Source organism: Silurus aristotelis (assembly GCF_946808225.1).
Source record: "Silurus aristotelis genome assembly, chromosome: 3".
In the NCBI taxonomy this organism is placed as follows: domain Eukaryota; kingdom Metazoa; phylum Chordata; class Actinopteri; order Siluriformes; family Siluridae; genus Silurus; species Silurus aristotelis.
Window position 1 is genome coordinate 21,253,811 of NC_139576.1, and position 72,089 is coordinate 21,325,899.

General features: G+C 40.0%; 2 protein-coding genes and 1 long non-coding RNA gene across 4 annotated transcripts; all 3 read right to left on the reverse strand.

Annotated features, from left to right (window-relative positions):
- Window positions 1-674: 674 nt before the first annotated feature.
- Window positions 675-44,673, reverse strand: LOC310723556 (FERM, ARHGEF and pleckstrin domain-containing protein 1). 2 transcript variants are annotated; one of them, XM_083536772.1, is made up of 26 exons: window positions 44,423-44,673; window positions 39,679-39,874; window positions 20,832-20,936; window positions 20,616-20,658; window positions 20,449-20,527; window positions 20,235-20,332; window positions 19,559-19,673; window positions 19,205-19,352; window positions 18,077-18,172; window positions 17,744-17,910; window positions 16,779-16,847; window positions 16,512-16,587; window positions 15,049-15,205; window positions 10,575-10,741; window positions 9,668-9,757; window positions 7,684-7,817; window positions 6,917-6,998; window positions 6,544-6,781; window positions 5,801-6,000; window positions 5,559-5,648; window positions 5,367-5,449; window positions 4,457-4,566; window positions 3,738-3,913; window positions 1,520-1,627; window positions 1,097-1,248; window positions 675-901 (listed from the first exon to the last, which is right to left on the reverse strand). In XM_083536772.1, the coding sequence occupies exons 2-26, from the start codon at window positions 39,847-39,849 to the stop codon at window positions 826-828; spliced, it is 3,030 nt and encodes a 1,009-aa protein (XP_083392898.1). In that variant the 5' UTR covers window positions 39,850-39,874; window positions 44,423-44,673; the 3' UTR covers window positions 675-825. The 2 variants fall into 2 exon arrangements, with proteins under 2 accessions (XP_083392898.1, XP_083392899.1); XM_083536773.1 differs by having other exon boundaries at window positions 17,744-17,907; window positions 44,423-44,671.
- On the reverse strand, window positions 32,133-36,985 carry LOC310723569. The gene is made up of 2 exons (XR_014532721.1): window positions 32,972-36,985; window positions 32,133-32,873 (listed from the first exon to the last, which is right to left on the reverse strand). It is a non-coding gene; the product is annotated as an uncharacterized lncRNA (long non-coding RNA).
- Window positions 44,674-57,513: 12,840 nt separating the features above from the next.
- On the reverse strand, window positions 57,514-68,882 carry rap2aa (RAP2A, member of RAS oncogene family a). The gene is made up of 2 exons (XM_083537925.1): window positions 67,710-68,882; window positions 57,514-58,954 (listed from the first exon to the last, which is right to left on the reverse strand). Exons 1-2 carry the CDS (start codon window positions 68,021-68,023, stop codon window positions 58,717-58,719), a joined length of 552 nt encoding a protein of 183 aa, XP_083394051.1. The 5' UTR covers window positions 68,024-68,882; the 3' UTR covers window positions 57,514-58,716.
- Window positions 68,883-72,089: the final 3,207 nt, after the last annotated feature.

The window sequence follows — 72,089 nt, forward strand, 5'->3', positions numbered from 1 at the left end:
AAGGCATACAATAATGTTATGTACCTTGTATCTTTTTGTGAAAATTGGTTAAAAATTCATCAATTTAGCAATTCAACATCTAAACAAATTGTGTTGAATAATGTTAAAAGCTATATTATATATATATATATATATATATATATATATATATATATATATATATATATATATATATATATATATATATATATATATATATATATACACACATACATACACACACACTTTTTTTTTTAAACCTCTAAAACCTAAATGTATGAAGGCTCCATTTTAATAACTTGTATTTAGATGAAAGAGATTCCAAATGGCACATTGACGAATGAATTCCAAAAGGCTCTGTTAATTGAAATAATGATAAAAAAAATCGTTTCACAGAAATTATGAATGCACTTACATAAAAACAAAATAATAAAAATAAAATCAGGGCACCAGTATTGACGGGCCTCTGTTATGAAGTAACAAGTGACACTTGTGGCGAACAGAGTGCACACAGATAGATCATTAATAATAGTATATAAAATGAGATTTTATAAAAGAGGCAAACAGCCCAGTAAAAATGCAGAAAAAAGCTGATATGCCGAAAAATACGATGTGCAGCAGACATGTCACCATTAAAAAAAAGCACCAGGACTCTCCATGGAGACGGTCAGACGTGCTCAAAAAATGTCTTATGGTGTGTAAAATCATGATAGAAAATGTCATAAAATGTGATTTTTGTTTTAAAGAGGAAACACAAACTGATCATCAAGATCAGATTACACTTTTACACAAGCAAACACACACACACACACACACACACACACACACTCAGACAGACGCTCAGGCTCAATAGGGCTCTTTGCGGTTGAGATAACGAATTCTGCTGGAGGAGATGGTGGCACTGCGAATCACCTCCATCCACCTGCACACAGCACAAAACAGTGCAACTTCCATTACAGAACACAACACAGATCTGATTACACAACTTTCAACATACATTGGATACAATTATGCGCATTTTCTCTTTCCAATATATATGAAATATATTTTCGCTAAAGTAAAAGGCAAGTGTAATTCCTTGTCCACACACACACACACACACACACACACGGCATACCTCTCAAAGGAGTACTCGCTCTCAGATCTGAAATAGTAAATGTGGGATTTGAAGTGCAGTTTGAACACATAATCCTTATGAATGTTCTCTGACTCGGCAGGAACAGTTACTGAGTAACCCAACAGAGGCAAACTTGCCAATGGATACTCATCCTGAAAAACAACAAGACATGCAGAAAGAAAGAGACAAAGACAGAGCAAGTGAGGACGAGCATGAGAGAGAGAGAGAGAGAGAGAGAGAGAGAGAGAGAGAGAGAGAGAGAGAGAGAGAGAGAGAGAGAGAGAGAGAGAGAGACACTATTTAGAAATTCCACTGGTACACGGGACATTTATAGTGTAAACAGTTGAGTGTGTACATGTGAGTTTATTGTGTGTGCATGTGTACTGTGTGTGGGTAAGTGTGTGTGCGTGCATGTGTAATCACCTGGTGTGTTTTGTAGAAAAACAAGCTGAAGTTGGTGAAAACCACCCACAGCTTCTGCCAGCCATTACTGTTTTTAAATTTCCTTAGCAGGTTCCCAGACAGCTGGTTCTAGAAAACAGAGTTACAAAAAAAAGAGAGCTCAGCATCTGTGTGTGTGTGTGTGTGTGTGTGTATACATGTGACAGGTCAATAACAGTGTGAGTTAACAGACTGTGCTCTCTGCGGAGCATGTAGTGTCGTCTTTTTGTGTTAGATTATCTTTCAAGCAGAGCCTTTAGAAACAGAGCGTGTCTGTGAGAAAAGCTTAAGAGAAAACCACGCAGATACTCACTACCTGCCTTCAACTTACAGCCTCACACCTCTGCCTTCCTGACGACAAGCTGATGGACAGAGTGAACTTTTACACAAAGTTCAACGTGAGCATGTAACAGTGGTGTATTCTAAAGAGAGTTCATACCTTATAATTACTACCATATTTCCAAGTGTTTTATTGAGAGCGAGTTATGCGTACAAAGAGAGGATTTAAATTGCTGAGATTATTTGTCCTATATTAAAAAAATACAAATTTTTGTGGCTGTTCTTATTGGAGAGCCATAAATATACACTGCAGCTAAAGGGTACATCATTTTAAAGGTATATAATAGCACACACTTGCACACTGAAGACCCTAATGGTATCATGATTTAAGTAGCTATAGCCTTCCGGCCATTTAAAACCAGTCTTGTCATTCTCTTGTGGCATACAGTATTTGTTTTTGCTCAGAAAATTGCTGCTCAATGAAGGGGTTCATTTTTTGTTCTTAAGGCACCATTCTGTGTAAATGCTAGACACTGATTTGAAGTGAAATTGTAGCTCGGCAGATACTCAAACCAGCCCATCTGGCATTAGCAGCCGTGCCACGGTCAAAATCCCTGAGATCATATTTCCCCCGTTTCTGATGTTTGATGTTAACATTACTCGAATCCATCGCCCAGTGATTTTTCTTCTTTTTTTGCTGTTGCAATGCTGCCACATGCCTGAAAAGGGCTGCAGATGTTCCCAATATAGTGGTCAATGAGTGTAACATGGCACATCATGCAACATCTGATTACACTGTGCCGTTATATCTGAAATATTCTCATCTTAAAGGTTTTATTTGTACCACATATAAAGTAAGCATGCCACTACATTCATTTGCAAAAAAAATAAAATAATAATCATTAATTAAATCTAGCCTGACTCTTAACTTCACTATTAAGTATGGTAAATATAATTCAGGATAAACAAACAAACAAAATGGGATAGTGTGATTGGAATGCCTCTTTATGCAACAAAAATGGAGTTGGACTGTAAAAACACAGCAGGGCAGAACGAGTTGCTTTTTAAACAATGGCAAATGATGTGCCTGGTGGTCTAGGACTAACAGTGCATTGTGTGAATTAGCGGTACTTAAAATGCTGGCCATTCGCCACTTCTACAGAGAAAAAACCCTGAAGAAAACTACTCGTCAAAGCAATAATGCAGTTCGGTGTATTATTTTAGGTTTCTATACAGCGATTATCAGACCACTTCGGCTTACAAGTTGCAAGACGTTGTATCGTTTTTCCTCAAATCCTAAGGTGACTAGCATGCTGTAGTTCAACATAGTATTCACGTTAGAGGTCTAGATCATACATTTTTTATTGGTGTAAAAATGTTTCGTATTATTTATAAATAAAGGTGGTTTGGGGTGTGAGAGCTGCTCTAGGGGTTTTAGTGCGCTTGGTGAAAGAGGCAGGCTGAGTCTGGGTGTGTTACCTCCAGACTGATGCAGCAGTCAGTAAAGGAGAGACTCTGCATTCTGTACCAGCACACTACAGACACAGGTACTGCTCCCTGCCCCCGTGTGACACATACACTCACAGTAGCACGAGGCTCTACACACATACAGGAAGGCCGGGGGTGGGGTTAAGAGACAGAGGGATACAGAGGGATAGGACGAGGACCGACACACAGCCAACAAGACAGACAGACAGAGAAAAAGAAAGAAAGCAAGAGTGAGTGAGGCATGCGTTAATTCACACACACACACACACACACACACACACAAACAGTTAAGAGACACTGCAGGAGACACTGGAGTGGAAAATGAGCAGAGAAACGAGACACCACTGCCACCTAGAACAAAACATTACACACATGGCAACAGGAGGAGAAGGAGAAAGACAGAGAGGTGGTTAGGCAGTGAAGAACCTGGTACCTCCATCGCTATGCTAAAGTCCAGCATAGAAACGCTGGTGTTGCGATGCCAGCAAACATGAACCGTGGTGTTACCACGGTGATGTGCTGAGCTGTTGCCATGGCGCTCCAATGATGTACGTGACCCGGCCAGGTCATCCTCCGACTCGACCTCCGAGGCCCACTCCCCTGAAGGCTCTGAGAACATTTTGATATGTTAATGCGTCGGCCTGCACAATCACTTACACACACCATCACAGTACGCAATCACTTCCAACATTACACAGGTCACTGCACAGGTCATCCTGAACAATCTTGTCGCTCAAGAATGCACTCTATGTACCTGTTACCTTAAAATACATGACGCTTACAGTGTGTGTATCTTAATCATTACACATTAAAGATATGTTGGGCTCAGCAAACCCCTTTTTACACACATTTTCATGAAATAGCAAATAAAACGAAACTAGACCTTAGAACTCAAATTAAATTTCAATATCAATATCATTTTCATTCAAACATTGAAGACATACACTGTTAATCAATCAATAACAATCCAACAATGCCCCATATCAGTCTTCATGTCCTTCATCCTGTCTGGAAAAAAACACACCGAATTTGTTTGGATTCCGGAGTAATCATGAGATTATCATTTTGTCATGCAAGAGTAGTTCGGCTTGTCTCGCACACCGCTCGATCTGATTGGTCTGTGAAAGGCGGTGTGACGGGGTCAGTACTTACTGACGTCATTGCTGTTGGTCAGCAGGCTTGCCGATGGTCCATTAGAGTCTTCAGCCAGATCCACTGCCATTTTTAAATCCTCCATCCATTTCTCCATCTCGGACACAGAACTAGAGAGAAAGACAGAGAGAGACAGATAGCAAGAGAAAGAGAGAGAGAGACGTGGCCATCAATACAGATTTTCTAGCTCTCTTTACTGAAGTGACACAAATATCAAATGATCATCCTGATATAATATGATTTAGAAGGGAACATTAACTAATTATTTTTGTAACTTTTTAATACCCTTAAGAGTGAAATTTCACACAACATCAAAAACACACAAATACGTTGCACAACCGGCCTTAACCAAGCCCTAAATACATTTTTTTTCAAGCATAGGATCACTAAAACTGCAACTCTCCTAAAGCTGAAAAATTAACAGAAATGCAAATAAGAAGTGCCAATAACAGAAAGCTGATTGGCTGTTGCATGTTGATCTCATTTGTAGTCGTAATACAGCAAATTACATTTGGACTAGCGACACCAGGAAATTAACAAACAAAACAAAAAGCTGTGGGAGCATTGCAATGAGTATTAGAGGTGGCTTTACATGGACATCAGAAAATTAAGACCCTTTTAAAAATATTTAATATTAATAACAGCAAATTAATGATTTAAGGCCTAAAATTTGTCTTTTTACATTTTTGACTTTAAGACCCCAGAGAAACCCTGTGTAACTGATCTACAGTCATCATTAGTAAAACGGTAAAACTTTAGTGTTCACAATTTCCTACACACATCGCTGTTACCCACAATTATTTTGTAATGCAGACCCACTCTCTAATCGATTCTCTGCAGTGTGAGCCAAAAATTAGCATACTCTTAATCTAGATATATAGCTTGTGAGTTACAGGAGTGTGTATATTACCTTGCTGCTACCACCACTGACTGACGCTGTGTGACCAGAGTGAAACAGTGAGGAACACCCCACTCTTCTTCACTCTCCCTGATCTGCAAAACACACACCCTTACTTTATCAGACCATTAATCACACAGATAGTGGGCATATTAACCACTAGCTCAAATGAGATGTCGAGAAAAAAATTAAAGATGTTCTCACCGTCATTCCACGAAGAGGAAGTTGGCCATGTATTTTAAACTGATTGGACGCTGTGATCCCCCGACTTGTGTACAGCAGCACGTCACTGAACTGACACACAGAAAGAGCGGTATTACTTACTTTGTGGGATTAAAAGAGCTAAAAGATTTTCTGTTTGGAAAACGGATTGCACAGTGCATTACAAAGCTTCTGTAATATACATAATAATGGTAGCACCTGAAACTTTGTAAAATGTGTTTTACCAAAAAGAACATGCGCTGTTGCAGGCCTTTCCCAGAAAGTTTGCTTAGGCAGCCTAGTCTGATAAACTCGCGCATCGGGGTTGCCAGATTGTCAACCCCAATTAAGTCCTTCTGCAGCTCCAGTAGTCTCTGGTAGTTATCGGTCTTCAGCATGCTGGAGTGGAGCACAGATTCCAGTTCGGAGACATCAGCCAGCGCAGCTGTAAATACAAATCAAACACATCATTATGAGAGAAGAGATTCACCAAAAAAATTTTGTTTTCAAAATCTATTTAAAAAAAAAAAAAAAAAAAAAGCCTAAATTCTGTACATAAGAAATCTGTAGCTGATAGAAAGACATCTTAGAGTGACTCATATTTGCTGACATTCTCAAAACAAAAACTTAATCTTCCCAAACAATCTCTTACTGATGCACACAAATACTCTCTCAATATTCACAATTCATCATTGTTTAACCTCCCCCCCAAAACAAACCCCCAAAAGATAACACCTAACAGTGACAAATTAAGAACTAATTGGAATAAAAAGACAATAGAAGTCACACCAAAACATAAGCATGAAGTGTCACAAAATATACATATATATACACACACACACACACACACACACACACACACACACACACACACACACACACACACACACACACACACACACACACACACACACACACACACACACACACACAGGTTTTCCAGAATACATGGGAATTCTGATTTGCTTGTAATATTTGAACTGCTCACCCCTGCAGTCTCTGAAGTCGGAGTGTGTGGCGGGGTAGTGTTTGCAGAGTCTCTCCAGGATTTGTTTATAATGCAGCAGTCTGTGCAGAGGCCTCAGTATGAACACGTTTAATGGCACGTAGCACACCTTCTGCAGCTCAAAGTCTCGACACAAAGTTTCCAGCCGCCGCACTGTGCGACACGCCGCCTCCAGTTCACTCACACACTCTGAGTGCTTCTGCAGCTGAGCCGTCAACAGCTAAGAGGGTGCAATCACACACACGTAAATGTATCTTCAAAATAGGTTTAATAAAGCAGATGACGATGATAAAGTTGTGTAATTTAATAGATTAAGTCTTATAATGCATGATTATGCATTTTGAAAGAATTTTACCTTCAGTCCCTGGGTGTTTTTTAGCATGATGTCCCCGATACGCTGGTAATCCCCTTTAATGTGGGCATTCGAACGACCTTCCCTGCGCGCGCGCACACACACACACACACACACACAAACACTGTGTTGTTTCAGGATTAAAAACACTTGACCTGAATAAATGGTGTCACCAGGCTAATGTGTGGTGTTGTGGATTACCAGCAGGTGTCACTGTTGTGGTTTTCAGTGACTGCACACTGACATTGTGTGTCTGTATGTGCGTCCAAATCTCAATACCGGTTAACCAACGCAAACGGGTGAATTTATAAATACACAGTGATGTGTACATACAAAGACAATATGTATGCCGCTCTTAGTTATACTGTGAATCTAATTAGATGGCTTGGACGGGGTCAGAGCATGAGAATGAAAAGGACAATGATGGTGGTGGTGATAATGAGGATGAAGGTTGTAAAAAAAAAAAAAATAAATAAAAATAAACAATAAACCCCGGTATAGTCCTGAGTACCTACCATTTTCACATGTCACCACTGGGAACTGGACAGCACCAGGTGTCATGGAAACCATGGACCCTGAGGCAAGCATTTTTTCCACTGGGGGATAAGTGGTTGCCATGGAAACCATGTGTATGGCATACGTGCGCGTGCACTTGTCTATGGTTAAACCCCCATGTTGGTCTTTCAAACACAAAGACTAACTGCACATGAAAATTCATGAATCATAAAAAGTCTACAGCAATAATGTGTGTGTGTGTGTGTGTTTCTAACCACAGCGCAAGTCTCTGCTCCAGCTCTTTAAGGAATTCGGAGTGGTAGGTGTGAAGCGGTTCAAAGCTGGATTTCAAAAGGTTCCTCAGAGACTCTGGAACACACTCCTCTTTAGCCAGTGCATTCTGAAATGACTACACACACACACACACACACACACACACACACACACACACACACACACACACACACACACACACACACACACACACACACACACACACACACACACACACACACACACACACACACACACACACACACACACACCTTAACATAAGTGTGAAAACATAGACATCACATAATAGCTATTCTGTTCTTTTTAACGAATACCATTTAAAATGTATTATATTAAATAAATACAGTAAATATTAAACATCCACAAAACAACACATACAAAGAGTGTGTGCCAAACAAGTCTCTCTAAGCTGAAGCTGATTTGCAAGTTGGAAAAATTTAAAAATGTAATAATAAAAAAAAAAAGAAAAAAAAAAAAAAGGGTTGTTTAATGACAACTAATCATTTATGAACTTTATGAACATTTATGTAACTTTTTATTTACTCAAGAATTATAAAATGAGTTTCAAGAGACAGCATGTTGTAACAGTCTGAGAAAAAGCCATTTAAATTTTCTGCTACATTTGTTCTTTATAGCTTTTGGCTAGACGAACTTAACTTAAAAAAAAAAAAAGAACAAATAAGATGCTATATTGTAAGTGATAACAGAATTTGGGATATTCAACAACATTAAATGAAAATTACAAATAAAAATCATGTCATTCCCTACTCAATAAAAAATAAATAACTGATTCATGGTTGTGGTATAAATAGGATGAAACACTTTGAGACATGCGACAGGAAAACAAACATCACGTGCTGAACTATTTTAGTTTCACAGATATTTCAAATGTGACATTACTGTGTTAGTCAGCAAACTTGAACAGAAATATGGTGCATCATAATGTCAAGTACACTAGAAATACCGGTTATTACATAAACCACAGATCTGATGTAGTGTGTGTGTGTGTGTGTGTGTGTGTGTGTGTGTGTGTGTGTGTGTGTGTGTGTGTACTGTGTAATCTTGTATAACTGTATTCGAGTGGATGAGCTGTCCTATACACTACTACACTAAACTCTGGCTTTAATCCGAACCCCCCAGAGCATGTGATTGATAAGAAATCAATCAACTCCCTCCCTAAAGCACTACAACTCCAGCTATCTGATCCAATTATCACCTCACTACAGGCTTTACAGATTCGAGATACGCTGATCTGATACTGCATATCGGAATCGCAATCGATACCAGCATGGAACAGTAGATGAGCATTGAGTCAGTTGGACTTCCCTTCTAATTTAATGCTTTATAAGGTGGGATGTTGACTTGCACCACACCGGTCATGCCCATAAATTCAAGACAGGACAAGATCTCAAGACCAACTCCATTACTATTCTGAAGTGGATTGTTTTACTATAGCAAACTATTTCACTGCAGCGAATATTTTACTTTGTTAATGAACATCACATACTTTTTAAAACTTTTATAGATGCATCTTATGGAACAACTGTGAGACAAGCTACTTTCTGTTTTAGCTTAACAGCTATAAACATCATTCCCTCACCTGTTAATCAGGTTTTTGTCATGTCATCAGATTATTCTCTCCTAAACAAACTTTCCATTAAGGTTTCCCCTGACTGAAAACTTCATGACCCTGACTATATGTTTTTATTTATTAAATAACAAATTATATTACCGTAAGAGCTACTTTTAATTATATATATATATATATATATATATATACACACGCACAAACACACACAAGCTCACTGAGTAGAAGCAAGAAGTGTCTGCTCATCAGGCTAATCAGTCCAATACACTGCAGTCCTCTGACATGTCTAGCTGCTACTGACACAAGGTATGGTAACAACGAGTCCTTTGTCCATCCAGACATACATACACATTATCCTCGATTCATTCTTTCATTACCAGAGTGATGAGCTCCAGATCCTTCAGGTAGGTTCTCTCTGTGGTGAGCAGCTCTTTGGCAATGAAGTACGCCTTGTCCGTCGGAAATCTCTATCACACAATAACAAAAGCGTCAGTTTCAACAGCAAGAACGGCAATTTACGAATCGAGTCTCACTGCTTAGCGTTTAGTCTCTTGCCACGTTACGGTTTGGCATAAGAAAGCCATATCTACACAAGAGCACTGCAGGGCGTGGAGTTGTGCTCCAGTTAAAGCAGATGCACAGCAATGTGCCATAAAGGATAATAGCCGACACCTGGCACCTATTTGGATTTTACACCCAGACAGATTGAAAGTTTATTCTAATCCAGTAACACCAACTGCATTTGTTTAAAGACATGGCAGAAGGTTGCATTTTCCAAAAGGATCACATGTGGATTTGCCATAGAGATGAAGTTGAACATCATTCTTTTTTCCAAGTAAAGAACAGAAAGGCTTAAACTTGACTTACTAGGACTGTCAAAAGCATTATGAAGAATTCAAGGTTTATAATGGTATCAATTTCCTCAGAAAATGGTATATTGATCAGATTTTTCTTTTTTTCAGAGGTTCGCGTTTCCTATTTTGTTATTGTTTTCCAATACAGGTTTATAGCAAAAGATCATCAAAAAACACTAGACAAAATACTCCCTTTAAAGCAAATCAAGTATTCTAATGTTTCTGTAATTTCTTGGCGTTTTACTGTTATTATATAATATGAAAAATCACAGTGACTCAGTTTATTGGCACATTACAATCCTCATGCTGTTGTTGATGGTAAATCTAAAATATTCGACAGATGTGGTAACGTTTGGTATATTAGGTATAAAAGATTTGTTATCCAGCACCGGTGTCGATAAACTTCCAGAAATGGTGACTGTTCTCTCACCTTCCTCCTGTTCTCCTCTTCATCATCGGTGCGCAGAGTGCTGGCATCGTTGAGGAGCGGGGAAGTGAGAGGTGATGGCTGCTGATCATCCGGGCTCGGACTGGCGCCGTTCAGCTCGTGTGCACGGCGATGACCGTTTAACAGAGATATGGACAAACCTGGAACTTCTACGGTGCAGATAAAAGACCCAGCCGGAAAGGGAGGAGAGAGAAAAAGAGAGGTCTAAACACTCAGGCTTTGTCCAATCATTATATTAAATAAGCATATATTAAAGAATCTAATATAGCTCACTGTTCTGGTCACTGACTCTGACTGCCTATAGAAATACAGATTTCTTGTGCAAAAAATTTGAATATGTGGCAGTGTATAAGTGTACCCACTTACACTCCAGTCTCTATTAGTAACACCCAGGAGAGTGAACTCAGTACTTGCCCAACTGCGCCTCCTGTGCTCCCTGTCTGCAGCGCAGCCATGTTAAATAAAACAGCCAAGAGAGCAGCTCGAGACAGCACACATACACGCACACACGCACACACGCACACACATCACATCCCAATACAATGCAATGGTGGGGAGCCATGAGAAACACCAGACAGCCTACGCATGCATCAAAAACACCATGCCAAATGTATGTATACACTCACTGTATATACATGCATTTATACACACAGCCTGACTCATGCACTAACAGCTCACACAAACAATTTGGAGGGGGAGGGGGTGGCTACAATCTAGGATGATGGTGACACAATCTTTAATAAAAGATTCTTGAGCCCAAATTCATAAAGGCCAACTTTATTGACACTAGAGCACATCTGTATACAGTGTTATAGAGTTGAAATAGTTTTATAAAGAGAAAAGAAAAAAAACAGGGTTCAAAAGTCAGTAGCAAAAGCCAATAGAAAAACCACAGATGCTGTATGAGTGTGTGAATCTGAAAGTAAGAGAAAAGAGAATGAATGCGAGTGTGTGAATGTGAGTGTTCGTGTTTCTGCATGAGTGCAAATGCAAAAGACAATGCCCGCACACCATCAAAATAAAACAATTACAATGACTGTGCTGAGGAAAAGAAAAATGCTCAAGAAGCAAAATTTAGTGGATAAATGGTGTCACAGTTTCAATATCACTTTTACGTATAACACATTCATATGGGAAACAGGAAGCAGTGCCTGGAATGACTGTGGTCTTTGCTGTACAACATACAAACAGGAAAAAAGCAGTGAGAGAAGGGAAAGCATGCAGTTTAAGCCTCAGAAACCAGCATCAGTGTGTTACAAAGGCAAATCCCACAGCCATTCATTCGTCCATTCCATCATCAAACAGTTTAGAAAAGTAAAGAAAATAACAGGAGCATTTATTGATCATAAATGACAGTGATGGAAATGACAAGCTTAAGCAGCTTCAGCCTGTGCAGGAACACACCCAGAGCCAGTGGGGGGTCAGAAAGAAAACAGAAGCCAACCTTTGAAACGAAATATTCAGTAGACAAAATATGCCAAGCTGGTTACTTTTAGAGAAAGCATTTTTGTGCATTTTATTTTCATGCGGGTGGGGGGGTGAGTTGAAATAACTGAACCAGATTAGGATTTATTACCATGGGAACAAACAGTAACAGACAGGGCGTGGCAGGCAGGAACACCACAGGACACCATTGTAAAGGACAATATAACCGTATCAGGTGTTCTGCTCTTTTAATCTTGACACTGTGACTGAATATTGCACACTGCCATATTAAGTACAGCCAAAAAAGAAGTCCTTATGGTTTCCATATATTTTTGAGGAACTAAACATGACTGGAAGTGTGCTAAATGAGAACTGCGGGTTCCTAATCCTACTGCCCTACAAGAATCATGACTATTATGTAACAGAGGTTGCACATATTGTGCAATGGTTACGTCGTTTCAGCACGTGGCAAAATACTGCACCACATAGAGAACACAACCTTTTCGTTGTGTGCAGATATGATTTTAAATGAATGGACCATACGGAACTCTTGAAGCAAGTCTCTAAGCACATACTGGATACTCTCTCGACGTGTGGAATTGCTCAGCTTCGTTTATTAGACAAAAGGAGATTTTTCAGTTGGGTAATAGTGCTGATCGTTCCACAAACCCATCAACCACTGTGTGTTCATCAGAGCTACCCTAACCGAATAATTCCAGATTGACACAAACGTACTACTGTGGAAAAAAAATTGTCCTTGTTCCGTGAAAGGAAAGGTGCCTTTAGACCTGGACAAGGTTCCAGGGTTCCTTGAAATTTCTGAAGTGCAAACGCGTCTACGTCGAAATATCAGAGCGTCGGGCCTCTATATTAATCACTGCATAATATGCCATTGAGTTATTATGGCCGCTGGTGTCAAACGTTACCAACGATGCATCAGCGGATGTTTCTGCATATTCTCATCCAAATCACACTCATCACAGAGAACCATAAAGAACTTAAAGGGCTATTTGGAGGGGAAAAAAAGCAAAGCTTTTTCACAAGTCTAAAATACATGGCCATAAAACATGCACAGTCTACAGTTAACACGGGCCTTATATAAGATATTAAAAAAGTTCGAGTTTCGGCTGAATATTGTTCTGTTTCGTCAAAACACTATGTAAACTCGCAGCCATTTCTGAATTGTTTTCCAAAACACGATACATTTTGAAGTCCTTCGTGTTACAAATGTCATATGCAGATGTGTTCTATGTAAATATTACTACAATCATTAATATGAACGTTAACGTCAGACTTTTTTTTTGTTGTTTGTTGGTTTCCTAAACCTCACTCGTGCTTCTAAAAAGTACTACACTTATTAAAAAATAGCAAAGTGCCACAATCAAATATCAAACTTCATTCTTTACATTAATAAAAACGCATATAAGCTGAAAGAAGTGTGTGCGTGATGTGCATTGTTTTGTTGATCGAGAATTCATGTCAACATTTCTTTTGCTAATGGAAAGATAATGAAGGCCTCTGGTGGAGTGGAAAAAACTCCCAGACCATCACACTAAAGCCCACATCACAATCCTGCTTCACAAACACAAGAACGCCTGGCTTCACTCAACATGACTGATTCAAAGCCAGCTAGTTCACTTATCTACAGTTCAGGTGAAAGGTCCAACAAAGGACTTGGCACTAAGCAAATGATTTGCTCTCTTCACAGATAGAGATATGTTCACTATGATCAAAGAATAACAATCAAGAACAATATTGCTACTATGGAAAGAGAGAGAGAGAATCACTGTGCCAGCTATTGTTAGTTCACACCTCACACTGTGCAGAAGTGTGACACATACCTCTACACATACAGTGTGCCCCAAGAAATAAATCCCTTTGCCAAGAATTTTCCCTATCATTCCTCCCAGAGCGTTAGACCACACACTGCGTTAGACCACACTGCTGACTGGACCTCTGAATTCTCTACACTAACAGTTAAACACCTGGGCTCCTTCCTCATCACTGAAATCCACCCCCCCTCCCTCAACATCATCATCCAGCTGCAGGCTTCCAAATGACATCTTGTTTCTGGATAAGTGAGAAACGGGGGAGGAGCTGTGCGCTGCCGGGTTTGCGAAACCCAGCGACTGGCTGCAAGAGCCAATTGACTCCATTTCGTCCGAGTCGCTGGTATCCGTACCACTACTTGTTGAGCCATCAATCATCTGCATGGCACTATGGCGACGATGTGGAGAGCCAGCACAGGCTTTGACTTGGCCAAGAGGGGAAAGGCCGTTGGCCAGCATGCGGCGTTCGAGAGCGGCCATTCTTTCAGCTCTGGGAAAAACAGGCCGCGGTTGACTCAGGATCAGTGGGTCTGTCTCGGAGCGATTACCCACATTCTGGCGCTTTGGCGTGTTTACGGAGTGATTCATGATTGGAGAGCAGCTGCTGAAAAACTTGTTTTTTTCCTCCTGCGCAGCTGACCTTAGGCTAAAACTGACCCTAGGCCCACCAATCGCTAAGCCATCTATGCCTTCGTGCCGCCCATGGCCATTGTATCTCGCCTGGCTAAGAGATCCTGTTCTATGAAAGGAGAAAAGGGCAGGGCTTGAGGTCAAGCTCCTGGTTCCTGGCAGATGGCGTATGGGGCCAGGGCTGCGTGTGACCACCTCATCCAGTAATGTGCTATGGAGTATTCCTCGTACAGCAGCCCCAGAAACTGACCAGTCAAAAACGTCATAATTCTGGCTATGAGAGGTGGTGCTAGACGTTTGAGTGGGACTGGGATAGAGGGGGGGTGGGGTATGAGTGACAGGAGATACAGGAGGAGATTCACTGTGTTTAATCTTATTTGGACTGGATTTACTTTCGCGTGCACGGGACACATCGTCCCCTGGCCAGTAGCCAAGAGACCCTTGCCTGTGACGCGTGCGAGAGTGTGACCTACTGACTCGACCTCTGACTTCCAGCTCACTAATCTCTGCATCACTGCAGTCAATGTACGGAATTGAGGAGCAGCTGCCTTTAGCTGCATGGGACGCGACACCTGCAGTGCTGAGTTCGCCACTCTGCTGCCTGACACATGCTTCAGAGAACACGGCATCGCTCTGCTGAGTCGAAGGAGGAGGGCTTTCACGGATCCTCAACGCAGCCGAATCCTCAGAGCTTACCAATGCAGACTCCTTCCAGTTTCGTCCGTCAACCTGATAGAAAGAGAGAGAATTTTTTTGTGATCTCATAGCTAAAGACTATGATAAATAGCTAAATTATGATAAACAGAATAAGTAGCTTCACCTTCTCATATCTTTTTATCCGTATCATTAGTTCTTTTGTCACGTGACTCCCATAAATATTGTAAAAATAGTGGTGGGCCGTCATGGCCAGCAAAGCCTTCTCTGCTGGCCTAAACACCATTAGAAGCACTGACCTACTTTTACAACCTAAATTCTAATATTAGTTCCATGAAATTGTATTAATGTATTCCAACAGTTTATTGGCTGCAATGATTCCAGTACGTGTATGTGGATGATAGATTTTATGTCCAATCCGATTTCAGCCTCTTGCGCGAACATGTCAATCTAATCTGCCTAGAGCCTTCAAATTCAGTACTGCTGCCCTTTTTTTTTAACCTTAGTCCCCTTAAGAAATAGCCCTGTTTCTTTAACCAATCAGATTAAAAATTTGCCTCACAGGGCAGCTAGCTGGCCCAAAATAGCGTCAGAATTCTTCCGTCCTCTAATTGGTTGGTCAGAGGGAAACTGTTACAGCCGGGTTCGAATGGCAAAACATATGTGTAGCACGCTGCACACATTAATACAGCAGAGTTAGAAATTTTTATGCCTACTAAGAAAGAGCAATTGACTTGATCTCGGACATACTTGATAAATAAATTTTTAAGAAAAGCTACACTCGGCCAACCCCGAAGCTAGCTAGCTAGTCTCAGCCTGGGAAATGTTTTTTTTTTTTTTTTTTATAATAACAATATAACTGTTATATTGTGTTTTTGTACAGTATTGATGGTTTCTATATTTGCGACATGATAGTGGTGTTAAGAGGTGGATTAAGTCGGGTAAGGCCTCACTGAAGGCCCAGATACGGCCCGCCGCTGGAGTCACATGATACAAATATAAAGTCTGACTAGAATCAGAGATTGAGATTCTTTGCTCATGCGTGTCCAGTAGAAAATAAACAAATCACTTTTTAAGACTACTCCTTCTTCTGAGTCTCATTATAGACTCGTTCGACTCAACACTTTTTAAATTTGGTTTTATTTAAAGAAGATAAATCAGACCTCCATTGGTGTTTCTGTTGTTGGAATTAAAAGTTTAAATGTTGATTTCTGCATGTTTCCTAAAAATTCTTTATACAATAATGAGTAGTGCTACATTATGGGAAACAGACACAAGCACTCAAATAGGTACAGACAGGTGTAGATTCAGATTAGTAACTAAAAAACAACAGGCCACACTGAAAAGTGGAATAGTGAATGTGTGCCAGAGAAAGACTTACTTGATTTGGCACTTGTGAGTGTGCAGGAGAAGGCAGTGGAGATAGATTGCTGTTGTACTGAACTTTACTGTGTTTCCTGCAAAAGACACACAAAAGCATGTATTAGAACAGTGGCTTTTTTCTCTCTCTCTCACACACACACACTTACCAAAAATGACTTTCACAGGGTACAGTATGTAAACTGTAACTGTGTTTGAAACAAACACTGATTGCAGGTTGTGACCAGTGGAATGTTTGTCTTGATGAGGCACTTCTGATTAGTCTCACCTGTTAAAGGGATGCTTCTTAATCTCAGCCTCTTTTACATAATCTATCACCTGCTTCTGAGTCCGGCCGCTGAGGGACACAACAGGTTACAGAGTTAAATACAAGAGAGACAAATAACTAATACACAATATAGAGCCACAATAATAATAATAAGAAAAAACTACTAAAATGACAACTGAAGTACTGAAATTTAAGCTTGGCTGTTACATGTTGATCTCATTTGTAATCATCGTAGAAAATTAAGACCTATTTAAAACGATTTAATACCTAGAACAGCGACTTATTAGGGCCTACATTTTAGCGTTTTTTTTTTTTTTAAGACCCCGTGGAAACCCTGGTACTGTTTTGATTGAAATGCAAATCAGATTACTGTAGTCTTTCACAATATAAGAGGCTGTGCACAAAGAATAAAATAAGTACAGTGAATCTTGAGAGAAGAAGTATACAGAAAACACACTTAAGGAATGAGTGGGTGGATGTAAGAGACCCACGACTGCTCTTAATGTCATGTTGTAATGTCTAATAGATTCTTACGGCTGTGAGAAGGTGCACAGTTATAATGCTATAGTCATGTTTGCTTTGATTATGTACTCGCAGCTGTCAATCAGTAAACATTTTTGTAACCGTCATATGACACTCAATACAGAGCTCGAAATATACAGGTCTCAAAAGGGGCCGAATTGCTTCCATTCCGCATTAACAACTCTGTTACTCTCCAACCTTTTAAGGCTTTTTTTCCCTTTGTAATTTATCCATTATAGAAATAGCATTAAAAAACTATTAACAAATTTGCATTTATTTATGAGTATACTTCCCAGCAATATTACAAAAGACAAAAGCACACTTATATCGACCCATTATAAAACTTAGTCCAAGACTGATTCGTGTTAGCAACACCCACCCACCCACCCACACACCCACCCACACACACACCCACACCCACACACCCCCACACACACCCCTACCTGAACCTGAAGGATGATCCCCTGCTGAAAAGGACAGGTTTAGGTTTAGGCTTGGGTTCTTCAAAGAGCCTGAAGAAGGCATGATACTCCACACAGATCTTCCAGAAGATTTTACAGCAATCCCGGCTCGCCATAGCAAATTCCAAAGTGTCCTGACATGCACTCTGCTGCAGACACAACAGATTCTTATCTGCTCAGACAATACTCTTAATAAATGCATCTAATGACCCACTTTACTTAGAAGTAATACGACTACAATGAAGACATCAAGCAGAAAAAAAGAAATAAAATAAAAAAACAGGCACGTAGCATTGTTCAAGTAGAAGTGCTTACGTTAAGGTCTGGTCTGAGTTTGATAAGAAACCTCTTCCTCTTGAAGCTGAGCTTGCGTACTTTAGACCAGTTAAAGGCATTGATCTTGGTGTGACCCTGCATAAGAACACACAGCACATTATGCCTTAATCACTTGGGGCCCTCCAGTACACAATCCGGGAAGAATTCCCCAGTGGAGCTTTTTTCTCTCTGTACTACTAGTGCAGTATTACTAGTTCTGTGAACCAGTTACCGTAATTTCCGGACTATTAAGCGCACCCAAATATAAGCCGCATCCACTGAATTTAATTTTGTCTACACTGAAACTAATGAACTTTACACAGGCTTTAACGAAAGACAGTGTCTGTTACATGGTGTAACGGGTGAAATATGTTGTGGCTCCTTTAAGAGCAGAGCGGCATTTTGGGAATAGCCTGCCGCCACATTTTTCCGCTATTACTGCATGTGTGCAAGACCGAGGAATATGTCCTTATTATTTTCTAATGCTCAGTTCTTAGTTTTTTGACTAACCCGTAACGCTGTTGCCAAGAAAAATAAAAAAGCACGAGTTTTAGAAACCTGTCTGTGCTTATATGATTTCTGTTGCAACTGGAGTTAGCGAGCTCTCCCTTAACCCAGACTTAACGCGTTACAACGGCTTGTATCTAAACAGTAGCCTACCAAGACAGGCATTGTTCACTGTCTTCCTCCTTCCCTTCACAACTATTTCTCTTGAGAGTTTTTTTTTGGCATCGTCGTGCGTTTAAAAATAACCACCGGTGGAAGTTTTTTCTCCCGATGCCGTGCAGCTCAGAACACAGGCGAAGTGCGTTTTTTTTTTTTCGTTTCCGTTCGGAAATTTAATTGGTCTAATGTTATGTCGCTCAGTTTTTTTGCCTTGAAGTTTGTGAAACCGGGAAAAACCTATAAATTAACTGCTTCATTGTTTAAGCCGCAGGGTTCGAAACATGGAAAAAAATGTAGCGGCTTATAGTCCGAAAAATACAGTATGTCTTTGGAGGTGTTAATCAATAATACAAATGTTAGAACTAACTCTTAACCAGGACCTAATTGCTTTGTAATGAGGATGCATTTGCTTTCAATGTTGTCACTGAAACTAGAACATCAGAATGTGTGTGCAGTGTCTACCTGAAAGACCAGCACTCCTGTGTGTGCTACAGCAAGGCTGAGTTTGGTCCCCTCTCTGTCTTTAGCTGGATGCAGTCTGATGCCGTACATTTCCAGTCTACGTGCCACCTCTAATAACTGGTAGTCTGACTCTGCTGGGGTGTGACCACTATGATGAACACAGACCACGCATATAGTCATGTTATTTTACATGCACACACTTCACTGAAGCATCATTATCGTTAGGGCAGTTACTGAAGATGAAAGAATAAATGAACAAAGTGAGCACAACAATACGTAATAGAAATAAAGGTCATGTGGGAGCGGATTCTATTGTGCCGTCATTAGACTCAATCATAGTCATGATGTACATACACATGTTTATTGTGGAACTCCATGATCTTGTCTATGAGGGCCATCTGGTCAGGAATGTAGTTATTGTTGAGGAGGTGTTGCCGGCACTGAGTCTCCTCGAAATCTCCAATCTCAGCTGGAAGAGAGAGAAAGAGAGTTAAAAAAAAGAAAAGAAAAAAAACAACCAGAGGAGGAGGAAGGAGAAACAGGTCCAGACAGCGTGGGAAAGGAGGAGAAATGGGGGGAGGGGCAGTTAAACTGGAAAAACGAAAGGCAGGTACAACACTTTTACTGAGCTCTGAATGTAGTTGCGTTGTTATGACGCTTGCAAGGACACAAAGACTGATTCTGTATCTTTTTGTTAGTGTTTTTATGGTAGCTAAAATAGTGTAAATAAAAGACCTGAAAGATTGCACTTCTTTATTGTACATCACAATCAGAATTACTCAATGTTAGCATTATATTCTATATAATATTCTCTATCTCAAGCCCGGGCAGTTTTGGAGCACAATCTGCCTCTGTTGGTATGACAGCTTGGCTTTTATCCATACGCATAAGCACTAAAATGTATCCATGGCAACAGGTCACACTTTTCTGTCGAATTCTTTTCCAAGCAGAAAAATAAAATTATATGTGAACAGACATTTGAATAGTTTGATGTAATACACCTTTGACACACACACACACAGACACTCACATTGGATGATGTGTGAGACGAGTAGGGCGGCACTGCTGTCTGTGCAGGTGAGCAGACCTCCGGCCAGATCTTGCCTGATTTGGAGCGCAAAAAGATACCTAAAAAACATAACATCGTGGTCAAACAATATGACTTTACAACACTCAACAGTATTGCAGAGACGAGTATGACTAAAAGCAAACAAATGATTCAGCACTTGTCAATGATATTACACCTGGTCAGTTCTTCCATCAACTGGGCATGGTCAGCAGGAAAGAACTTCACCACAAACCGCAGAACTGTGTGCTTGGGGCCTTAACGCAAAAATACACATCGGAGTCAGAAACTGAAAATCGGGGAGAGAAGCATGAAAAACTCCTAATGCATGAGAAGAACTCTTACGTTTGATCTGCTTCGTGATGGGCTTTAGAAAGTCGAGCCAAAGCTGTGAAACACCGATATTTTATATAATTATATATAATACACATACACACACAATTATTATATTATGTATATATATATATATATATATATATATATATGAAAGAGAGAGAGAGAGAGAGAGGGGGGGGGAGAGAGGACAGTATTTCCTAGAATTGCCTCATGCATGAGTCTCACCATCATCTTGTGCTGGTCTTGAAATTCGAGACCGAAGTAATCTCCTTCGACCAGATTGAGGTGAGCACAAACCATCTCAAACAAAACCTTTCCGGATGCTCGTTGCTGCAAAAGACACAAGCAAAAGGTACATAAACATTCAGATTCACCAGTAGATTGAAAAGGATACTTCAAATCAGAGAACAAGAGAGACAGATATACAGATACTTTATTCATCCCAGTGGGAAATTTACAAGCTACACTAACACACAGTGAAATTTGGCTCCTGCATTTTTCTTATATAAATAAAAACATACATACATACATATATGGCATAAGTCACAGTAATGGAGTGAATAATATGTAGTACTACTCACAGCACCACACACCACAAAAAGGCACATGATGCACATGACGTAGTATCAACATGTTTTGAGACTAGCTCTGTTTACAAGGAAGTTTTTCATTTATCTATGTTTACACACTATCACCTTCTTTCCCCACCACTTCTGGAATGTGTCCCTGTAAGTCTTTTCGCAGTGTGTCAAGCACCTTTTGCTATTCTCTCTGGATCTCTGCAACGGTGTCAAAACGGCAAACTTTCAGCCGGATCTTCATCTTCGGGAACAGGGCGAAGTCCGCAGGAGCCAAATATGATGTGTAGGGTGGGTGCGGAAGTGAGGTCATGTTGTTTCCGGCGAGAAACTTGCGTGTGAGGAGAGCTCGTGACAGGGTGCGCACGTGGTCAGAATAGCACACGTGGTCAGACGGCCCCCGAAGTACACAGGACGATGTCTTTTGACACACTGGCTTATGAAGGTCGGTGCTCCCTGTGACCGTGCGTGCAGCCTTGTGCTGCCATCTGTTGGCATGTTACAAAGCCAGTCTTAAAACTTTGATACCGCCTCGTCTCTCATCACACTGCAACAATGCGCAGCCTAAGCAAGCACAGTGTAGAAGCAACTAACGCACAGGGCCACAAAGCAGTGATTCACCACATAGGACACGCATTCCAACAGTTCTCACCACCATCTTAAGCTTTGTCCTTGAATTTGCAATTGTTTGCATTTTTCACATAGGAGCCTTCTTTTACGGTTGCAGAGTTCTCAGTCCGAAATATTCTGAATGAGTTCAGGGTGATTTAATACATCTCAACTTGCCAGGAAACTTCAAGCCAAAACTCTGATCCATTACAATGCCTCGAAACATTCCCTTTAACTCCCATAGAAGACTCCATGGTTGCCTCTGTGTCACTATCACCCTGTTCACTTCCCTCTTCCTGCTTGGGAAAAGGCTGAATGAGCCTGACTGTGGGAGGCCATTTAGGCCTACGGCTCTGTCTCCCTCGCACACAGATTTGGCTGGTGACGGATGAAGTGAATGAGACGCTACTCGTTACAGCGGAAAACAAATCACAGTCTGGCTATGTGTCTTACAGGCACAAAACATGCACATACATGCATGTGCACACTGCTTGGAGAGGTGAGAGCATGCCAATGAGTTCATTAGATCAACACACACACACACACACACACACCAGTTCTGATGTTTTGCCGAAGAGGGAAAATCCAAGAGAACAGACAGGCAGCGGCCCACTGCCAAAATCACCAGCAGCCTTTGTGCCAAAAACCAGAACTAAACCAGCATGAAGTCCTTCCTCCTTTCACTTGCTCTCAACCCCTCTCTGTTATTCTCCCACAAAACGCTCTTTCTTTTTCTGCCTACCCTCTCTCCCGCCTCTCCATCTCTCTCACCTTCTGTTTTCCTCCTTCCCCTTTTTCTCGACCAGCACAAGTAACAGACACATGAATCCAGACCAACAGCAGCCCACTCAATTACTGAAAGGTTGCAAGCCAGCAGAAAACACCACTCCCATACACACAAATGCAAACATGCGCACCCCCCGTTCCCCACACAGAGTAGTGCATATTCACTAAAACTCAAGTGGATGAAATGACTCGGGTGCATTAAAAGTAATTTAAGGTCTTTTTAATGCTGTAATATTCATCATTATTGTTCCTTACAGAGACGTTCATTCAGTTTTGTGAGCGAGAAGGTTGGCTTCTTTAATTCAGACTTCTGGTTTTTTTATATATAGATTTTTTCTGGGTTGGAAATTAGCTCCACCCTGAGCTGTCCTTTTTTTTTTCTTTTTCCAACAGCTGTTTAAATGAAGGAAGGACTCATCCGTGTTTTTACTGCAGTCATACTGCTGCCAGCAGAGGGCCAAAAACAAAGCCACACACTACTCCTTTAACAAGAATAACTTTTTTTTCCCTTTTCCTTAACAACAGGCCAACTTCTATGGCTATGTTCATGGTAAAGGCCAGGTTTAGCTACACAATGATTAAACTAAAGATATAAACTAAAAAAATATATATATAAAAATCATCAACAGAATAAAACAAGTTTCTCAAAGGGGTATAATTATCGCAGTTCGGCAAAATGTATTTGATGGACACTAGAATCTTACAGGCTGGGCATTTTGGGGAATTTTTGCCTGATAATAAAAATGTGTGTTAGTTACGAGTGCCCTCTCAGGCATTGTGTGTAAATAACTTGATCCCAGCAACTGTCAAAATAAACAAATATAGTTTCCCCCCCCCCCAACATCAAGATTAATTTCATAGAATTCTTTGTTTAGTGACCATTTCCATACTTCCATCCATAATTACCATTTATAATTTGGTAGATCATTAATATTACAACATGTACGCTAACAGATGGCAAACATAATGTATTTCAATTAACAGTATCAATTTCATTCATAACATACGCTAATAATAATAAAAAAAATTTATTTGCATAAGGAAACAGCATTCTACTATGCTACCTTATGTCTGACGGATAAATATCTCTCAGGTGTTTGTGCTGGCAGTCTCCAGATGATTCATTATCTCTTTTCTCTTACAGTCATCAGGGCGACCAGCATCACTTTCTGCTCTACACTCTGAACTCTTGAAAGCTGGACTGATAACAGAACAGTGAGGCCATTGTGCTAAAACTGGCAGCCTGAATTGTTCTGCTACTGTTCAGCGATTAACGTGGTGCAAAAAGAGGGCGAGGTTCACAGGCCAAAACAGCCCGAATATCTACGGAGTGTCTGATGAGCCGTGTAACGCTGGGCGGCAGAACATTCCAGACAGAAGGAGAGCTGCTGCTGCTGCCTGAGGCACGAGACAAGAAGGGACACGGCAACTGGTCATACCACACAAGGAAAGAGAAAGACGGCCTTCTCGACAAGACTGCTTGTCTGAGTAGGTCAGTGTAGCGAGTGTGAGAAGGGAAGAGGGGGGATGGGAGAAGGCCTGCAAGGCTGAGCAGACTGAGCTGTCACTACTGCTGTGAGAACATGCTAAGTTCAGGGTCTGGTCTTCACGACAGAAGAAACAAAGCTAAAATATGTGTCGAGAGATAATAGTTATACTTATCCTAAAACATTTTTAATTGCTTTTTTTACTATCCAAGCAATATAGCTTTATATTCGAAAGACAAATTGATCTCATATAAGGAGCAAGTGAAGTATAGCTGGTAGGGGTTTGGTTTAGTGGGAGTCTGCAGTGGAAGAAGGTGTCTGGGGATGAGCTAGAGGGGTAATGACTAATGTAGCACACCTGAGCCCTGTTTTCCCACATATATCCTCACTCTCTCTCTCTCTCACTCTCTCTCTCTCTCTCTCACTCTCTCTCTCTCTCACTCTCTCTCTCTCTCACTCTCTCTCTCTCTCTCTCACTCTCTCTCTCTCTCACTCTCTCTCTCTCTCTCACTCTCTCTCTCACTCTCTCTCTCACTCTCTCTCTCACTCTCTCTCTCACTCTCTCTCTCACTCTCTCTCTCACTCTCTCTCTCACTCTCTCTCTCTCTCACTCTCTCTCTCTCTCTCTCACTCTCTCTCTCTCTCACTCTCTCTCTCTCTCACTCTCTCTCTCTCTCTCTCACTCTCTCTCTCTCTCACTCTCACTCTCTCTCTCACTCTCTCTCTCACTCTCTCTCTCACTCTCTCTCTCACTCTCTCTCTCACTCTCTCTCTCACTCTCTCTCTCACTCTCTCTCTCACTCTCTCTCTCTCTCAGCAGTGATCTGTTTGCGTGCACGCATGTGTGTTTGCATGTGCCAGCCAGAAGAAGCAGCAATCTGAAAAGATGTAATCTCATTTGCTTTTCTTTCACTTTATGTTGCGGTCTAGTGTGCCAAGGGACACAAGCAATAATAATACTAATAAAAAGCTTGTGTAAGCTTATCCTTGGCCTGTTTCAGAACGATGTGTTGCAGACTTTGTTACTATAACAGAAAGAGGAGAGGGAAAGGGAAAAAAAAAGAAAAAAAAAAAAACTAAACCCATCATAACCCTGAGGGATACACACTACCTGTCTGCCATTCAAATAAATAAATATATAATGACACCATTCAGAAAGCAACACATGCTCATTTATTTTTTTTAGAAGCGAGGAAAAAAAAAAAAAAAAAAGAGAGGCTGGAGAACAACTGACTGCAGCAGCCAGACTAAACTGTTAGACATTCCACCACATTAATTAGTTTATTTATAAAAAAATGAATAAATACAATTATTCATTGGCAAATTGCTTTATAAAGGCAATAAAAATAAAAGGTTCTGTGGCCAGGGAAGCAAAATGTGCCATGACCTCGCTCAGACCAGCTTTCACCTATCATTATTGCCACACCAGCCAATCATGAACATGTATGCAGAAGAGGGTAGATCATGCCTTTACACTACCTTGTGGCACAGCAATACAAAAAGTTATGGTTGGTTGCCTTCACATCTTTTAGAGGAAGCACATGTAAGCCATCAATCTTTTTAATTATATGATGAAAAGACTTGATTGGTGGCAGATATGCAAATTGGAGAAAAAGAAACATGGGGAGTGGGTAACAACACCTACAGCTAGTATTCACGTTATAATTGTATAGCACAATACCACCTATTTACATAAGGGCGATACTTTCTAAATACACCCTTTAAAAAAACAAAAACAAACAAAAGTAAGGTCGTTAAGACGAGAGAGATAAAAGTTGTAGGTCAAGTTATCGCTCTGTCTTCACTTCCACTGAGCATCTGTCAGTATGAAACTTAAATGAAATAGCACTGTAGCAGAAAATCCAATATGGAATGGCCTGTCTCTCTCTCTCTCTCTCTCACACACACACACACACACACACACACACACACACACAAAACGCCAGTGCAGATGTCTAACCTGGACAACATCACTATCTGAGGCACTACATCAATCTTTAAAATAAAAAAAAAAAAAAAAAAAAAATCTCTCCATGGCCAGGGACAGAGAGAGAGAGAGAGAGGGGAAAAAAACCCAGAAAGAACAAAAACCAAATAGCTTTCAAATCGTTTTTTTAAGTTAAAGACTTATAGCCCAAACGGGAACAGGAATTTGCAAGCACTCATTTTTCTGCTACAGAGCAACAATACCCAAGCCAAAAGTGCATGCTAAATCTAGCTTTTCTTCTCTTCTCTTTCCTTTCCACCTGTTCTTTTTTTTAAACCATATATACACTGCATATTTTAAATCCCTCTCTAGGATCACAGACAAAGCTACTGTATATAAATATAATCAATTTCGCTTAGATTAAATGAACCTTTATTTAGTCTTCATTTAGAAAATATTTAGTTTTGTTTGCCAAAGAGCTGCTTGGTTCCGAGTCACCGGACAGGTCTGCTGACTCGCATCTTACATTCACTCACTTATGATTCATCTTACTGTTATCTGACAGAAGAGGAAGAAAAGATACATCCAGGAATTCTTGACTTCTCTAATTACTCTTGCCTTTATGTTGCTCAGTCACTGGTGCTTTCTGCCTGAAAAACAAATCTGCTTCTCATTACTACTGGCATTACCACCATTTTTTTGACATGCTGACATCAACACGCCAGCCACCATTCCCTCTTGGAAAAATACGTGTCAGCACATTTAGGGTCATTCCATCACCAACGGTTCAAGAAAAGTTTGCTCAGTGACCCTTTGGCAGGGCAAATGACTTGAGTCAACAGAACTATAAACTTCAGGGGTATTGTCTGGTATTCTGGCACAATCTTTCTTTTCTCCAAAATGTAACATGAGATTTCAACTTCTCATTAACTTAATATCTAATAACATACCCCTAGATGTCTACTGAACGAATGTAATGCATGACATGGATGCAAAGAACCACCCGAAGTGAAGATTTACACCCTGGTCATTTACCAGAAATAATACAGATCATTTGTATAGAATAGAACCTACTGAAAAAGTACGTTACAGTACACCTCCAAGCCAATCAGAATCAAGAATCCGGACAAGCTGTGATTGTATTAGGCCATATTAGGCAACTATACGCATCAGCTGCTGTCATTGCTCCCTCAATCTGGGATGATGTTACATCCCATTTCTAATAAATTAAATCACGGAAAAAGAATTTCAGCTCGTTTACACACGCTACCAAAAGAAATGAGCGTATCTTGACCATGTTATATGACGATAAACTCTTCTACTCTTTCACTCCCATCCGTTTATGCGGATGTCACACTCGCTCTTTGCCGATTGGCTGAAAGCTCTTGCCAACGGTCACACAAGCTTGTTGTATTTGTACATGATTTCTTTGACACAATTGAATAACTTTTGAAATCATGCTAGGAATTTTAAACTGAGAAAGATGTCAGGGGGTAAATACATCAACATGAGTATAAAATGTTACCCTTGAAACGCACACAGTTGTGCTCATTATAATTATATTGATCCCTTGTTTATTGTAGCAATGCTAAAATGCACTCATACAGCATATAACTAAACCCTCATTCATTTTTGACTGCATTACAATACAAACTCCTTTAGAAATCTTTCTTTCAGAGAGCTTCTTTCAGCCTAACTACCTCCCTGGTGGCTCCATCCTCAGCTTTCTCCTACCGATATATCCCATGTCCCTCCTCTGAACATGTCCGAACCATCTCAATCGTGCCTCCGCCATGAAAACTCTTGAACACAAGAAGTTTTTCCAAATGTCTTTTGGCACTTATGTTTTCACTGACTGACAGAAAGATGGTCCTCAGTGTGTCGGTCGTTCTCCCTCTCTCCAACGCTGTAATCAGCGGAAGTGTTGCACAGAAATGGAGACTGTTAGGGAAAAAGTCTGATATTTTTAGTTTTGACGTTTTTTGATGCGGAAATTTGAGCTTTGCTTTAACGGTTATTTCGGCGCTTTAACTCGAGCGTAGGTGGCGCATGCGTCAGTTTATTGAGTCAACAAATTATGTGAGAGGCCTTTCCTCACAGCACACGCACATAAATTTTATAACATGCAGATTACACGGTCATAACGTGTACATTTATATGGCCGCAGGTGGCGATCTCAGCAAAAATACTACTCGCAATTTAAAAAAAATTGTCAGCAGATACAACAATTTTAGTTGCAGTCTGGAGCCCCGATATACTAATTTGACATCTTTGCTGTAATGTAGGTGCACATTTGTTAAGAAAAAGATGACCAGGACCAGAAAACAGTGCAGGAATTAAGGTTGGATTTCAAGAGGTTGCGATTTCTACATGATTAGTGCAGTGTCTATCATTTGTGCCACTTAACGCTGTCTGGTCTGACTATTGTAGTAGGATAGAAAAATATCAATTGATAAATATTTACCAAAAACGTCTCTATCACCAAAATCCAAAAGCGTATTTTTGCATTAAAGCATTCGCTCACACATACATTGTCTCACATCGACAAAATGATCCATTTTTAATGAGAGCTGGTGACCACCCAGGACATAAGCAACCATTGGCAACAAAAAAGTGGGCATGTCCAGGAGCACAAAGTTCAGAAAAGTAAATTTTTTTTAATAAAAAAAAAAAAATTAATAAATGGAGCAGTTCAGCAACTACCAATGGCAGTGAACAACAAATAAAGGGCAAAAAAAAAGTTGCTAAATGCTAGCTGCTGATAAAGTTTTCTATGGCAACCAATACAATACCTTCATAGTGCAACCGATAACTTGTGAACTTGCTATAAAGCTGGAACTAGCAGCTAATAGAGTTGTACTGCAACACTCGGACACAGAGCCTCGGCTCCACTAAAAGATGAGGAACTCAAAGAGGGAGGCAGTTCTGTCGTGTGGTCTGGCCACAAAAAAAATCATTCGCATGATATGCAACAAAGCAAACATGAACAAATGCAGTTAGTTTGTCCCTATAATCTTTTCATAGATTTTCGAGAAATTATAATATTGTGCTATACATTTGATTATATCACAATAAAAAATATTTTGTCCATAGCGACAAGTTGATGAGGTTTAAGTCTATTGATTGTATATATAAAGTGATTCAGAAGAGGTCTGTAATTTCACAAAAGTAATGCAGGTCATGTGTCCTGAGATCTTGAGCAGAGGCCCATCTGTTCAGCACAAAGCCACAAACACACAACAGCTTCATGTGCCTGGATCAGCTTGTATAACTGACATGATGGCATCAGCCCTCTCTCTCTCGTGCTCTCTCTCACACACACACACACACACACACACACACACACACAAATAACCATATTTACTCAGTGTGTTGACATCTGTTTGTATGTGAGGCCTACAGCTGCAGCTCGAGTGTGTTTACATAATCAGACCTATTCTACCTTGATCATATGGTTCATTGTACACTTAAGTCACGCTGATGATCTGGTGTGTTTTTCCGAACAGCTTCTGTCTCAACCATTTCAACGTTGGCTTTCCAAAGCAAACAAACTTTTGCTATTTAGATGAAGAGAAATTGTAAGAATTATTTCATTTTTAAGAAAAATTCTTGGACATAAAACGCTAAAGAATCCACAGCGCTAGCGATAGCCGCTAACCAAGACGTGGCTAACGGCTAACGATAGCAAGGAAAAACCTGACAATTAGGTATTTCGAGGGAGTGAATGAATGAAGGATGGAAGGAATGAAGACATTTAATGTAGGCTGAAATAAGCAGAACAGTTAAGTAGATCATATCTCAATTAAATATGAAAATATTAAAATGTAAACACACACTTATACACATCTGGATTAATCAAACGGGGTCTAACAAACGTAAAACTAATTTCCATTTATTTATTTCATTATCCAATTTACTTTGTGCCAATTAAATGTATTACTCAATTTAATAATAACGTGTACTGCATCAATTTGATTTATTTTAATAAAATATTTTATATTATTTAACTAAGCAGGCATTTTATTTAAAATTGTTTCAAATGTAAACAGTTGTTCACAAATGTTAATAATAATATATATATATTTATGCATGTGTGTTTTTTGCAGTATAAGGTGGTAGCCTTTTGTGATGGATCCATGCACTCACACTGGGAGTCATGCGTTCAAATCCCAGCACAACCACGAGTCAGGAACTTAACCCACAACTGTCGGTAAGTCGCTTAAACTTGAAAAAAGTGTCAACCAAATAAGGTAAATGTAAATATCTTAATTTATAAAATATCCTGGAGCAGATTTATCTATGCTAATAATTTACCCCCCAAGAAAATCATGTTCAGACCATCAGGTGGCACCACACAGTATCAAAGCTGAAAAAAAATAAATAAATCACTGCTAGAGCACAAGTTTGACCAAAAGTCCAGCCCCATGGAGCAGCGTGTTCATCTAAACGAGTTATGCTGCTCCTGGTTAGAAGCCATTAGCTCCTAATACAGGGGAAAGTTGACTGTTGACTGGGAATTGACCAAGATATAATTAAGGAAAAATAGGGAAAAACAACCCTTTAAAATAAGATATTTATATATTACAGAGTTAAAACGATCACTCTTACATGATGCACACGCACCATAAATAAATACATAAACAATCCTGCAGCATGAATCCTGCACTTCCGTAATAAATTGTCGTTTAGATTCAAATAAAAGGTAAAGTGATACAGACTACAGCCATTAGCCTTAATAACGAGAAGAAATGAGCGATCCATCATCTGCTGTTCTACAGGGAGAAGCAAAAAAGCAACAAAATCGTTCATTAAACACATTCTCCAATAACACCTAATGTGCCATTGATTTTTTTTTTTGTTTGGCAGGTCACACTTAAATTCATATAAGAGGTCTGTATCTACAGGATAGCATCCTGCTAAACACACACACACACACACACACACACACACACACACACACACACACACACACACACACACACACACACACACACACACACACACACACACACTCCTATGACGTGCACACAGCCATTGGAAAGAAACCCGATAAATCCACTGTGTGCAGATTAAAGTAAACTCCTTATCCTTCAATTCTCAATGCCAGTAGTTCTCAGAAGGCAGCCACACACACACACACACACACACACACACACACACACACACACACACATATATATATAAGATTGAGGTCATTAATGCTCAGTTCCTGATGTCTGAGATAGCAGCAACTGAAGAATCTACACACAAGCAAGCACAAGCATACATGTGTAAACACACATACATGTAGACAGATGAGACGTGCTGGAATACATGACATGAAATCCACAAGAATGATGAAAAAAATTATCCACATGTACGCCCGGGCGATCAGTTGCCATGGCAACTCAAACCAGGGAATGCGTTATCCTATGAGGATCATGGGAGATTCTGAAGGCTTTGGGATCCTTGTGGTTTCACCCTGCTTGATTTATGATGAAGACAACGTAAATAAATGAGGATGCAATGTAACCGCATTATTTTTTGCACCACAAAAAAAAAGGTTTCTCTCTCTCTCTCGCTCAGATTCTGTTCTGGGAACTGCTACTCTCAGTTCATCCAAATGGTATCAGAAAATCTAGCTGCTTCGACACACACCGATGAGGAAACTGATCCCCAAATGTGTAACGTGAGCAACACTCACGGCGGGGGCACGACACCTCGGCATGTCATACGTCGTCCCTTTTCCGTGATCAAGTTCACCTAATCAGTCATTTAAGCGATTGCTAATGAGATCAGCAGATTTTAATCCAAGTACAAAACTTCAATGTTTATAGTATTATGTCAAATTGAGCAAAAAGCACTTGCTATTTATCTGAACACAAAGGCCTTTCACTAGTAATTCAGTTAGAATCGACATTGTGGTGAAATAATTGAAAACAGCAAACCGGTACAGTTGCCGTTTGACTGTTTTGTCCGATGCTGACGTGTCTAATCAGGCACCGGCATTATAACTGGCAAATTTATAAAATTTTAGGATAACCACAGATACGATATCCTATCCATACCTCCTCTGCTGAAATGAATCAAGCTTAAACAGATCGTATGTGTTGACACGCCGCATGACACTTTTATACGATATATTATTTTTTTCCCCTGATGTGCAACTGATACTTAATGAAACTGAAACGAACACAAGAAGGTGAGAGTTTAGGTTGGCTTGGTGCTAAAGGGAAACCAGGAGAAAGCACAGCTCACACTGTGCACTGGCAGGGAGTGTTTATATGCCGCTCTTTTCATATTGACACAAGGTCGCGTTCAAATGAGTCCTCTGCTTCTGCTGGATAGAAAAGCAGAAGAACCAGTCCATGCCACGGGGCCAAATGCAAATTTAATCTCCTGATTGTTTCTCTTCCCCAGTTGATTACCATCTCTCATGCCTTGACATAAAGGAGGAGGGGAAAAAAAAGAAAAAACACGAGTAAAAGAACAAGAAATTGCCCCGGACAGATTTTTGGGAAGGGGAGGAGTTGCATAACGCTTCATTGAAGTGAGCCAAGCCCTTTTCAACAGCCTAGTTCTCCATTATATTTCCTTTTTGTAGACTCACACACACACTCTTATAGGACTATGTTTCCATGGTAACTTTTCCATCCAGAAGCAACGGGGTGGTGTCTCCAGACATCTTCCAATCCACTCCATTCCATCTGCATGCGTTTGTAGCGTAGGGTTCGGCCTAATAAAAAGCAGTTCATTGAATGCAGTCAAATCCAGTGCTGCTGAGGAGCACGATGTAATGGTCTGAAGACAGCAGCTATTTTTTTTATTTTTATTTAATTGCTTGTTACGAGTCTCTGCGGACCTCTGGAGGATCTCGCAATAAAAATAAATTTTGATCCGGCTCCTCTGTAGTACGCCACTCACTATTCCATTGTGTATCGCATGCCCGGCGTTACGCACGTTCTGAAACCGTTAAATCCACAAATCCAAATCTGCTACGCAAAAAAAAAAAAAAAAGATAATGGAACAGTGCAAGTTGTCTTGGACAAACAGCACAGAATGACACGGGTATTGACACATACAGCTTATTTATCTATTAGATCTCACATATACACCTTCTGGGTGACGATTTCCTCACAATCACCATCATTAAAGCAAAAGTATGTACATCATTACAGTAAAAGAACTGAATATAACCATCTATCCATCTATCTATCTATATCCCAGAAGAACAGCACAGACTGGGACTTTGAAGTACACACGTGTCAATTCTTCAGAGAGAAACGTTACACAGTGAATTATCTGCTGTTTACTTGAATTTGGTGTGTGTGCTTAGAGAGACTCGAGCAGTGGTCCAGAATTCAGGCGTTGCAGCAGTAGACGTGAGCGGGTGGATAAGAATAGCATCCCAGTGGGAACTTCCTGTGTAGAGAGGACATCGGTCCTCCGAGCAGCACCCACATCCCATCTGGTCTGTGCAGCACATCGACAATCAAACTATTCACTCGACGAGTCTTGCTGGTCCAGGACTGGCAGAGCCACTGCATGCTGAATAGATATTATGCACTTTATTCACTGGAATCTGAATTTTATTATAAGGGGAAATTCATTCATAAATACAGACGATTGTGCAGAGAATAAGTCTAATTGAGAAGAGCGAATTCTGAACAGTGCGGAAAAAGCTTCAGGCTGACATCAGGCAATTGCTTTTCCTTGATCTGGGAGGAAAATAAAACAATGATCCGTCTGCGCTGATTATTCAATTCAACACAATAAAGAAGCATGCAAGTGCGTGTGCAGATGTGCATTTTGAAAACAGGTGGGGGTGTTGAGGGTGGGCTTTAGGGGTGTTTTTAAACTGTCCAACAGGATAAAAGGTTAATATGAAGAGCTACTGGAACAATGGTTTCATGTCTGCATGTGTGTGTGTGTGTGTGTGTGTGTGTGTGCGTGCATGCTCATCAAAGTGGCCCGGTTTCTCCGTTTGGTTCCTCCCTTATTAATTACACCGGAGTGACAACATGTAGCTCATATGATATCACAATCAGAGGATCAAGAATGTAAAGCAGACACAGAGACATAAACTGACCTGCCTCTAAACAAAACATTTTCCCATCTGAAGGTGTATGACACCATCGAACACGATGCAGGAAGCAGCATTAATTAATGATGTACTGTTAAATCATTTACTGTTAATCTAGTCACTGATTTACTCCGGGCATTCAGCCGTGGCAGGGTGCGGAGTGAGGAAGCATGTAACGTCCTGTGATGGTCATTGTGATTGCCACAATCACACAAATAAACTCCACCCACACCCACTCCCACTCAGACACACTCACATCCTGCTAGAGCGGATAAACAATAATCCAGTGCGGTCCGCTGGGAATACTCCGTTACACACATACACACAAGATCAAGCGGTGAGCGGATGAAACGCAGCATGTGACTCAACCCAGCAACTCACGCCTGACTTAATGAAGTGATCTCTTCTGCTGAATTATTCGCCCACCATAACCCAGACAAGTGTGCATTTCTTATAATGCAATAAGCAATAACGCAATAACGGGGGTTACGACAGCAGATTTCCTTCTCAAAAAGACATTTATGTATACAAGTAATTGACTGATCACAGTTTCTGTTCTTTTTAGTGCTGCAATACTTGATGATCAAATAGCCACAATGACATGACACTTCTAGTAAATCAGAGCTCACATGCTTATATTACAAGTATGAAATTTAACTTTTGTTTTATTTAAACAAAAAAAAAAACAAAACAAAAAACCGCAGAGACCTATAAATATCGCCAGATGATATGTAAGCCCGATGATGGTCTGCCAAAGCCTGTAATGCAGTCATTTGCAGTTCCTGCTCATTTGGGGGGGACTTTCAGCCCTCCATCTAATCTTTGTTAAATGGTGGGGGCAATTAGACATGGTGTAAGCCGAACCGGACCACTGAGATTTGTGCTGCCGCTGTTTAGAACAACCACAAGGAATGAACAGATTCTCTCATTCTTTGGTACACTTGTTATAGAAAAACCTGCAAAACCACTCCAAAAATGATTAGAAAACAAATCTACACTAAGCAAATATCCAAATCTTTGGGCTTTTCTGTTACTTTAAAACACTTCATACCCTTTTTATTCCAACTGGTGGGCAGGAAAGAAAGAATGGCCAGCTGAAAGTCTGAGACATGGTTTGTGCACATAGAACGTATAATTGTATCTGTACGAGTCAAAGTTAGACTTGAACTACTTTTTATTGAAGCTCACATTAACATAAGTCACCATTCCTTAAAGGAAAAAAACAAAACCAAATGCTTTCATGATTGCTGTGTCAGAACGCGCTCTCACTGAGGGCTGGAAAATTGTGGGTTTTGGTAAACATAGTTAGAGTAATCATAGTTTGAGCTACTTCTACAATTTGGCAATGGATTTATATGGCAAAAGAACAACAATGGCATGAAAGCAATAGCTTCAAATCTTACAATGAACTCAATAAGACTTTGAGAGCTGTGCAAAAATTATAATCAACAACAATCAGAATATACCAAACACATGGTATTATGGGTGTGTTTTAAATTAATATGAGCCGGTCAGTGCAGTTAAAATAGTGACAGTTATTATTTTTGTAAAGTATTAATTACATGTTGAAAGGGCGCAATCGCTGTTCATACATAAGCCCAATTGGCAGTCATAATATTACTATCAAATTAATATCGAATGCTCGCCTTTACCACACTGCTGCAGATTTCGAAAGCATGCTGTTTAACAAAGCGAAACATTACAGCAGATATGCTGACGTCCGTTTGAATTCCTCTTCTCTGTCTAACAGTCATTCTTTCTTTCACACCCTCTCCACTTTGGCAGCGCTTTGTAACAGAGGTAAGGCTGCTCCTTTACGCTTTCTGCCGCAGGAGAATCTTCAAGACAGACAATGTTGCACTTGTTTTGCCTTATTAAATCCGAGAAAGAAAAGAACAGAAGAATGGCTGATTATACGCGTTATAACAAGATCTAACTCGCCTCACAGACCTTTCACGACATTAAATGTAACTAGAAGCTGATTAAAAAAAGTATGACATGATGTTCTTTAATTTAAGGTTACATTTGATCAATCACAAGTGATGTGTTATAGGTAAAAGGTCAGGCCACATCACACCACTCAGTGATTATTTTTTCCAAAACAGCAGCCCCCTTTTTCAAATAAATGCAACTGAACAACTCTCCTGTGTTCCTTTTGAATAATTTAATACCAAAAATCAGCTGTGGAAAATAAATTATAGTCAGGACCCCTGTGCTAGATATCATTTCTGAAACAGTCATCCTATGCAATGCTTTATGACGGAACTCTCACAACATCAAGCCCTTTTCTCAACGAAATGTTCAGCGAGACAGAGTGCTGCAATGAAACTGAACAGAAGGATGGAAGCTGAACTCTCAGCACAGCTAAACTGGCCGTGCCGTGTTGGGTGGTAAAGCTCTGCTCAGGGCGCCATCCCAGATTTACCCAATTAAATATTCATCAATTATTAATTAAATATTCATTGCATGCATAAAAACTACTAATAAATAACATGTGCGCATGAAACATCAACCTCATTCCTAAACAGCTGGGTCCACACATGTACCAGCTCCAGGCCACAAAGCACAACACTGAGCTGTTTTTGGGGAAAATACCCAGCTGCAATTACCCTTTTTAGCAACATCTGTGCAGCTCCATATGAAGAAAAACCACAGACAGACAGGTAGACAGGGGAGGAGGCCAGTGTTCACATTCCACTACTAAACACTTTCCCTACTGATTGAACACAGAGATGTGTAATGCAGTGGAATTACCCAGTTTAGCAGCTCGCTCAGTCTTTTCTCTACAATATGCAAGAACCGCAAAACATCTAAGAAATCGACATAAACTTATCTGAAAGTCAAACCTGGATTGATATTAATTATAGTTAACTTTTATTTACAATGTGAAAAAAACCCTAAATAAATAAATAAATAAATAAAAATAAAAAGGGGATGTGGTGTAGGGCCACTGATCACATGACCATGCTCTTTCATGCAAAGACTACCAGTAGTCATCCACATTAAAACACAAAGTGTATGTTAATAAATAAACTAAAATTATAATGCTTAAAAATGAGCTTTAAAACATTAGAGATTGTGGAATATGGGCATTTTATCTGACTTTGAAGCTCTATATCTGCTACAAAGCTTTTTATTTATTTATTTATATTATTTTTTAGGATTTACGGTCAGGCACTTGATTTAATACCAGTTTTTACTTTTTAAGATATGGTAAAAGAAATCTCTATTTTAAGTGCAGTTCATTTTACACAGACATTTGTGTTAGTATTATGACTGAAATAAAAGGAGTCTACAAAAGTCATACATTTTCTTTATTTCAATTGTTTTCCAAACATTCTAGGGAGATCGATTCTTCTATAAACTGTGAAGCCAGTATCGTAAATCAGATTGACTGGAGTGTATATTATTACACGCCTAAGCATCGCTCCTCAAACAAACTATGGTGCAGTTCCAATAAGGAGGAACTTATGTAGCCCCATGCTGGCAGAGGCCCAAAGACATTACAATAAATAATTCCAATATAAAAAATAAAAAAAATCAATAATCCTTAACAGACATTTATATTGCATATTCAGGTATATTCACATTTCTGTTACATTTTTTCCCACATTGCATCTATATTTTGTCTTCATTATCCATTGACATTCAATTTTACTAAGGATCAGTTTCATGCTCTTCAAAAACACAAGTAAACATAACTGAATGGGGCTCTGGAATGATCACCAAATAAGCAAAGAACAAATCATAAATGGTGACTATAATGTGGTAAACTATAATGTGGGACATTTGGCAATGCTCAATGTTTAAGGGCTCTCCTGTTTGCTCGTTAGAGTACGTGACTTGGGCATGAATTCGGGAGATTTTATTTATATATATAAATATAGAGTAACAAAACAGAACTGAAGCACAATTACTTTCTTACTTCTTTTGCTAATTGACCAAGTTCCTCTCTCTTTCTAAACAAAGAGGAAAAGGAAAATCTCGGATCTTAAAAATAGTACGGCATGCTTTGTGTGAAAGTTACAGAAGCTACCTCTCTGTAAATAGTCCCCAAGTGCTGATGCCAAAAAAAAAAGCATTAATCTGTGCAGTGAGTGGAATGAGAATGCTAAAGACCCACGAGTGTAAGGGCTGGAGATCAAGCTGTGCGTTATATACACATATATGGAGTTTAACACCCTTCCTGCTTATGCTCTGGGCAAAAAAAAAAAAAAACCAACACAAAGTCTTTTTCTACTCTCCTTAACCCGTTTCTTTTTCACATACACACCAGAAAAAGAGCTGCCCGATTTCCCTTTCCTTCACTACCTCTCTAAAGCCCTTCTCGTTCCCTCGCACTCCCTCTACACTTCAGCAGCGCTCCGAGAAAATTGCGATATTGCAGGTTCCATCTAAAATAAACATACGGTTTCAGACTCCACCCGGCGTGATGATCCTGCTTCAGATTTAGCAGCGACATGCAGCACGACCACAAACTCACACTGGGGAAGTGGAGCAAAACCCTAAAGACTACTCGCTTCCATCAAGCTCTAAAATCAGGATCACTATCAGATGGAGAGCAGAAAAAGACCTCACGCAAAACCTTACACACTTCTGCACAAACCAAATCTCCGAGCATGCGGACGCACACACACGGGACAAACACACAGTAGCTGATTTGAACCTCATGGCGACTTCAAACTTTAGCCTGCCTAGTTAATGTCGCAGACACGGCAAAACAAAAGCGCATCTTTCCACCAGACGGTGCAGACAACTATTTGATCGTAACTTCACAAACAAAACTCGCTCATAATCTCACAATTTTACACACGGACATACAAGAAACAAACAATTACTGTTAATCGGTCTGAAACAGCATCAGTTACTAGCAGCGTAAGAAGGCGTGATTGTGAATGCGTAACCGCAGGTGTGGATTTTGAAGCAGAATAATTCTACTTCCTGCTCATTCATGCAACAGGCAACTTTTTTATTTTTTATTTAAATCATTCAGTTACCATGTCAACAGCTAACTGCAGCCAGTCCTTTCCAACATGCGCTGGTCAAGCAGGCAGCTCTCAATTCCCACCCCCCCCCCCCCCACACACACACACACACACACACACACACACACACACACACACACACACACACACACACACACACACACACACACACACACACACACACACACTGTGGACTCTTACCACCATCTGTTTTTATTTATCAGTTGTCAAAAATGAACACATTCTTGTCAATGTACGATTTTTAAACAGGATTACTTTAATGCAGCAACTTCTCAATTTTCCAACTTAAAACAAACTGTAATGCACTTAATAAAAAGAATTCAAAACAACAATCAAAGCAGTTTAATAAAATTATGCTCATGTCAACTGATATTTTTTATATTGGTGGTTTTAATGATGCATTCCTAAAACTCTGATCTTAGTAAAAAAAAAAAAAGAAATTCCTACAGTCACGAATGTGTAAAAATTCTGTTTATGCCTCGCAATATTTAACAACTGACCAATCGAAAATGTACTCTGGCACTAGGACTTAATCCAGCCCATTAAACCTCTGATGCTACAAACCCGTAGTTTGGCAAATTAGAGAGCAGGAAATGAAATATGAAAGCGCCACTCACTGAGATGTCGAATATCTCCTCGGAGTCATCCAGCATGCGCACCCTGATGGCTATTCGGCGGCCGGCGGACATGGCCGGCGGCTTCTGGCCCGATTCCAGCGTGCTGACGCCCAGAGACTCCGGGGCACCCAAACGCTGCCCTGCCGAGGACGTTGGCTCCTGTTCCACCATGGTCTTCCTCGTGCCCTCCACTGGCCTGGAAAATGAACACAGCATACACATCGCTTGTAAGAGAGCATAACCGTGAAGTTCATCTTGTAGCAATCGGAAAGCGAGATTGTACATTTACACTGGACACTGGAAATTCATTCGGCTCACTTTATCACGATAAACACACCGTGCTGCGCTATATATTGCTTGTCACACATTTGGTAGATCACTAAAAGGCCACAATATGCAAATGAGCTCGTTTCCAATCCACGGATACGTCTATCACGCACACGAGTCTACCTTATATCGCTTACCCATGTGATGTGAGTCTTCAAATAAATCATACGATACATCGTGCAGCCCTACTTTTAACTCAGCATTACAGATGTATAATGTACAGGATACACAGCAAGTGTAGTATTCGGCTGTAAAACTGGTGGCTCTAAAAAGCATATTTGGGTCCTTGTAAAAGAAAACTGATCGAATGAGGAAATATTTCCTGATGGGAGTGGCCTCATGCGGGATGACCCCCATGCTCCATCCACCCAGGGATTGTTTTGATTGGAAATAAAAATAATGGGAATGATCTTTTACGCCTTTCCCAGTCAGCAGATCTCAACCCAGCTGGGGGTGAGGGTGGGGTGGGGTTGCTTGGTGAGTGCCATCATCAAAAACGTCAATTGAGGAAAGACTGCAGATTGGTGTATATCCCTCCTGCAACACCCAAAACCATGGTCACCAAACTGTATCTTCTACAGAGCTAATTAAATAAGCATACTAATAAACCAGGGATATTCTTTGCATGCATTAGGTGTCCACTGACCCGTGCTACACGTTCTGTCAGTTCTTGCAGACTTCCCACAGTGGGTCCAAGATTTTTTTTTTTTTTTGTGGACTAAAATTTGAAGCATCAAACCAAAAGGTATGCAAAATGGTTAGATTTACAGATGATCACTTTAACCCTGGTATGCACACACCAGATGACCAATCAAAAATGCCCAACAAAAGAGTAGTATCCATTCTCGATAGTCAAGTTCTGCTGCACTCCAGAAAACAGGCTTCGGACGCACAATCACTTTAGATCGCATCGATACTATGAACATTAGGACCCAGAGGAGGCCGTGGATAATAAAGAATGAAGTGTTCCCTTTTCGAATAATGTATCCCTTAAGAGACAGCCATCAAATAAGCCACCATCTTCTGTGTGCTCTCAAATTACTACCAGCAAACAGAATTACATACAAGAAGATACACACATGATCGGTGACGACAGCTTGATCTTTGCAGGCTGATCTCTCCATAGGCCTCGGCAACTTTCACGCAGCACTAGAGCTCGAAGAGAAAAACCTCACCCTTGTTCCATTTTGCTGAAACTCAAAACCCCCCCTTCATAACATGACCTGGGTTTCCACAAAGGTAAGCCTTTGTGCGTGTTCGCGCGTGTGTGTGTGTGTGTGTGTGTGTGTGCACAAATGTGAACACACGTCGTAAGAAAAGGGTTTGACAAGCCCAAGGCTCTCTCACTGAGAGAATCTCTAAGCTGTTGCACTGAATCAAAGAGCTGTCCTCTCAAACCTCTGCTGCTTCTTTCCGATTCCGAGTCTGTTCCACTCTGTTTATCACACATTCCTGACCAGCGATGTCACCACAAAGCCTCCACTGGCTGGGGGGCATCTGAGACCGTGGGGGAGACAGCAGAGAGAAGAGAGACAGAGAAAGCGAGGAAGTGTGTGTGTGTGTGTGTGTGTGTGTATATATATATATATATATATATATATATATATATATATATATATACACACACACATACACACACACACACACACACACAATCTCATCATGATTCCTTATCAAGGACATGCAGTGAAATAACAATGATTCCTCTCCAGTGGGGCAGTTTCTCAAATCTCTGTGTTACAAATGCCTCCAAATGGAAATCGACACCAGTTCAGGGTCAACCAGCAGTGGACAATCTCAAAACCGTTCATTACGCTGAGACTTTATTGTTGCGGACACTTTGAGGCGTAGGGCCAGACTGACCCAACTAGAGAGCACAGAGGACAGAAACAAAGCACGATGTGTATTACTGACGATCCATTTCATTCTTGCAGATCTGAAGCTGGAAAACCGTGGAGTTGTTTAAAGATTTTTATAAAGTAACAAGCCATCACACGAGTCTGAAATGTTAGTTCTGGCTCCAAATGAAGAATTAAATCAGTGGCCTGTTGCATTACTCATTCACATCGTTTCTTTGGTTAAGCCTAATTAAGCCTCATGAATATCCAGCGTTCCATTATGAATATTCAGTCTCTCAATGCTGAATGGTAAATGAACAACCTAAACATATTAGAACAAGAATTAATGATCACCTCCACCTGGCCAGTTTCACCCAAACAGGTGTACAGGAAGAAGTGCTCATTAAGATCCACACACGGCAAGAAATTATTTCCAAACATCGAGGTGTTGTGTATTTTCTTAGTGTGGATGTGAACATGTTCCAACTAAGACAAACACACAGGATGGAAAACAGATGTGGAACGAAGCCATAAAAACAGTTCCAACAACAGTATTAAAGCTACATTGATTAGTTCTACTGTTCTGATCTAGTTCAGGTGAAAATATGGCCTGGGTATTTCATTTTAAACACCTTGACTTTACATTTTTTGAATTCTACAATAAAGACAGGGTTCTGTATATCAACCATTACTTAATACTAATCAACTTTGACGTTTGCATGGCAACTGCAGCGTCTCTGTTGCCAAGTTATGCGATGCTGGCGTGCTGCAGCACAACTGCTTTACTCCGCTCACATGCGCGATCTGTTGTTTGTCACTAGCAGACATGCTCTACAGAATTAATGATTCAATTCGGATATGTAGTATATTCGTTCCAATAACATGTTCCAGGCTTTAACGCTGATAGTCATTATCATATCAGCAAAGTTTTACTGTTCAGGTTAAGACTGACTGCTTGTCTCATCCCCCAAAATCTGACAACTCTCAACTTCCTACTTGCAACAAGAGAGTAAAAACTGGAGAGTTTGCATTTTGTGGGCTTTCTCCAAATTTGAATAGTATAATGCAACAGTTCTCTGTTCGTTTGAATAAATTTAAAGCAGTAGTCGTCCTCCATCACTGCGACCGATTTGGAAGTGAAAATGTAGATTGCTGCAAAAAACCACCCATTACAGCATGAGTGGTTTCTAACGGCCGGAAAAGCTGTGACCCCACTGCTGTCCCAGCTGGCTTTGAAGTTGTTTACAGAGAAAATTCCACATGAGACAGTAAGCGTGTGTGTGTGTGTGTGTGTGTGTGTGTGTGTGTGTGTGTAAGAGAGAGAGAGACTAAGGGAGAGGGTTTGTATGTGTATGTAATGTCCCCACACGGATATAAATATTGGATAGTTTTGACCTTGTGGGAACATTTGTCTCGTCCACATGAGAAGAAAATGCTTCACCCTTAAAAAACTAAGGTCCTACCAGGATTTTAAAACATTCAAAGAGCCAAAAGGTTTCCTTTTGGTTATGGAGTTAAAGATTAGCTGAAGGTAAAGGTTTGGGGTTATTAATGATTACATCAATGGAAGGACAGTAAGACAAGAGAGTGAGTGTGTGTGTGTGTGTGTGTGTGTGTGTGTGTGTGTGTGTGTGTGTGTGTGTGTGTTGGAGATTACCCTGGAACAGTAGGTCCTCTGTCCCTGCCCTATACAACCACCATGCCGAGTTAAACCCTCTCCTTCTCCCTCAGGATGTGAACACCAGAACCCCATTACCCCCTCATTCCATTAAGCAGGTTAGGGTGTGGCACAGTTTTACCCACGATCAAGTTTCCACAAAATCACCAAATTCATTCCAGAGGCCAACTGAAATCTTTTCATCATGTGGATCACATGGACATGTCCCACTGCACATATTACTCACGCTGCAGTGTATTAGTTAGTGTCAATAACTGCATGTAATCCTCCACTAATTGTGAGTAATTAACATGTAGAAGTGAGAGGAGTAGGATGACAGCTGACAGATCCACAGGGACAAAGATCAGATGTACAGCAGTGTGTTGGGAAACCTGGCACGAAGCTGTGGAGCTACTGGAAAACATGTGGCTTCGATTATAACCTGAGATCAACATCATGAGATCTTCTCCTACATATTCACTGTGTGTGTGTGTGTTCAGGCTTTTGTAGTAGCATGCGCACGCTAGCAACAGTTCGGGTTTATTGTAACCTCCTGCAAGACAAATCCGAGGCCAAACACAAAGCCAGGACACAGAAAATCCCGTTTTCGAAATGAAAAGTGAGAAGATGTCCGAGACCTTCTACACCTCCGACTTGATTTGGAATCTATTGCAGTGCTCAATGGAGACGTGGCTGATCATACTGATCCTGCTCCTCCAGCCTAACAGAGGAGGACAAAATGATCTCCTGTATAGCAATCCACATGTCTTCACAACTCCAATACATCCATTTCGACTCACATACCGAGCTGAATAAACCTTCCCCTGCTTCCATACACTCGACTAACCATTCATCTCCCTCATCCAAGTTTCACACCGCCGCCTGAGCTGAAGACAAGGAGCGCTACAGAGACAGAACTTACCCTGCTCACACACAGCACCGCGTCCACGTCGCCTTGTTTCCACACACCTGAAATGGAGTTCAATAGAATTAGTATCTATACGGGCTCCAAAGTCTGAGCTCGAACACCAGCCGAAACCGGTTCAGATGCGGTTGTTTGCGGAGCGGAGCGTCGTGGCGGTCGCCATGTCGGCCGGCTCCCCGTGCAGGCGGCAGTAGGAGGAGGAGGAGGAGGAGGAGGAGGATTGAGCAGGAGCGCCACCGCTCTACTACAATCAGCAAGCCGGCGACTGGAATTACAGCCGCCGCAGCCGGAGTTTATACCGCCACCTAAAGGCCACGGCGAGATTCCACGCTTCATTAAATTGCAGTTCTTTAAAAAAATAAAAATAAAAAATATAATAAAAATAAAAAAAAGATCCGATTTTGAGTTTTAAAGTTGTTATCATGGACATTATTAATGACTGCATTTCATTGGCTCTGCATATGTACCTTGCACAATGACAATAAAGTTGAATCTAATCTAATCTAATCTGCTTTAAACCAACCAAACCAGCCATAGACCAATGATAATTTATTATACATTTCTAATATCGTCATCCATCCATCAATTTTCTATACTTCTCACATACACAGGGACCCCCCAATATCCATTATAGGTCGCACTGGTACCCTTAGGGTTGCAAAATTCTAGGAATTTCCAAGACTAGAAACATTTCATGGAAATGAACAAGAATATATTGGAATTAATGGGGTCATTTTATTGAATTACCCCCCCCCCCCTCCCCTTTTTTTGTTGTTGTTGATTTTTTTTTTTTTTTTGTGATTGTTGGGTTGTTTATTTTTGGTTGTTGTATTGTCTTGTTTTATAGGCCATGCATGTTTTCAATCCAATAAATTGGATAAATACATTTACAAATTTGCAGGTTAGACTGTCATAGGGAATTTAAATGTAGTTGAAAAAAGATCTTGCACAATCATTTTGGGTTAAAACAACCAGAATGAATGCAATTTCAGTTGAATTTCTATCCTGTGCATTTATTAATCACATACACACAGCACACTTACTGCAGGGCCACTGGGGCTATAGCCCCTTGTATGCACTGTGCATTTCTCCATAACATAACACATCTTTTCTTGAATCCTGCACACAAACTATTGTAAAAAAAAAAAAAATAATAATAATAAAATAAAATAAAAAATGTCCATCTTGGCAATTATTTATATATATTATATAATGTTTAAAAAATATCACATGTTTAAAACTGTCTTGTGCTGTGTGTAAGCTAAAGTGCAACAAAATTATACTAACAATAAAATTAAGGTCAATAATGTCATTTTAAAATAAAAAATCAAACAACCAAATGTTAATATTTATGTTTGTATTTAATACTGTTTATATTCATTTCCCCAATTTTTTAAATTAATTTCCAAAAAAAATCCTATAAATTCCTGATAAGTTTTCAACTTGAAATATTTCCAAAATCCACCAGATTCTATGGAAAGTTTCTGGAAATTTACAGTAAATTTTCCACCCCTTTGCAACACTTGGTACACTAGAAGCAATTTGGTACCACCAAGCAGCCTATAATGCGAGTTTTCAAAATAGGGAGAGGTATCTTAGGGTTGGGACCAAAGTACCTGGAGTACCTGGAGAACATGCACAACATGCATCTCAGCATGCACAGGGCCGTGGTGTCCCTTCTGCAATTCTAAATTGGAGATCTCATTAGTTTTATATCTGTATTTGTTCACAAAGTATTGAGATTCGGATGGGGCAGAGATAAAGAGGGAGAGTTTCTTGACACACTTTCTGCTGCTGTGGTCAGTTCCCATGTGGACACTAAAAACAGTTTATGCACGAATTTCACCCACTGGATATTCTCATTTGGATACTGTAAACTTGTACCTAAGAACTGTTGTGTAATAATAAAAACCATTATGTGGGTATCACAGAACTGGTCATTTTAGTATTTTTATAGATTAAAACCTATTCACTGTGTACAGTTGTAGAAGGGTAATGATTTATAATCTCACTACCAGGTGTCACTCAGAAGAGGACGAGATCTCTTTTGATTTAGGTTCCTCAAAGATTGGGAAAATGAGGGTCAATTTAATGTGGTCATCATCACTTATTATAGTGTATATGTGTCCACTGGTATCCTAGATTTTTCATATGTTTTATATGATCCTGTGATGCTGGAATACACTGGTACTAGTAAGAGTTTACAAATGAAAGCTATTTTTAATGGCCTTTTTGTCCAAAAAAGTTTGGTGTAAAAATATGCATGTTATGTTTAATTAAGAGTTGTATTATATACGTTTTTATTCTTTCTAGCCTAACCAATCCATCAGGGTATTTGAGCCTATATCCATTTGTCTACATTCATCTATTGTCTTCAAAGTACAGATGCACTCACACAAACTTGAGCTGGAAATCAAATATGACCTTTGTGGGACAAGTTTACATTTCTAGCATTTGGCAGATGCCCTTTTCAAAAACAATTTACATTTATACAGCTGAGCAACTATGGGGTTAAGGGCCTCGCTCAGGGGCCCAGGAGTGGTATCTTGGTGAATCTGGGATTTTAACTCACAACCTTTTGATCCAAAGGCCTTAACCACTAAGCTACCATCTCACAGATATGCCACGTGTATAAACATGAGAGGGTACATGGCACTCCCTTAGCGCTAAAGCACTGTGAAGTATTTACAGCTATTTTTTTCTTATCTTCAGTGATTGCTTTATTTAGTAGATCAGGAGAAAATGATAGGAAAACATATTTCAGTCTTGTCATGTGTTCCTGGGATCGACTCTGGATGCGTCATGATCCTAAGAAAGATAAAGCTGATGAGTGAATAGTTAATTAAAGTTGCACCAGAAAGAGAACAATCATTTCCACACTACCTGGTTCTACATTTTTAGAATTAAGAATATAATATGTCTATGATTTTAAACAAAAACCTAAAATATGGATGATTTGCTCTCTGCCAGCCTTCCCAAAACTATTTTATTTTAGGATTGGGCCATCTTCTATTTATTTAACGAGCATGGGAAATTATCTTCGGTTGGTAGCTGGTTGCTACTTTTCTCTTAATTGTATTATTTATATGTAACATCATTGCAGCAAAATGCAATGTATTATTCATTATAAGAAGAAGCCTCATTGGACACAGTAGGTTCATAATATTCACAACATTCTATTTCTTTTTTCTTTGCACCTTCAACTATTATATACTTAGGCTTTAATTCAAAACCTTAAGTAATCTTGTATTCTCAAGAAACATACACAAGTAAAGCAAAGATATAGTTCAGATTTGATGTGATATAAGGGTTAGTCAAATAATGCAGCGGGTGAGAAAACACATTCAAGTTTTACTCTATGAACTATGTCGATATTCAGGAGCAAATAATGGCGCGTTATTAATAGTGGATGACAATAAAGTTTTTTTTTTTTTAAGCTTCTAGGTGTTCACTAGTGAGAGCTATAGTAAAACTGTAGCTGCACTTCCTACCACCCCACAGCAGAGGATGCCAAACATTTATGTGACGAATGAGCATCTACACACAGAGGACAAAGCAGCCCCACAATGTCATTTCAGTAGCTCCAGTCCACAAGACCGTCAGTAACATGATATATGATATGAATTAAAGTCAAGTGACACCAATTCAGCAAATAGAAGAGCTTCGAAATTTAACACATCGCCGAAGTACTCTGGGAGATTCAAAGGACCAAATCAGCCCGTGGATGTTATTGAATGTTGAAACTGGGGGTTTTACAATGACATCTGGAAACAATTCACCTGGCATCTAGGTAATGGAAACTGGCATCCTGAACTTTTTCCAGCAGGAAACCATTTTGATTTGAGTGACAGAACGTAGGTTTGCACCTGAGCACAATTCGCTGGTGTGTGGAAGAGTGATGATTGAATGCTCACTCTCATCACCTCCGCTTCTCACAAATTGAAATGAAATTGCCTTCCGAACGAATTGAAGGTATATGCCGTGGTTCTAGAGCAACAAAGGGTCAACAGGACACTGCATTTGTTTTCAAGGTTAAAAACCTCAAAAAATAATTTTCTGCTTTTTGAGTTTATAAACAAAGAAGATGCATGCATTAATAGGAAGTAAGTTCTTGAATTAGAACAATTGATTTATTTACATATTTTTCAAATGTCAAAGCATTTATGTAATGATGTTATATAAATATTCATTCAGAAACATCTTGGGGGAATTAGTTCATAATAAAAAGAGTATAGCTTTATTCTTAGAGAGACTTCCATATTTAAGATAAACTGCATGGACAAAAATATTGGGACACCTGAATTCTCCGGCCATATGTGGTTCTTCCACTAAGTTGGAGGCACACAATTGTAAATAATGTCTTTCCATGCAGTATCATAAAAATTTTATCTTCACTTGAACTAGGAGAAACAAAACTTCAGAGCTGACTGTGATTTAATGCAGCTCTCAGTCTCAGAGAGGGGCAATATTTTTATTCGACTTCAACAAAAGTTGGTTCTCAATTTATTCAAGTTTTTTTTTGGACTGAAAATAAAGCCAGCGGTGCTAAAAAGGCACTCACAGGCAGCAGATGTGGGTAGGGGAGTGTTGAGCCTGGTGTGTACCAAAAACACTGAGTTCTCTTTTTAGTGGTGCCCCTCAAGGTTTTTTTCTCATGTGGTCTGAAAGAGTTTTTCCTTGACAATGCCGTATCTGGTTTGAAATCCACATCAACATTTTTTTGCTTGTTTTTGAGCATCATGTTCATCATGTTATACCAGGTAGGTAATTACCAGTGAATTCTTTAATATCTTTGTTATTGTGTAAGACCCTAATAAAGACTGTTCAATAGTCTAACTGTCAGCAGTTGTGGCAGCACATGTGATCTTAGGCTTTTTTTTATAGCTGTTCGACCATGAAAACCCACAGTGTTTAGCTGGAGGTTGAAGTAACGGCAGAGGAATTTTACATGCTAAGCTTTGCAGCTCTCTGTGGGTTTGTTTGCCAGCTGTTGTCGCTCCAAGGCATTTCATCTTTACAATAACGCCACTTACAGTTGACCCAGGCAGCTGTAGCAGTGTGGAAATTTGATATACTGAGTTGTTGGAAAAGTGGCGTTCTATGATAGAACCATTATGAAGTTCACCAAGCTCTCCAGAGCTCTCCATTTTACTGCAGTTTTTTTTTTTCCTACAGAGAATACACAACTAAGTGCACAATTTAACACATGCATCAGCTAAACGTGCGTCTCGAATAGCTAAAATCTATTCAGTAGAAGGAGTGAAAGTTTTCAATGACTCATTACTACACAGTATTTTACAAAAGCACTGTGACAAACATTCTTTATTAGATATTAGTTTTGTGAAGCTGGTGTTTGAACATTTGCACTCTCACAAACGTATATGAGCAATTATGTAGAAGTGTAGAAATTGGTAGACTGTATAATCAGAAGATAATCAGAAGATAATCAGAGTTTCTTGTAATGTGTGTGTATGTGTAAGTGAGAGAAAGGGGGTGGGGGGTGGGGGGGGGTGTAAACTGGCTGTGGTGCCTCCACACCACCCACTCATGCCTATGTTGAGCAGAGGGATAAGGGATAAAAAGATGCAGCGCTGTTCTTCTCTTCATTTCTTCATTTCAGCCGCCCACCTGCTTTCTAGGTCCCTAAGAGGAAAAGCTTCTGTGATGAGCACACACACACACACACACACACACACACACACACACACACACACACACACACACACACACACACACACACACTAAGGTGCTATGAACATTGAGGTAAAGGTTATGAGACACTGTAGGCACACAAAAGCACACATGCACTCAAACAAGCTTAGTGTGTGTTATAGATTACAGGTTGTCTGATTGCTATTCAAGGTCACATGCTCCTTTTATTGTTATAGGTGATTCTCTTTGGAGAAATGTATGCATTATACATAAGCATCAGTCCAGCATTAGATGTATGACCCCAAAGCAATTTGACAAGTGGAAGCACCAATATTTTGAAGAATGTGATGCTAGTATTCGTTAAAAAAAAAAACATTGCAGGGGTGCCATTTTCTGCCCGGTATTTTTCCAGCCTATGGAAGCAGAAGCTCATCTTCTACACACACATGACTCACATTGCACATCTATGCCAGTATGGAAACTGAGAAGGTGAAATAGGCTAGGAGGAAGCTTAGCATGGATGTTAGCAATGAGTCTGTATTGAGATAATGCTAATACACATATTCCCATCAGTGCATTCACTCTATTGGCTAATATCCTGTAAAAAAAAACAAAAAAAAAAACTGAGAAGAAGAAGAAAATAAACACCATTTCTAACTGCAAAATAAAAAGAAATACCTGCACTAATGCCAAAAAGAATTATCCACCTCATGCATACACACATACAGAGACATCATTAGTAACATCAGTGTAGATTGTGCAGCTCTGCATTGATCCTATAATGGATAGATGCTATTAAGTCCTCAACACAATCCCACTCTTTCACTTATTGCATTATACAAAGATAATTTAAATGGGTCAAATGATGAGACCTTTTAAACAGGGTTAATGGGTTCACATTAGGCAGACACTAAGCATCTTGCTGCACAGGAATATGCCAAACTTTGGTGTACTATGCGTCACCAAAATGCGTCTCTATATTTCTAACATATTCTCATTTATGTTAAATGCAGTACATTGGTTTAAACCAAGCTTGCTTGTTTGCTTGCTGTAGTGTTAACATGGTCAGATAGAGCTTATGCAGCTGGGTGTATAAATCTCCTGAGTGAAATAAAAGAGTAGAAATCTTTTGAATTTCCTTTTTTTAAATTTTTTTTTGCTGTGGGTTATTACCCCAATTTATTGCAATTAATATAATTGTAGAATAAATCACATTATTTATATAAAGGCCCTGCAGACCAAATAGTGTAGCACGTTCTGGTGGAGTAAAGCGATACATGAGGTGGCGTAATTAATGAAAGTAATTACATGTATTTGAATGTATGTGAAATTCGGTCCTCTTATTTTTAGCTTGTTTTTCTGCAAAACTTACCTACTGCCATGCTAAACCTACTGTAAGGTGTAGAAACCACTGTCACTGGCAAATACTGCACATGGCTAACAAATTCCCCAAGCTCTGTATCATGCTCTAATAACAGTCAGGAATGAAGGGTTGAGCCCATATAGAAAGCAGTGCATGCACAATATCATTCTTGATGCTGTCTGCTGCGCTCTGCAAATTGAAAAAAAAGCCGTAGCACATTCTTCAGCGGCATTATTCAACACTGCACATTAAACCATATAAAGAAAGATTCCCACTGAGAGGACGAACTTCCTGCACTGTTCTGTAGTCCCAATACACTCTCAGACTAGCAATGTGCTTTCTAAACATTATCCCATGGATGTTATCTATATCTTCTCACATATGCAGTCGCTGACAAACTTCTGGAAATGTTGACGGTTAATAGAAAGGCTGCTTATGTTGTCTAAACATTGTTCCTGCTTTAAATGTCGCTCCATCTTGCAGTCCTGCCACTTCACACCTCTCTTATCTCCTCCCGTCATCTCTATCCGCAGTGTTGCTCTTGTAGCTCTGTGTGCTGCTGAGCACAAATCTAGTGGGAATTAACTGTACAGAACAAACATATCAGACGTGTCCTGTGAATCCACAAACAACTGAGTTGCATTACTATTTAATGATAATGCATCGACATTAAGATTTCATAGGGTTTTGTAAGCACACACACACACACACACACACAAACACAAATCCACAATGACAAGAAAAGTAACAAATTTAGACCAAGTCTGTAAGCATGGCGCTCATATTCTCACATATACACACACCTACGTGGACACACACAGGTAAACCGTGACTCAGTTTATTACTAATCCATGAATGCAGACTCCAGACTGTGAGTTCTCCCGAGATCTCACCCAGCATCTCCCGTCTTCCCACGCATCAGAGAACATCCAACTGCTGCTATCACTACCTTATGTAAGGCTTTCGTTGAAAACAGCTCTCTCAATGCAGGAGGTCTTTAAGGATAGTCTGACCAGAGACTTGCAGCCTCAAATCAATCTTACATTAGAAATACTGCAGGGGATTTCATAAGAATGTAATGCAGAGCCATATAACAAAATTTTAAGCGCTATATCCTGCTGGTTCCCAGGTTTATCCCAGCCATCCCCAGGCAATACACCCAGGACAGAATTGCCACTATTTTGCAAGGCATCATTTATGCACTAATTTATATTTATAAGATAATTTGTGTAGTCAAATTAGGAGAAAAGCAGAAAACCTAAGAAAATCTACATGGACACAGAGATATTCGTTAAAAAAAAAATGCAGACATTACCCTATGCTCAGGTTCAAACTAGGGACCTTGGAGCTACACACAACATTCTGCCCTTTAGCAAATGCATATATCAGCTGTAATTATGTTAATATAACTTAACACTGGATCTGTGCATTGGCTATCAATATCAGCACCAATCTCACAACTCACACTAGTTAAAACTAATTCATTTGATTGTCTTATGACAGTACAGACATTTGGTCTGCACTAAACTCCCTCTCTCCTGCTCAGAGGCCTGGAGTGCTTTTCCATTCTCACACAGAATACACAAACTCGAAATGCCTGCAGCGCACCGCTGTGTGAACACATCAGTTTACCAGTCACTGCACCAATGTGACATGATTACTTTAACATATAAAAGAAATCAGAAGCTTCCCTTAACAAATCAAGCAGCAGCCAGCAGACTAAAAACAGCTGTATGTGGCACTGTCAAATATGTGAAAATATCCCCAGATGCAGTCTGAGAATAAACTGGCATAAACGTTGAAAAACATGGCATTGAGACAGCAAAATCACTGTTTTTACAGTCATTTTTGGAGAAAAGAAAATCTGACCTTTAATTTTGGGCTATTTTTGGTGTAAGCAGATGTGTTCTGAATTCCAAACTTGTATTTTAAGCTTGTTTAAGTGTTGTGACTGTTGGATGAACCCTGGTTTTAACTATTCAGTGCTTGTAGTTGCATAGACGGAAAACACGCCACAGCACTGACCATATTACTGCTAAAATGAATAGGTTGAAACAAACAGAAGCCACTGTTGTGCTTAGCTGTAGACCAGTCGCAGCATTTGGCAGACACCCTTCCTTATCCAGAGCAACTTACAATCACACTATATGGACAAAATTATTGGGACACCTGACCGTTACATCAACAGGGCCTGTGATGACACTACATAGACATTAATATGAAGATGACCACCCTTTTGCAGCTTTAAAAGCTGGGAAAGATTTCCACATTTTAAAGCATTTCTGTTGGAATTTTGCCCATCCATCTATCCATCCAGCAGGCCATTTGTGAAGTGGGCCTTGCACCAATCCCTATTCCAGTTCATCCTAAACTTGGGGTTTGGTGTTGGCTTATCAAGCTCTTCTACACCAAACTGGCCCCAAACACAGACTGGCCATCAGACCGCCAAACAGAGAAGCGTAATTTGTCACTTTACAGAACACGTTTCCACTGCTCCATAGTCCAGTGGTGGTGGGCTTTACACCACTCCATCTGGATCTTGCCATTTTCCCTTATGATGTAAGCTCTGCATGCAGTTGCTTGGACATGGAAACCCACTTAATGAAGTTTTTGTGTTAATATTAACGTCAGTGAAAGTTTCTAACTCTTGAAATGGAATCAGCAGAACGTTGGCAGCTTTTTCACACCATGCGTCTCAGCACTGTGACCTCGCTCTGTGACTTTACCTGCTCTTCCGCTTCATTGCTGAGTTTCTGCTGTTTCTAAACGCTAAACACTTTTCAATAAAACCACTTACAGTTGACTGGGGAATATCTAGCAGGGATAAATTACAAAGGAAGCATCCTTTCAGAGCACCACGCTCAGATTCACTGATCTCTTCAGAACAAATTAATGTGCATGTAAATGCAGACTGCATGGCTCGGTGCAGCTGTATTCATACACCTGTACCAATGGGTCTGATTGAAACAATCGAATTCATTTATTAATATGTGTCTTAATACTTTTGTCCATATATTGAATATATTTTATCTTCTGCAGAATATTGAAACAACATAACCAGATTTACTCACTCACCAGTCAAACCAAACAAAAGTAATGTTTAAGGTAAAGTGGGATAATCATGCAATGTAACATACAGTATAGTTCACATACAGTTCAAAGTTTTTAGACACCTGACAATCACCCACATGTGGCGTATTTCTCCTTTGCTGCTATAATTGCCTGCCCTCGTTTCACTCGTTTTTACTAGTTTTTAGAGCGTGGCTGTGGGGATTTGTGCTCATTCAGCAACAAGAGCTTTAGAGAGGTCAGGTGTCACAACTGTGCAGGCCACTCGAGTTCTTCCACTCATCCATGTCTTCATACATAAGATATATTATATATATATATATATATATATATATATATATATATATATATATAAAATATATATTATATATATATTATAGATAATATTGTGCACAGTGGCATTGTTTTGATGAACAGATTCAGGCTTCTTAATCTCAGTACTGGGAAATCTTTCAGCATGCAAAGACATCCAATACATATGTGTGCTTCCAAATTAGTTTTTAGTCATATAGTGTATCATCTCTGGACATGGACGTAAGAGTTATAAATAATTGAAATCAAATTTGTCACAATAGTTTCAGAAGTGAACAGGGTAGTGTTAACTGCTGATATTCAATACTCACAAAACCACAAGTAAGCCAACCACAAAAGAGGTTTGTTTCTTTTAGATTTATTGCCTTTGCCACTACACTTTTGCTTCAGATTTTTCTTACTATATAATTGTTCGGTATTCATCACCTTCGGAGATGATGTACACTTCAAAAGTCCTTAGGTCAACAGGAATGTGAACTGACACATTCTTTGACCCACAACCGGCAGGCATCATTTCTAGTCCTGTCCAGACACATACAAGCACTCAAAAAAACACTGTAGCTAAAACCTGCCTGTAACATGATGCTATAGAACAAATGTATTCACTACAGGATAATTGCATTGACTAATCCTAAAATGACTGTTTCCATTTCAGCTATGATGTAGACTGATAATTGCAGAATCACCATACAAAAAAATACCTTATTTATTTGTTTATCTTCAGCAAACTCTTGATCTAGTCAGAGGCATGGTGGATCAGGAGACCCAGGAGAATCCCAGGGAATGATACAATAATACATTTATTTACACTTAGAGGAAACAGGCATTCTTTTAAGGTAGGAGGATACTGGAGAACCCCTAGGAACCAATACAAGCATATGGAGAAAATGCTAAACTCCACACATGAACCACTGAGAGGACTTGCTGTTTGAAATTCCAGTTGGCTAATATAGATTTTAGGTGCATTTTCTAAAGACATGAAGGATAAATTTCAGGCACATATTTAATTCTCAGTGTTTGTATTTTCCAGTGTCTGCATTGTAGATTTTGGTTCAGTGAATTGATCTATGTTGCATGTAGAATTATTTAATAAGTTTGCCAAAAAAATCTATAATTCAATAGTAGAACTTGACAAGTCAAAAGCTGTTGGGTACTACTCATCTATGCCTTCATTACCATACGAGTCCTTTTTTTTTTTGCCTCAAAATACCATCAAAACCTGCTTCAGACAAGAAGGAAAAACAATAGGACATCTGACCTTGCCATAACCTTGATAACTTGAAGACAAATCTTTTTATTTCAAATTAATATTCATAATCTATTTCTCTTAAGCTATTTTGGGTCAATATCCATTGTTAAAAGCGCTGTACACAAATTTTATTGAATTGGTTTCTCTGCTTGTTATGAAGATATTTTTAGAAATCCTACAACCAGTCAACTGCTTCTTCTTGAGATATTGCCCTAATGAGAATCCCAGCCAGGGAATCCACAAACCTAGTGGAGGCATAAAAAGTTAATGATGTCAAAACAAACTTCAACTGACTGTAACAAGGTCGAAATGTTCAGAAATGTGTAAAAAATAATCCTTGGGACTGTACTCAAAGCACACACTCATTTACACATGCACACATTATAATCTGTTAACGCTTGAGTCTCAGAAGAGAAAACGTTCGGGGGAGGAGGGGTGTTGCGAACAAAGCAGCCAGAACAGAAGAACATGAATCTTACTCTGAAATTCCCCTCAATCAACATCTTTCACCCTCCATCACTCTCACCATCTGTGGCACAATAGAACCGTTACTGTTAGTGTAGAAGTGTTAAATGGGGCTTACGTTTAACAACCGAGCGCGCTTCTTCTGGACTAACCGACATACTCTCAATATCTATTAATGTTTTCAATTAGCTATTCATGTCTCATGCTCTCTCAGTGAGATTTTAATCTGAACCTGCTTTTATGAATATATAAAAAATTATAATACAAAATTTGATTTAACCAATAATAAAACTAAAACTTCACTAAATTGTCTCATTCTGAGAAGCTGGCATACATTTAATTTCTTACGAAAATGCCATCCTATAAAGCAGGGGTCTCCAATCTTTTCCAGAAAGGGCCAGTGTGGGTGCAGGTTTTCATTACAACCAATCAATGGTCACACCTGATAGTCATTGAAAATGTAGATCATTAGATTTGAACAGGTAGAATTTGGTGTGGACTTGCTTGGTTGGAATGAAAACCTGCACCCACACTGGCCCTTTCTGGAAAAGATTGGAGACCCCTGCTATAAAGTAACACTAAATACATTCAAACACACACACGTTTGTCCGATCTACTTTCTGAATATTTTACCCTGACATAACCAAAACTAGATCTCAACCTAAACTTAACGCAAACAATCAAAAGGTTTCTCATAGAGAACAGACAAATGTCCAAAAAAGTAAAAGCTGGACATTCGTATTCTTGAGGACATTTGGACATTGGTATAAACATACCCACATACAGTATACACACTGGCATTATTTAATCACTAAAAAATAATTTTCTTGGCAGACTCCTGCAAGTACAGATTAACACACCATCTTTCACAATTATCTGAATAAAAGCAGGACAGCTTGCATGCAAAGAAACCTGCGTCTCTTTAATGCGGTTTTCCCTGCAGTCGTACCTTTTATTAAAGGAGCGTTAGCGACGATGATGTGTTGAACACACTTTATTGAGGTGCCAAATGAAAGAGTGTCACCATTCATTCAGGAAGGAGAGAGTAAATGTTCACATAAAAAAATATAAAATCAACAATGAATACACAGCACCTCACTGCTCTGGTCTGACCGGAGTGATCGTCGTTTTTGGCTCAAACTCTTTAAACCGGCTTCGGGTTGTTCAGCTTTCTGGTCATGCACGCAGTCCACAGGCCCACGGGAAGAAGGAGCCGGAGTGGAACGGGCAACATCCATATTTGTATTTAAATTACCAGCATCATCATCAATGAATATCATTACTGTCTGAAATTGGTTTTCTCCAGGTGTACCTTTCTTTTTTCCCCTTTTCTTCTTTTTCTTGTGTGTGAGAAACCCTAGCACTAGACTGGAGTTTGATGGCACCATGTGAAGAATGTTTAACCCAACTCAGGAGCAAAATTTAAATACTGGATGATTAAATCTCCACAGAAACTGAAGGAGGCCTGGGTTTTCTGTGCTCAGAGTCCTGTCATATTCTCTCAGAAAGAAAACACACAACTGATACATAACATCACACTGATGTTTAAGGGAAAAAAAAAATTATTAATTCAAAAATACAGAATCGTCTACAATTCCATCCTTCAGAACAACAAAAAAAATGGGGAAAGCAGATGTTTCAAATGTATTTTTTGGTAGTGTTGAAGCGAGTGATCATCCTATCTTTTTCTACCTCTAATCAATCTTTTAGTAAAGTTTAACGGTTGAGGTTGTGGAGGTCGATTCCTCACCTAAAAGAGCTCGGTCTACGTTACATGATTAAAACACACCTTCAATCAAAATGGGTCGAATTAACAAGAAAACAATTTTTGAATTAAAAAATAAAAATAATAAACAATGGCTAAATAGTGTTAACAAACCTAAGGAGTAAGCGTAAACCCGTACTCCACTAGGAAACAGTGCACTTACTCTTAAGGCTAGTGCACGTCTCTGTGAGTCAGTCAGGTAAAGTGACAAAAACTGCTCATTCTGACATATTTATAGATACGCCAGAATTAATTACACTATGAGAAAACTGATGCACCAGAAAGAACATCCATTGAAATGTATGTGTATTTTGTAAATGTATATGACTGTGCCTGCATGTTTGTGCATGTATGTGCAGTGTGTGAAAAGTGTGTGTGTGTGTGTGTGTGTTTGCGTGGGCCCTCGTGCTGGAGGGTTATTGTATATTGCAGGAGGAGCAGCAGGGATCGTCTTTGTCTGGCTGCGCTGCGTAGTCCATCTGTCGGACGATTTCGGCGAACAGTTCATCCACCATGGTCTTGCTCTTGGCTGATGTCTCGATAAAGGGGCAGCCCCATTCCTCAGCCAGAGCCTGTCCCTCGCTCACAGACACCTCCCGCTCACTCTCCAGATCCACCTTATTGCCCACCAGGATCACCGGCACCTTCTCATACCTGTGGAGGGAAAACAAATGTCAGTCTCCTGCAGGCTGTTCACTCGTTCACTTAAAAGACATTTAATGAGTATTTATTTATAAAAAAAAAAAAAAAAAAAATGCAGCCACTCCAAGGTTTCAGTTCGCAAGTTAGTCAAGTTTAGAATGAAAGCAAATTTGTGAGTTTCTGAACAGATAAAGAAAGTGACTAAAAGGTAATTTAAGTCACTTTTATGTCTTGATTGGTTGGATGCGTTTTAAATGTAAAGTACCAGCATGTGGCTCCAGAGAGCTGTGCTGTTAGCTACGCATTTGCCACGCCTGCAAGGATGAAGCGGCATATGAAGCGAATTCCTCACCGATTTTTGTTGTATACCGACCAGACAATACGTTCTGACATAACATTATGACCAGTGAGTGAAAAACGCTCTCTCTTCACCATGTCACCTGTTAGTAGGCGGTCTTCAAAGTTGATGTGTTAGAAGCAGGAAAATGGGCAAGCGTATGGATGTGATTTTGACAAGAGCCAAATTGTGTCTAGACGACTGGTTAAGATCTGGTTTTCAAAACTGCAGCTATTGTGGGATGTTCCCGGTCTGCAGCAGTTAGTATCTATTAGCGACAGGGTCATGGGCGGCTGAGGCTCATTGATGCATGCGGGGAGCGAAATCTGGTCCGTGTGGTCCGATCCAACAGACCAGCTGCTGTAGCTCAAACTGAAGAAGTTCATGTTGTTAATGCTTGATGGGTCGCGACTGTTTTATTGCTTCAGATCACAAATAACAACCTGTCATTATAACTGAATCTGAAGAAGAAGAGTGCAATGAATTATAAGGAGGCAGTCACACCTATTAAACTGTTCACTGTAAACAGTTAGTTCATTTTCACCTTTCACTTAGTTAGCAAAGCAAAAAAGGACAATGAAAGGGCTTGAGGTGCTTGTAAAGCCGAACATGTACACACTTGCAAAACTCTCATTCATTAGGCAAAAATTTGGCAACTGGAAAAACTAACAGCTCTGCCAAGTATGTGCGGATACCACAGAAATCGGCTGAAGCTAAATAACGAGTAGACGATTAGATCAACTATCAGCTTCTTTTAATGCATCACATTTAGCTTTCATTTATTTTATCAGAACATCGCATTTCTGTAGTGCTACTGCGCTGTAATCGGCTGGGGTTGATTCACAGTGGAATCATTTGCTCACTGGATTTGAAACTAAAGTTTACGTGGAAGCAGACCAAGGCTAACTTAAGCAGATAATGAGGAACTGGTTGTTTTAGTCTGTACCAAAGTGTGCGCCTAAACAAACTCCACTGAAGAGGCAACTCAAATGCTGCACATGTGAAACAGCACCCAGATGGCTGCTTTGCAAAAAAAATGCAATGCAGAAACGATGCAGAGAGAAAAAAGAATCAGAAGGACAGCAGCATTAATGCTCCTGGGTGTTCATAAGAGAAAAGACTGCAATCAGAAGAAAAATGACGGAGGGTGAATAGTTTGCTTTAATGGTATAGTCATCTCAAATGCACAGAGCACCGGTGTGTTAACGCCTCATGTCAAAAAAAAACAACCAGCATGACAACAGAATGGACCTCTTTTCTGTCATTAGGCTCTGGCTTTTGTGTATAAAATATTCATGGCATTTCAAACGCACGCTGTGGTGCAGCATTGTGCCAGTCAGGTCTGCACATGATAAAGGGAATGGCCATCACTGAGCTCAGGAAACTGCATTTCTGAAGGAAATGGATAAAGTCTTGGCAGAGTTACAACATGAGCATACAGCTTTTTGTGGACTGCCTTCTCTTTTTTTTTTGTTTTTGTTCATGTCCTGTCTGAGAGTAATGCAGGAGCAGCCTCAGCATAATGTTTTGAATATGAGAGGTTAGCAGATGAGTCTCTATGGGAGCATCTCATTTCCATTTTAATGATAAAACAGCAAAGCAGTAAAGTTTTGCAATAATGTGAAGCAAATTTTTGTCTGACAATTCATGAGGCATTCTTGCTTACTGAATTAGTAGCAGTTAAAACAGCAAAAACCAGGGGTTCCTCTATAAATTTGAGCAAAAAAAAAAAAAACTGCTGCCTTATATTTCCTTTAGTTCTTATTCAGTAACTGCTATATCATGATCAGGCGCGAGAAGGATCTGGAGCTTATGCGAGAAACCCTGAGCATGAGGCAGGGAAACATTCTACAATAAATTACGTTGCACCACCCATGGGAGGAAACCGGAGAACCCTGAGGAAACCCATAGATCACTGAGAACACCACACCTAAGCTCACGGATGCTGGATATGCGAGATCATCAGTGTGCTAACAAATAATTTTCATACATTTGAACGCATTTCAAGGAATTGACGAGTAGCTTTTAAGTAGTCGGACTGGACAGTTTTGAAGTCTGAGTGTGAAAAATATCCAGTGAAAGACTGGCAGGAAAAAACATCTTTTGCTTTGGTTGCTATGGTGATGTGAATTACTTCTCGAATGTCAAATTGGACTGAGGAAATGGAAAGGAAAAAAAAAAAAACAACGAAAAAACCACAAGGCTTGCCTAGTCCTAGTTGACAAATAGAAGCACTACACAACAATGGGTCAGGGACAAAAACGGTAAAAACTGACGGGTCGTTCACACGAAACAATCCTATTCTCAGAAGTGAACCCAACTTGTGCAGAATGCTGTTACTAAACTGCTGAATTTATGACAGGACGGCCACTCAGAGATTTTGCGTGGGTGTGAGAGAGGCTGTGTAGAAATCAGGCCCGAGCACCACACTGAACTATTTTTACCCGCACACACACACACACACACACATAAAAAACAAATACAACATTCTGTCCACACACACAATGACACAGTGACACAGAGAGAGCACACACTCCCACGATACAGCTCTTTAAATAAAATCACTGATTATAGTGGTGGACTGATAGCTGTGCTGTGCAGTGTGTGCTTGGAGGGCGTGTGGACATAGCAGTGGTTTTGGTTAGACTGTCTTTCATGAAGATGTCTTCGTGTGCTTCTGTGGGAAAATACAGCAGGGGAAGTGTAGGAGGGGGAGTGGTGTGATGTGCTAAGATGGTGGCCATCACAATAAAAAAAAAAATAAAAAAAAGCCCAGACACTGCCTATTACTGATTGAACACGCCATGGCCACACACACTCCAACACAGATAATGTGGGGGGAAAAATGAGAGAGAGATTGTTGTCGTAATGAGTATCAGCAACACGCTGATTCAGCTTTGGGTCACAGGTAATCACAGCTGTGCTGATATTCAGAGTGCGATATCAAATTTACATAACAGCTCTACAAACAAGAAATTAATATCGAGTAACGGACATTTTAGACACAATGTGGGTCTTTTGTTTATTCGTCCCCATCAATGAAAAAGAACATTAGCTCCCAAAGAAGCCACAGCTGTATAGAGCATTGCGTTTTGCCACGCCAACATGCAGGACTGACCGACAGCCCACAGCAAGTGCTGGAAAGGTTTCGGTGTAATGAACTACGGTGAGATTTCGGATTCTAGGAAGAGAAAACAGCAGAGAGGAGTGACGCAAACATTGTAATGCACTGGTGCTGTTGTACTGAATATCACCACACTGAGAACGCTGCTTATTCAATCAAATTAGTGAACCAAAAATAACTGTTGTATTGTAGCACGGTGCAACGTCGTTTTGATATGCAGTCGCAGAAGAATTATGATGAGACCTGGTTGGAATTTTGTTGCATGAATTAACTCTTGTTGTGAAAAGCGCTATACAAATAAAACTTAACTCATTTAGGACACAATTTTTTTTTTTTTTACAAAAAATACAATTTATCAAATAAAATTGCAAAGAAATATGGCATTAATGCCAATTACTTTGCTTTGCTATGGAACACTGATGAGGAATCATGTTTCAACTGAATATCTGATTAAATACTGAAATTTACAGGTCTATATACTCGTTTCATATACTTTTACCACAATACTGTAATTGCGTGGGTGAAGTATTCGATGCTATTGCCTGAACATAAATAAATGCAACTAACAGTAGGCATTAGAGGTATTTTCTCTAAATAGGTTTTACACTGTCACTTTTGAAACACTTTATGAGCATTAAGCATATGGCATAAAAAAAAAAAAAAAAAACCTTAACCTGAAGTTATGAGGTCTATTCCAGTTGGATGAGAAAAGAGAGTGCACGCTACTCTATGGTTAATGAAGGAAAACATTATAACTTGCCCTCAGGTGGTATATCTGTGTTTCAGAATGGGATTTTAGTGGTCCTGCACAGCAGCGAAAATAATGCACACAGCAGTCTACCCATGCTGGGAGCTCGTCGGAAAACAAACGCTGTTTGTATAGACGTAGCATTTAAATGAAAACATGCACAGTGCAAGAGCAACTGCATGTCGGCAAATTTTGTGTGTGAGCTCAAACAACCTGCGATGTTTTAACAAACTTTATTTCTCATTACATTCCTCATTACTAAGAAATTATATATACATTTATATATACTTTCACAGTACATTGGACATGTTCTACCAACTCTTAGTGTGGTACACATGACAGATTATCTTTCAAAATTGATAGGATTACACACACACCAGTGAGTATGTGTTAATACATATCAGAACATGTAATCTGAAAAGATATAAATAGATTTTGAGCTTAGAAATATATCTATCTACTCCCACTGCACTGCTCAGGTCTATCAGAGGCACACTACAGATCTTTCTGCTGCCACTGCCCAGATTCACAGTGGCTCAGGCACACACAAACACTGCTTATATATAATACATGACCACTCTACTGATACACACCAGCTAAGGGGGAGGGGAAAAGCAGGGATCATCCTTTAGCCCTAAACCTCACCAGACAGCCCAAGCTCCCGGTCTGATCAGACCAGAGCATCTCCTTGTAGCCAAAAAGAGCTTTTCACAATCAGGTGCTAATGACCTGTGCCTTGCTCCGTTAGCTCCCTAAAAGCACTCTCGCTAAAAAAAAAAACTTCAAGACATCATTACAGTGTTGTTCAGGAAACGACAGAATGCAAGCGCATGTAAAGTGACAGGCAGCACCAAAATTATCAGATTTTTAGAAGGAAATGTTTTCTTTAACATAAACAGTAACTGTGCTACAATACATCATCGTTCTAGGGCAGGAACACTACCACATGAAAACTGACATTTAGAGCACATGTGCACCTCTTCATGACCTCTCGAAAAATCCAGACGCAAACCTGAGCGTGGAAAAGCAACAAATTCTGCCTCCTTTTCCTGACAAACATAATCAAAATCCTCAGATCCAAAAAACATTTGCACTCCTGTTGACGATAAACCCCCAATGCCTTGTGTGTCCCATGGTCATTACTACAAGAGGGCTAAACTGGGGCTGTGTTCTCTGAGCAGGAAAAATGGCATACTTTCAGGCAACTAGAGTGACACTAGTCCATCAAGAACATCTCTGCACTCGTATGTGCAAAAGAGTGGCAACTAGCAGTGATGCAGCAGGAGCGGCAGTTCAAAAATTTGCGGTCCTCTTCAAATGTCTCAGATAAAGAATGTACAGGCCTTCATTCAATCCACTGGGTAGCTGAGTGATAAGGGGGATTCAGATATGAGACTTGTAACTAGTGGGACCTGGGAAGGAAAAAATAGGGAAAACATGCAGAACCCTAATAGAACATTACCAATGTGCCAAACAGTAGCGAAACAGCTTTTTCTTTTGGCACTAGTCAAATGTTTACATTTACTTTTTTCAAGAAATATAAATTAGACATACAGCATGGGGGAAGGAAATCATTCAATAAAAGCACTAGCTGTATTAATACCTATATTTGTGATCTGAACGACTTCAAACATTGTCTTTCCATCCAAACCTATCAGAAACTATAAGAGCAATGATTCTAAATGACTTTGGCACCTTAATGCTCTACTTAAGACTTCTAGCAACATGTATGAATAGCCTGTACATCTGGTTGTCAATGCTGTAAAAGGGAAATGTCACAAACTATAGCATTATAGCATTGGGGGAAAGCTGTGCTGTACAAGCAACTAACAGTTTCATAAACCCTGATTCAATAAAACATGGTCACTCTTAATAAAAAATAATAATAATTTCGCAACTGCACAACACGCATCCACATTTACAAGGGAGGCTAAGCTTTTCCAGACTTTCCCACTTCCTGTGCAAATCCAGCTGTGAAATGCACATGTGGCAGTATCAGAGTGTGAACTCAGCAGTGTACAGCACACAATCGCTTTTCCACTGGATAACATGGTAGGCTCAGCTAATCTAAATCCACAACCTGGTACAGCTTCTCATCATGTAACACTAACCCTTTAGAAGATCTCAAGAGGTTAATAATGTGTGACATCATTACTCCCATAATCCTATAACAGATTATTTTTTGTTTAGACACTTTCACAGGAAATTGTGTTAGAAGGTACGCCGCATGCAAATTGTGGTTGTCTGTGCTAAACTTGACTGATCAATGGATGCTACTACTGTAGCTGCAGCCAAATACGAAGACCAAATTCAACACAGGTACTTGCTTATATGATTTATTACTGACTCCTTCGATTAAGACCCAAAGATTAATAAATAAAAATAGAATACATTCAGATATTTAAGATAAATAAAGAAATATGTAAATAATAATAAATAAGGGTAATCACAACATCCAATGCCACTTCACAAGCCAATGAAACACTGCACGTAGCTGCATGAGCCAAACAAAACACACCATGCAACTTTCCATGCCAATGGCAACACATCATGCAGCTACACATCAGTGCATGTAGCTGCAATATTTTATGCATTCCTCAGTTTTTTTCTTGCAACTTGCCAAAGCGCACCTTTTGTAGTAATGCAGTAATGTTTCTTACTTAATGGCACAAATGTCCTCATAACAGAACAAATGCAAAAGAGTGGTGTCTCAGCATGTATATTTACACATGCACATACTAAATAGTGTGTATATGTATGTATACATATATATGTATGTGTATATGTATATTTGTTTATTTATGCGCACACACAGAAGTTTTGGACACACCCTTGCATTGTTCATATAGACATTGTCCCTTTAATACAATAATGTGTTTTAAACAATTTTTTGAAATTTGTAAGTGAAAACATAGTTTCAAATGCTATTCCCAGCGTTCCTGAACATTTGGTCCCGCTGCGAACTCCCATGAATTTTAAGATAATACGCAATTTGCTGGTTCCAAATGAGAACCCGCAAATTTTTCGAACCGCGACATTACGCGCGTGTGTGTATATATATGTATATACATATGTAATGTGTATTTTTTATATATCTATATATATATATATATATATATATATATATATATATATATATATATCTATATATATATATATATATATATATATATATATACACACACACACTATATATTATATATACATACATACATACACACAAAATATATATATACACATATACATATACACACTTAATATATATTAACACGCCTATATGTTGTCTGTTATGAAGTATAAAGGACAACATGGTTCACATGGAGTTGGTGGAAAAGAATCAACCTTTATGTTCCTCTCTAAAATTATTTGGATGAGGGTGGATTTAGACTATAATTATTATAAACAGTCTGCTACAATGGCTTAGGACTACAATTTGCATGAACAGTTCTGGATTTAAGTGTCCATCACTAAACAGCCTTGACAATGATAAAACTATAGAGACCATAAAGGGCCATTCAGTGTGACCCAGTTTAGGATGGTTCCCTTTTGAGTCTGGTTCCTCTCGGGGTTTCTTTCATATACTATCTCAGGGAGTTTTTCCTTGGCACTGTCACTACCGACCTGCTCATTAACTATACACTTATGGGGACTAAACTTATAGGCATTAACATATAAATACAAATTTTATAACCTGTATATACATAAAGCTGCTTTTGGATAGTGTCCATTGCTAAAAGCACTACGCAAATAGAACCGAATTCTATTATTTCACACTACAAAAACAAAAGACTGAACTTTTACCTTGCTTTACACAATATATAGCGGTTGTGGGATTATCCTAGCTGCTTCAGGACTATAGTGCTTAGTCATGTGTGTATCAGCCAACAGAGATCAAGAACATTTATCTAAGTCTTGATAGAAAATCCTGCAAAATCACTGCAGAGAAAAAACCACCAGACCCCAAAATGTCAGTATATAATTTACACTATGGAAATTCTAGCAAAAGAAAGTGAAATAAGACACACACACACACACACACACACACACACACACACACACACACACACACACACACACACACTCGGGTGGTCTATAAACGTGGGTTTAAGGATTGACCAACTCACACAGGGAAACAACACACACTATTCGCCTCATTGTGTAGTTGCCATCTTGAGTAGGTACAGTAGTTAATCACACACTGACCAACCTGAGGGAAGAGCAGGACTTTGCAAAATACAGCAGGAGGCCTTGCTATGTGGGTTATTCTAGCATGACCCTGGAGTGAGATGACAGCCAAAACATTGACTCAGTGCCCAGAGGCCAGGTGGTGTTCCCCCTAAGGATTTGCTGTAAATCTTAGATAGACATGCATTGCAAGATCAAGAGGTAGTGCTCATCTGTCAATACTGAACGTGTGTGTGTGTGTGTGTGTGTGTGTGTGTGTGTGTGTGTGTGTGTGTCAGAGAGACAGAGAAAGATCCAGCAGTAAAGCACTACTGCAGAACCTGTCATCACTGCTACGTCAGTGCACTGCAGGCTCGGTTCCTCCAGGCGCTACCTTTTCACGCGGATGATTTGGTCCCGCATGGGCTTGATGTCCTGGAAGCTCTGCTGGTTCACCAGGCTGTACACCAGGATGAAGCCCTGGCCGTTCTTGATGTACAGGTCGCGCATTGAGGCGAACTGCTCCGTGCCGGCCGTGTCCAGTATCTCGAGCACCGAGGGCGACGAGTCCACCTCGATCTCCTTGCGGTAGAAGTCCTCGATGGTCGGGTCGTACTTCTCGATGAACGTGCCGGTGACAAACTGCACGGTGAGGGCGGACTTGCCCACGCCGCCGCTGCCCAGCACCACCACTTTATACTCGCGCATAGCTCGGTATAAACAAAAAAAAGGGAAAAATGGAAGAAATAAAACTAAACGGGAAAAAGAAAAACGCGCCCTAGCACCCGGTATTCGTCATTTAACAACGTAGTGAAAGGCAAAGCTGAGGTTTCGCTACAGGGCCAGTGACCGAGCGGCTCCCATGCTGCTCCTGGCGCCTTCTTGCTTTTAGCTCGGCGAAGTAAACAAGCGGCGCACAAAGGCGCGGAGCCCGAACGAGGAAACGGAGAAGCAGCGGCGCATTATCGCGACCCTGCCCAGGCCTAGACTAGTAGCGCAAACGCGGCTGCTGCACCTTCTTCCAGCCGTCAGCGCGTTCGGCAGCTCGGGCTCTTTCATTTGCTGAACTCACGCTCCTAAATCATCCGAGAGGGAGAGACTCCGGTGCTCCTGCGCACAGGAACATTAGCTGCAGTACTGGCTAGGCTAACAAAGCTGCACCCGGAATCTCGTAGCTGCGAATATATATATATAATCTACATATATAAACATATAGAAAAGCCACACATGTGATTGTCTTTACTGGGACCAAAAAACGGAGCGGTTTAGAGCAGACAGTCCCTCGTGCGCGTTTTCATTTCTCCTCTTCCTCCGCGCACCGACACATCCGCGGCCGCCATGCTCTCGGGTGGAGACCCACGAACGCCGACGCCGCCGTCGCCGCGTTACCGCCTGTTTCCGCTGCTCGGCTTCCGTAGCCAGCGCTAGCAGGAGGACGTCATCAGCGCCTCGTGTAAGGACGGAGCTGAACCGGGAGAGCACTGATAAGCGCGGCCACGCGTCTCAAAACCGCGCCCGCGCTTGTGTGGAGGGAGCGCGCACGACTTCCAAACACGGATTTCCGCTTGGAGCAGGTTGGGCGGGGAAGGTGGTGGGCGGTTGTCCAATAGGCAACGGGATCGAGGACGCGTGCCGAAAAGAGCAGCGCGCCGGATGCTGTTGCTATGGAAACGCCCAGGCCTTCCAAAAGGACAAGAGTGGATGCGCCTGAGCCTGTAGTCTCATTGTAGTTCAGAGATTTAAAAGAGTCTGAAGTACTGATTACACTTTTTCTAATTCAAGTAAAGAAGTTTAGACGTAAAAAGTAGCCATTACTACTAGCTGTTTTAGAGTTACTGGTAACTGGACCTCACGTCATGTTGTATATTAATGGAGAAGAATAAAAAAAATTCTATCTAATGATTGTAAGATATATTAATATGACGTGAGGTCCAGTTACCAGCGTGACTCTAAAACAAGCAGTAGTAAAGGCTTCTTTTTACTTTTTCATTCGGGCTGTGCAATAAGACAAAAACTAAAAAAATACAGAGATGAGCCTGGTTTGAAAATGTAAGAAGTAGTGTTTCACTGTAGCTGTTTCACTACAGATTGTTATTTTCTCGTATTTTCACTATAGTTCCTGAGGTAAGACCAGAGACTGTAGTTAAGAGGTTCTCCATTTACATCTGTCTCAGTTTCCTCTAGAAGGCTAGAGCCAGCCTGTCATACAGAAACACCATCGCCATCCTCTGCCACAATCCTGTGTTGTTACTTAATCTCAATTCATCTTTCCATTCCAAGCCTCTTCCCTGATCAATTAAATCAAATTCCACCAGTACAGTACATACCGCTGGAGTCGGTTCCTTTCACACTTTTGAACTCCTCATTCTCTTCATCCTGAGTATAATTTCCCTGGTTTTCATACCAGGAAGTGTAATGCAAGACTTGTGCCTGTGCAGTATGCATCTGATGACAAGCAGCAGCTTTATCCTCAATGTCTTGGCATTGACCAGCTAAAAAAAAAGTTTTTGACCAGGACATCTCCTGCATTAAGTGCAACAATGCTTATGCTGACACAGTGCACTTGGCTGGCAGATTCAGACCCTTCAGAGTTGAATTGGACTTAAGCCTCAAAGCCCAAACAGCTTGCAACTTGCAAATTCCCATGTCCTGCATCTACTGAAAAGATTAAAAAGAGTAACCAGGCAATGTACTGACTCAGCTGAAATCGTGTCCTTTAACAGACCCTTAATGATGAGTCATTGTCCTCGCTCCTCCTGGAAGGAATGACCTAGTGGTTAAACTTCGGCTTCAGCAAAGTTAGAAATGGTTCTGGGTCAGTCCTAAGCAACCCATAGCACTGAATGTGTTTGTTTACACAATGCTAGTCATGACAGAATTCATTATGCTACAGTACAGTGATTTTAGTGATCCAAACTCAGCGGTGTGCATTGTAGCGAATATGATGGATCGCTAGCAGGTCAGACTGGGTCACATGCCTGCAGTTTATGTCTGTCTCACTTTGCAAGAAGCCCCCCACATAAACAACAATATATTCATGCTAGTTATTGATTTAACCCAAGATCTTTGTCTCTTGGATAGAATTACACTTCACACAGTTCAGAAGTTTTTCATCCAATTTTAGATTTTAGAGTGTTTAACCTGTTCTTAAAGACCATCCCTCTTTATATTCTGAAGTTGTCAGGGGTAGTTCAAGCTGTGCAAAGACACTCATCACATCAGAACCCTTTCTAAGGTTTGTCTTCAAAAGTGTGGCATTCTACTTTTAGTCTTCCTCTAGCACGACAGGTATTTTCAGAATGTATACAAGTTTCCTGCTCTCCTGTGGTTGTCAGTGAATTTATGAGTTTGCTGAACTGGTCCTATGTGCCCATTCTGGAGATTAAGTATTTCAGACACATGTAGCCTGCTGCATGGGGTGTTTACCTCATTAGCTGGATCCATCTGATATGATTCTCTAAGAACCTGGCATGGGATCTTCCCGCATGTTCAGGAGTGCATACAGGCCAAACTTAAACTGAGTTTTGATGCAAACCTGTGATCATCAGAAAACGTACTGCATGCTCTAGCAATAAGCTCACCTTGCATGTATAGGTGCTCAGATGAAGGTCTGCGGTGGCCACTTTGAACACAAAATCTATTCATGAAATCACATCATCCAATTATGTGGATCAGTGGATTGACCTTAAAGGTGAACATGCAGAACATTTCTTGCTGTACCTGGTTTATGCCCTATGGTATGGAATGGTGGTTGACCGATTCCTCTGACATAATCATCTGGTATAGAAAAAGAAAATGATCTGATGGGTCTCTCCAAGTAAGGCCTGGTCCACAGGGTGCTGAATATAATCATCATGTCCTCTAGTTTGACTGCACACCCAGGCCATACAGTGACATGTCAATTTGAGAAAAGCTCTTTATTTAGAGATGTGCTGCCTCAAAAACATCACTGCACAATTTCTGCAGCTTCATATATAGAAGCCGGAGAAACACACACACACACACACACACACACACACACACACACACACACACACACACACATATATGTGTGTGTGTGTGTGTGTGTGTGTGTGTGTGACTCTCCAGCTTCTAAATATGTAACACTACTTCCCCCCATATTGATAAAGATAAAACACATGGTGGCCATTAAAGATTTTATTCACTTTGTGACAATATATTTTACAAACTTTATGTTTACAGAACCAAAAAAAAAGAAGAAATAAACTACTTAATATTACACAAAGAAACATATAAAAAGCTCTATAAATTCTTATGTGTGGTGTAATTAATCTGCATGAAATTTGGCCGTGTGAATTTATCCTTGTAACTTGTGTTGTTGAATAGAGCCAAGGAACAAAGTAGTGCTCAGAAAACAAAGTACAGTTTAGTATATCTGTTACCTAAAAGGCAGTTCTCCACACCAGAAAACAACATATCCAGGCATTCATCCTGTTAGCAATCTTTGGGCTCGAAACTACATGTTCACTCCAGTTGTGAAGAAAAGGTTTTATTATACTGATCCTTCTTTAACAGCAGATTCATAAATTTGTATTTATTTTAGTTTTAGGAGAGCCAATGAGGACTTCTTTTCCTTTTTTTTTTTTTTTTTTTACAAAAACTTTCAAACAACGTTAAGAGACATGAAATGGTCAGAGCAACACAGAAGATAAGGCAAAGATCACATGTGAACAGACTAAGGTAGTGAGTGCTCTGTAGCCCTCGATTCATAAACCTGTCCAGAATGTGCTACAACAGTCAAGAGCTAAATTAC

Bases quoted from the DNA above. Each gene is read 5' to 3' on its own strand.
- LOC310723556 (XM_083536772.1), bottom strand. From the start codon at position 39,849: ATGGTGGAACAGGAGCCAACGTCCTCGGCAGGGCAGCGTTTGGGTGCC. The intron at 16,588-16,778 runs GTGAGACTAATC...TGTCTTTTGCAG, and splicing joins AAGAAGCATCCCTTTAACAG to GAAACACAGTAAAGTTCAGT. The intron at 5,649-5,800 runs GTAAAACACATT...TCTGTGTGTCAG, and splicing joins AACAGCGCATGTTCTTTTTG to TTCAGTGACGTGCTGCTGTA.
- rap2aa (XM_083537925.1), bottom strand. From the start codon at position 68,023: ATGCGCGAGTATAAAGTGGTGGTGCTGGGCAGCGGCGGCGTGGGCAAG. The intron at 58,955-67,709 runs GTAGCGCCTGGA...TTCCCTCCACAG, and splicing joins CAAATCATCCGCGTGAAAAG to GTATGAGAAGGTGCCGGTGA.